The sequence below is a fragment of the Panicum virgatum genome, chromosome 9N (assembly GCF_016808335.1).
Source record: "Panicum virgatum strain AP13 chromosome 9N, P.virgatum_v5, whole genome shotgun sequence".
Lineage (NCBI taxonomy): Eukaryota > Viridiplantae > Streptophyta > Magnoliopsida > Poales > Poaceae > Panicum > Panicum virgatum.
Genome location: NC_053153.1, coordinates 39830362 through 39893564, shown reverse-complemented (window position 1 = coordinate 39893564; position 63203 = coordinate 39830362). Strand labels below are relative to the sequence as shown.

Sequence of the window (63203 nt, the reverse complement as noted above, 5' to 3'; positions counted from 1 at the left end):
CGCTGCGTGACATTTTCTCTCTTGTTCCCATTTGATCTCCAGGGATGGCGGGCAGATCCAATCCATACCCCATGGGTGTCTCGGATCCGCTCCCAGCTGGATACGTGATCTGGTTCGGGAGTCTTGAGTTCAGAGCAACCGGCAACGGTTACCTCATGCAGCTCCTCTCGCCCAGACGCAACCCCGTCACTTCGACTTCATTAGCCCAGCGCAACAGGCGCTTGGGCCACCATTCGCGACGAGCACGCGCGGAGCGGCGCCGTGCGGCACGCCACAGCTCCCCCACGTGGGTCGAGGCTAGCATGTCGCAACTCAGCATCGCGGCGGATGGGGCCATCGCCTCGTCATCATGTGCCCCGGCGTCATCGGCGCCGGCACCGTCATCTGCTGCAGCATCGGTGCTTCCCAGGGGAGGCTCGACCTCGCCGTCGCCCTTTCCCTTCAGGATGCACAACGCTGCGACCTATGCCTCTTCAATCAGCACTATCTTCACCGAGTATGAGGATCTGCCGGGTCATCATCTTCTGTCGATCCGCAGCCTCATCGCGTCATCTCCTGACGAATCCTACCCCGGAACGGCGAGCTCGATCGCCGACGACGTCAACTTCTTCATGAACAACTTCACGGCCGAGGACTACTCTGGGGTCTGCGACCCCAACACTTTCCGCTCGTTCCAGCTGGCGACGACTTACTGCCTCACTTGCTCCGAAGACTCCAGCGAGGCGGATTATGATCCCGCCCGGGAGTGCTTCATGGTCTAGCTGGCGGACGGGCAAGACGACAACGCACCGGGTGATGACGGGAACGGCGGGGCGGACGCGCAGGCGAACCAGCCGGCGGAGCTGCCTCCAGCCCCTTCTTCTTCGTCAAGCTCGGCTGCGCGGCAAGCTCAGCTGGCGCAGCTCAAGGAGCTTCAAGCCCAGCTCGACGAGCAGCGTCGGCAGACCCAAGATCTGCGCACCGCACTCGAGCAGCAGCGCACCGCGCGTGGTGCACGTGCCCAGGCGGCGGCGCGCGTCGCCAGGGAGCGCATCCTAGCCGACGACGACGTCGACAAACCTCCGGAACTAAAGACGACCGGCGAAAAACTCGTCGCTGCGGCCTACTTACTCCAAGCCATGCCTGAGCCATCGACGCCTTCGGGCCGCAACTTACGCCGCGAGGCACAGGTGCTCATCGAGCAAGCTGCCGTGCAGCAGGCCGAGAGCTCTGCGTCTCATATGCGCACGAAGGCCCCGGAGCAGCATGGTGGGACTGCATGCCAGGACCACGAGGTTTTAGTGCACACTCTACCAGCAGGAAAGGGCAAGGCAGCCGTAGCGCCTGGTGCGAAGGCACCCTCGGTGCACGACCGCATCGGAAGGCCTCCCGCGAGCGAGCGAATCCATGACACGCGCGGGCACGCCGGCGACGGCGACACTCGCTATATCATCGATGGCAGGAAGTACACCCCTCGACGCGGTGGACGCTTCGATCCCGAGCACGACAGGGGTGAGTCGCCGGAGCCTCCGGGCACCCGGGTGTTTAGCCGGGAGATTCGAACTGCTTCTTTTCCCCCTTGTTTTCGACAACCCACCACCCTCGTCAAATACTCGGGCGAGATAGATCCTGCAGTCTGGCTCAATGACTACCGCCTAGCGTGCCAGCTAGGCGGTGCGACAGAAGACGCGGTCATCATCCGCAACCTTCCTCTTCACCTTGCTGATGCCACACGAACGTGGCTCGAGCACTTGCCCGCGGACCAGATCCACAACTAGGCTGACTTAGTCAAGATCTTTGTGGGCAACTTCCAGGGCACATACGTGCGCCCTGGGAACTCCAGGGACCTCAAAGGGTGTCGCCAGAAGCCCAACGAGTCCCTGCACGACTACGTGCGTTGCTTCTCCAAGCAATGTACCGAGCTCCCTAGCGTCACCCACGTCGAGGTCATCAACGCCTTCCTCGAGGGTACAACGTGCAGGAACTTGGTGCACGAGCTTGCGAGAAGCCGACCCGCCAACACCAACGAGTTGTTCGACGCCGCCACCAACTATGCCGCCGGCGAGGAGGCTGTTGGTGTCATCTTCGACGACAAGCCGAGCAAGCGCAAGGAGGGTACGCCCGCGGAGGGCAGCAACCCCAAGTTCAACACCCCCGCCAAGAAACAAAAGCGGGGAAGGAAAGGCAAGAAGCAGGTCCCACTGAACCAGTGCGGATCGAGGCAGGCGGAGGACTCCGAGGAGGCCTTCGCTGCCGCCCCGGACCGCAAAGGACCTCGAGCGGTGGCGGCCCATTCGACGACATGCTGAAGAAACTGTACCCTTACCACATGGGCTCGGTCAACCACACCCTCGAGCAGTGCGAGATGCTCAAGAAATACTACAACTGTGTTGCACACCGCGATGAAGACAAGAAGAAGGATGCTGGCGACAAAGGTGGAGATGAAGAGTTCCCCCCGATGGAGAACGCCTTCTTCATCTTTGGAGGCCCAACGATGAATATGACCTCTCGGCAGCGCAAGCGTGAGCGCCGGGAAGTCTTCTCCGTCACCAGGGCCACGCCATCCTACCTCGACTGGTCGAAGGACACCATTTCCTTTGGCTGAGAGGACCACCCCGACTATGTCCCGCACCCGGGACGCTATCCGCTTGTTGTCGACCCCATCATCGGCAACACCCGCTTCTCCAAAGTACTCATGGATGGAGGCAGCAGCCTCAACATCATGTACACCCACACCTTGGAGCTCATGGGGATTGGACTGAATAAGCTTTGTCCCAGCAAGTCTCCATTTCATGGCGTTGCGTCGAGAAAGCGCGTCCAACCCCTCGGCCAGATCGACCTGCCTGTCTGCCTCGGCACGGCAGCCAACTTCCGCAAGGATGTACTCACCTTTGAGGTGGTAGGGTTTCGAGGATCTTATCACTCCATTCTTGGTCGTCCCTGCTACGCCAAGTTCATGGCCGTCCCCAACTATACCTACCTCAAGCTGAAGATGCCGGGTCCGAAGGGCGTTATCACCATCGGCTCTACGTTCGAGCACGCCTACGAGTGCGACGTCGAGTGCGTTGAGCACGCGGAGGCTCAGGCGGAGGACGAGGCCCTCATAGCCACCCTCGATAAAATGGCAAGCGAGGCCTTGGACTCCACGCATCGACACGCCGGGAGTTTTGAACCTGCTGAGGGTATCAAGAAAGTGCCCCTTGACCCGAGCCACCCCGACGACAAGGCGTTGCAGATTAGCGCCACCCTCGACAGCAAATAGGAAGTGGTGCTTGTCGACTTTCTCCGCGCCAATGCAGACATCTTTGCGTGGAGCCCCTCGGATATGCCTGCCATACCAAGGGAGGTTGCCGAGCACTCCCTTGATGTCCGACCCAACTCCAAGCCGGTGAAGCAATGCCTACGACGCTTCGACGAGCTCAAGCGCCGGGCGATCGGCGAGGAGTTGCAGAAGCTTCTGGCGGCCGGATTCATCAAAGAGGTATTCCATCCTGAGTGGCTAGCTAATCCTGTATTAGTGAAGAAAAAGAATGGAAACTAGAGGATGTGTGTAGATTACACTAGTTTAAATAAGACATGTCCGAAGGTTCCCTTTCCTTTGCCACGAATTGATCAGATTGTAGATTCTACTGCGGGGTGTGAACTTTTGTCCTTCCTTGATGCTTACTCCGGTTACCACCAAATCAAGATGAAAGAGTCCTGACCAGCTCGCGACTTCTTTTATCACGCCTTTCGGCATGTACTGCTACGTTACGATGCCCTTCGGCCTCAGAAACGCCGGAGCTACATATCAGTGGTGTATGCTCCACGTTTTCGGGGACAATCTTGGGTGGAACGTAGATGCATATGTCGACGATATCGTTGTAAAATCCAGGAAGGCGGATGACCTGGTTGCCGATCTCAGGATCGCATTCGATTGCCTACAGGCCAAAGGGGTAAAACTCAACCCCGAGAAGTGCGTGTTCGGGGTGCCTCGAGGAATGCTCTTGGGTTTCATTGTCTCCCAGCGAGGCATCGAACCCAACCCTGACAAAGTCTCGGCCATCTCTCAGATGGGACCGATCTGAGACCTAAAGGGGGTACAGAGGGTCATGGGATGCCTAGCGTCCCTCAGCCGTTTCATCTCGCGTCTCGGCGAGAAAGGCTTGCCCCTGTATCGACTTCTGAGGAAAACCGAGCGCTTCACGTGGACCCCCGAAGCTCAAGAAGCCCTCGAAAGGCTGAAGGCCTCGCTCACTCATGCCCCCATTCTCACACCACCCACGGACGGCGAGCCCCTCTATCTGTACGTAGCCCCAAGTGGTCAGCGTGGTGGTCGTTATCGAAAGACAAGAGGAGGGCCATGCTCTGCCCGTCCAACGGCCGGTGTACTACATCAGCGAGGTGTTGTCTAAAACTAAGACACGCTACCCGCAGATTCAGAAGCTGCTCTATGCAGTGGTTTTGGCTCGGTGCAAGCTGCGCCACTACTTCGAGGCCCATCCCGTTATCGTGGTCTCATCTTTCCCTTTGGGAGAGATAATCTGCAACCGGGAAGCCGATGGTAGAATTTCCAAATGGTCTGTGGAGCTGATGGGAGAAACTCTCACCTACGCCCCCCGCAAAGCGATCAAGTCCCAAATCTTAGCTGACTTCGTGGCTGAGTGGACGGACACTTAGCTACCCCCATCACAAATCCAGGCCGAATGCTGGACAATGTTCTTCGACGGATCGGTGATGAAAACCGGCGCTGGTGCCGGCCTCCTCTTCATCTCACCCCTTGGAGAACACATGCGGTACGTAATACGCTTGCATTTCCCTGCGTCTAACATATGGCGAAGTACGAGGCCCTCCTCAGTGGCCTCCGCATCGCCATCGAGCTTGGTGTCAAACGCCTCGACATGCGTGGTGACTCTCAACTCGTCGTCGATCAAGTGATGAAGGAGTCTAGCTGCCATGACCCGAAGATGGAGGCATACTGCCAATCAGTGCGCCGCCTCGAGGACAAATTCGACGGCCTAGAACTCAACCATGTCCCGCGTAAGTACAACGAGGACGCCGATGAGCTAGCCAAGATCGGGTCGGGGCGGACCACCATTCCCCCGAACATCTTCGCTCGCGACATCACCAAGCCCTCCGTTGCATTCAAGGATCCAACAGAGCCGGGGCCCTCGACCGCCGGGCCCTCCGACTGGAACCCGCCGGCGGACGAGGCCGAGCCCATGGACATTGACTTCGGGACTACCTCCGCGGACGAGGCCGAAGCAATGGAAGTCGACGAGGCCCCCACTTCGCAAGATTGGCGCGTCCAGTACCTTGACTGGATGATTCGAGGGGTCCTACCCTCGAACCGCGCTCAGGCGCGGCGCCTGGCCAGGCGGGCCAAGTCCTTCGTTCTAATCGACAGAGAGCTATACAAACGCAGTCCCTCGAGAGTCTTGCAGCGATGCATCCCCATCCCCGAGGGCAAGTACTGATCCGCGACATTCACGCTGGCGTCTGCGGCCATCATGCCGCGCCGCGAACCCTCGTGGGTAATGCGTTTCGTCAAGGCTTCTACTGGCCCACCGCGGTCGCCGACGCCACCGACGTCATGAGGACCTGCGAGGGCTGCCAGTTCTACGCTCGAAAAACTCATCTCCTGGCCCATGCTCTGCAGACCATCCCCATCACGTGGCCGTTTGCCATATGGGGACTGGACCTCGTCGGTCCGCTGCAGAAGGCGCCCGGGGGCTTCACCCACTTGCTGGTGGCGGTCGACAAATTCTCCAAGTGGGTCGAGGCTCGACCCATCGGCAAGATCAAATCCGAGCAAGCGGTTTTATTCTTCACCGACATCGTCTTCATGTTCGGGGTCCCGAATTCGATCATCACCGACAACGGCACCCAGTTCACGGGCAAGAAGTTCTTGGCGTTCTGCGACAATTTCCACATATGTGTGGACTGGTCGGCTGTGGTGCACCCACAGATGAACGGGCAAGTGGAACATGCCAATGGCATGATCCTCCAAGGACTGAAGCCGAGAATCTTCAACAAGTTGAACAAGTTCGGCCGGAGGTGGCTCACGGAGCTACCCTTGGTTATCTGGAGCCTGAGGACGACCCCAAGTAGAGCCACAGGCTTTACCCCGTTCTTCCTCGTCTGTGGCATCGAGGCCATACTCCCCACGGACTTGGAATACGAGTTGCCAAGGCTCAAGGCATACCAAGAGCAGTAGAACCAGCGAGCCTGCGAGGGCTCGCTGGACCAAGTGGACGAGGCTCGAGATGTGGCACTCCTACATTCTGCGCGCTACCAGCAGTCTTTATGAAGATATCAAGCGCAGAGGGTCCGGCGCCGAGACCTCAACAAAGGGGACTTGGTGCTGAGGCTTCGACAAGACAGCAGGGGCCGCCACAAGCTCTCACCACCATGGGAGGGCCCGTACATCATCGCCGAGGTGCTCAAACCCGGCACGTACAAGTTGGCGAACGACAAAGGCGAAGTCTTCACCAACGGTTGGAACATACAACAGCTACGTCGTTTCTATCCCTAGAACTCTAAGCTATTTGTACATCGTTTGTACTCGCATCTTAGATTTCCCGAAATAATAAAGAAGTACGCTTTACTTGTTTATTTTTGGGAACCTTCTGGACCCTCGAAGGCTCGGATGCGCATGAACACTGAGGTACGCCTGGCTTTAACCTCGGTAAAGCCAAGCCTCCCTCGGGGGCTACTACGGGGGGAACCCCCGAACGTCCCCAAAAAATTGCCAATGTTTTTCTGAAATATTTCCGTCTCGCCCCTAAGCTTCTCGTATCCTTGGAAAAAACGGTCGCGAGGTATAAGCAACTACGGTACGGGGCCGGCCGAGTCGTGGGGCCGCCTACGCCTCCGAGATACGGCACCCCGCTCACCACCCCACGCCTACGTTGCTTATGGACGCGAATTTCCTCGCAGAAGTTTATCTAAGTCGCATACGAGAACACGGAAATAAAGTAAAGAAAATGAAGGCTCGATCACACAAGGCCTCGATGGGCCACACAGTCGATTTAACAAAAACGAATTTCTTAAATTCATAAGCACGATTGCCAAGTGCGATTACAACGAACGCTAATCTATTACATGGGCTTCGAGGCCCAGATTTCCTACAGGCTTCCATCCCCCCTTGCAGGTCTTCAGTGGCGTCGAATTCGGCGATGGGAGGGATGTCTGCTTCAAGCTTCTCGGCGAGGATTGTGGCGAACTCCTCCGCAGCTGCGTCAGCATCGTCCATGATGGCCGACGCGGCATCCGCATCAGCATCATCAGGAATGATGTACCCCGACGACACCCTCTGGAGATCCATGAGGTAGTGTGTCGAGGCCACGGCGAGGGCCCGCAGGACACCGAGGCGGAAGGTGCTCTTGGCGTGTTCGGCAATCCGACCGCCTAGCGCTCGTAGGCGGCTGATCACCGAACTGCCCGAGACGGCACCCTTCCCCTCGAGCTCTTGGCACACGCTCATGGCGGTTTGCTCCAGCTCGGTGAACTCCGCCTGCGCCGCCGTGAGTGTTGTGTGGACCGCTTCCTTCGCCGCGGACTCGTCCGCCACCTTCTGCCTCAGCTCTGAGCAAATGAGATCAATGTAAGCTACGAAAAGAAACAAACCAACAAAAATTCGAAGGTACTTACCCATGATACTCTTCTGTGCCTCTTCCCTCTGTACCCGGGCGGCCTCTTCGAGCAAGGACAAGGAGTCTTCCTTCCCCTTGAGGGCGGCCCCCACGTTTTGGAGGGCCACCTCCTTCTCCTCGAGGGCCTCGCCCTTTTCCCGGAGGGTCCCGGTGAGCGCGACCATGGTCACTTCTTTGTGGAGGAGCTCGGTCTCCTGCTGCTCAAGCGATGTCCGGAGGCGCCGTAGCTTGGCGCTCTGCGCCTCAGCTTCCCGAGCCTTCTCCTCGAGCGCTGTCCGGAGGCGTTGCCACTCGGCAGCCTGCGCTTCGGCCTCCCGAGCCTTCTGCTCCGCCGCGGCCCTCTGGACATCCCGCTCACCGGCGACCCGCGCGAGATCCTCCTCCAGCGCCTGCTGACGGGCTCCCAGATCCGCCATTTTGGTGTTAGCTTCGATATTCTTGAGCACTAGCTCGGCGTTGTGCTGCCCAAGCTGGCTTATCTGGGAGTACATCCGGGTCATCTCGGCGCTCTTCTCGCGCGAGATTTCTCTCGGCCGCTGCAAGAGGAAAGGCATGGATAAAGACACCTTAAAGTCAAACCGAATCCGAGTAATTTTCAAGGGGAAGTATTTACCTGGCTGACCTGGTAATCCGTATTCTGATGGAGCTGGAAGGCGCGGTCGAGGGCTTGCAAGATCTCGCGACCGACGTTGAGCTGCGCATTCCAGGCCTCCTCCTCCTCTTGCACCTTGCGGAGAAACTCCGAGGGGAGCCCAAACGGGACGATCGCCCCGTGATGGGGCCCCTCGGACGTCCCCGCCTCGAGCACATCCGCGCCGGCCGACGCGAACTCGGCGATGTGCGTGGCGGTGCTTGCCGCAGCAGCGGGGTCGATGTCCATCGAATCCCCGTATTCTTCGTTACTGTCCGGCAGCTCCACCACCGCCGCCATGCTCCCCTGCGCCGTCTGCACCGGTGCAACTGCGACGACACCCTCGTCCTGGGCCTCGGTGGGCTCCGAGACGGGGGCTGCTTCCACCCCTGGCGCCCCTAGCGCCGTCTCTTCCTCTGCAACGCCCTCGACCTCAGCCCTCGGGGGCTCGAGGGCGGGGGCCTCTGCCTCCACTTGGCTGGCGGGGGCGCTCCTGCGCCGCCCCTCCAGTTTCCTCTCCTGCAACCGGCCGGGCGGCGCTAGCAGCGTCGCCCTGACCGGCCTCGACTTTGATGTCTGGCCGGGCGGCGCCATTCGCACCGCCCCGGCCGGTCTCCTCAGCATCGTCAGCCTGAGCGGTTGCTCCAGCACCGCCTCGGCTGACGTTGCCCTCCTCCTCCTACGCTCGAGCTTGCTGGGCCGCCTGGGCCCCTCGAGCCATTGCCTCCCACAGTTTCGCGGCCTCCGCCACGAGGTCCACGGTAAGCAGGGGCTACGGCGCCGTGTGCGGCGTGCTGCGTGCCCCGGTCTTGAGGGCCTTAGTTGGGGCGAGCTGGACCGTATCCTTGGCAACAGCCCCAGGCCTGGAAATTGGGGAACAAAGGTTGAGGACAGCAGGATCGAGAAATCGATCGAATAGACGACAGAAATAAAGTAAAAGTCCACTTACCCGGATCGAGCACTCATGCTCCGCTTTCTCATACCGCTTCTTCGGGCCTGCGGCACGGCGCCGCCCCTCAAAGACTGTCCCGAGGGTACCGCCCTCGGGTCGGCCTGGTGTGAATCCGAGGCTGTCAGCACGGGTGTCTCCGCGCCAGCCGCAGACTCGTCGCCACGAATCCGCACTTGGGGCGCGGGCGTCTCCTCACCCACCGCCGGAGGGGACGACTCCCGCTCCGCCCCCTCGAGGGACGGATCCGCCGGCGCCTCCACCGCAGTCCTTGTTCCTTCCGGCGCTGCCGACGCCCCCTCGTCAACATCCCACTGATAGATCGGTGGGGAACTCGCACCCGCCGCTGCCCCGTGGTCCCCCAGAAGGTGGCCCTTGGCATCTGAGGCCTCCTCCTCGTCCTCGTCTGTGGACTCGGGCGTGGCAGGCCGCGGCTTCCCCTCCGAGCATGCAATCTTGCACGCCTTGTCGTGTTTCGCCTTCCTCTTCCTCTTCCTCTCAGCCTTCGCCTCCACTGCGTCCTTCCGCCTCTTCAACTTCTCTGCGTGTAGGCGGTTGAGTGGCACTTCAACCCCTGCAAAATACAACCGAGTCAGAGTCAGGGGCGAGGAAAGAGGCTGCACAAGGCACGACGAATTCGGAATCAAAACTCACTAGAGAAATGTACCCCGCCTCGGGGCGCATCTTGATCCTCCAAAGATCCTCGGGGTCGTGGGGGAAATCCGCCACCGCGTACTTCGCCCTTCGGGCGGCGGTGGTGCGGGAAAGCAGCTCGAATGCCGTCCTTGAGCCCTCAGCCTGGCTCCCGTGGGTGAGCTTGTAGATCGGCAGGGCCCTCTCCACGAGAGGGATCACCCTTTGCCGGTGGAAGTTCGCGATGATGGCCGCCGCCGTCAATCCCTTCTTCGCCAGATGCGCTAGCGCGTCGGTGACGACTCCGAGTTTGGCTTGTTGTGCTGGGGGCGACACCCCCAGTCCCACTTTGGTGGTCGCTCCCGGAGTACCCTGTTGGTGAACGCCGGGAGCATGCCGCTGAAGTTCCGAAGGTAGAACCACCCTCGACCCCACCCGGCGTTGTTCGTCGTCATCTTGCTTGGGATGTATAAGTTCTTCCGGTATGGGCGGACGTGGAGCAACAGGCCGCCGGCGCGCGCAAACCACTTCGGTTGGCCCCGCGCGTTCTCGACGAAGAGTTCGCCGTGGAACAGATGGATCCATAGATCCCAATGGGCCTTGATGCCGAGGTACCCCTCGCAGATGGCGACGAAGACCGCCGCTTGTGAGATGGAGTTGGGGCAGAAGTTATGTAGCTCCGCTCTATAGTAGTCGCATAGCGCCCGGATGAACCTGCAGATGGGGACGCCGAATCCTCGCTCATGAAGACGCACAAAGCTCACAACGTAGCCCTGGGGAGGCTTCGGCTCGGCCTCCTCTGGCAGCGGGGAGATCCACGCCGGCGCCCCGGAGTCGGGGTTCCGCGGCAACAGCCGGTCGGCGACCAACTGCTCCAGAACCGCCATGGTGGCGGAGGCTTTCCCCCACAGCAAGGGCTCCTGGAGATCCGACATCTCTTTGCGTCGAGGGGGGATGTGGGAATGAAGGCTCCGGGATGGCTAAGGTGCGCTCTCACTCTCTTTCCTCTTCCTCCTTTCGCTCTTGGCTGCGGGCTCAGGATGCAGGGGGGCGGAGAAGGCAAAGTGAGACGAAGGCAAATAGCCAGGTGAGCCCAAACAACCCTTTCCTTTTCTTTTTTATTCGCCGCGACGGGCGGGGCCGCAGCCACAGCCCGCATCTACCGCATTGAGTGCGGTAGATTTTGCTGTCGCTGATGGCTGGGGCCCCACGACTGCAGAGTCTCCCACGCGCGCACGCAGCAATAATCGCGGCACGGTAACCAGCGGGCGCGGCGCAACTGTTGCACTATCCCATCCGTCAGCCGCCGCCCACGCCGCTTCGTCTGCCTGAGGCTGCCGCCTGAAAAGGCGCGCCCCCACCGCACCGCATGAATCGGGCCACGTCGCCCACAACCAGCGGAAGACCCGCGTGCGTGACCGGCGACTCTGCACCGATCTTGAATCATGACGGAATATTCCTTCTGGGGTCTCTTCACCCTCGAAGGAATCGCATTCCGAGGCCTACTGATCAGGGGTTCGAAGCCTGGCCCGTTGGGGTTCGACAGGCGCCCCAGATCGCCAGAGTCAGGAACTGATTGGATGTGCCATACAAGCTACCCTCGAACACGGAGTTCGAGACATCCTACGCAGTGTTCAAGGCCAGTCGAGGGTGCCTAGAAGGGGGATCCCATCGAGGGAGAGCATCGAGCCCTCGGACCCTATCAAATGGGTCCGAGCCCCGCCTAGCGAACCCTTGCGAGTGCTTTATATGATGTGTCCATGGACCACGAGCCGACCCTTATCGAATGGGGCACGGACGTCCGCTTGAACTACCCGCTAACAGCTCACTGAAGCAGCCATTGCTCGCGGCCCGGGCATGGGTAGCATGGTGCGCTTCACCCCTCCTCCCTGCGAAAGAGCGACGAGGGTCGTAATCCAAGTCGAGGGTAACTCTGAACGCCTTCACATGGGCCTAGGCTCGGGGGCTCCTCGCACACCGAGGCTCAGTCCGCACCCTCGAATAAGTCGACAATCGTCGATTGTGAAGTTCCGCGTGTCTAACCAAATCCCCTACTGTTAACGCGCGCCCGCCTGATGGTTAAGCTGAATGCCGGGTCGCTGTACCAGCACTGAGAATGCCGAGGGCGGCTGAAAGAGTACCGTTGCCGGCTGAAAAAGACGCTGGACGGCCATCCCAGTGAGGCAACCCAGCGGGGCGACATTTATAGCCCTTGCATGAGTACAAACACTCCTCCAAGGCCTCGGGGGCTACACCCGCGGGTGCACTGATGCGCCCCCACGGAGGAAACTTCACACACATTCGAGGGCTGTGACCCTCTGTACATCCCTATACCCTCGGTCATCCTCCCCGTAAAGGAGAAAGGGACTTTATTGCTCGATGCAAATAAAGATTACAAAGGGTTACCGGCGCAAAGCCGTCGAAAGATACAAACACATTGCCACCTGTGTGGCAATTTTCCCTATCTTGGGGAGGAGCGAGCGATGAAGAAAGGCACCGAACCCCTGGCTGGCGCAACGGCCAGGCTGCTAGGGATGTGAGGAACAGCCCCCAGACCTCACGGGTCCAGCGGGATGCTCTCCTCGCAAGCTTTCTTCTAGCATCTCCTCCACCAAAGACTCTGCGGGGGGTCGAGCTGGCGGACAGCACCCTCCGCACCGTCTCCCCGAGAGCAACCTTGTTGCCGGGGGGGCGATGCGAAGAACAGCCACCAGACCTGGCACTAACGCAATGGTCAAGCAACTCCATCCCCCTTCAGGCTAGGGGACATCGCAGGAGCAGGACCCCATGGGCCCAATGATCTCCTGTTGATCCCACTGAAGCTGAGGGATGGTGCGCACGCCCTCTCCGTTCTTCCCCCGCCGCTCGCAAGCATTCTTCTAGCACCAACGCCAAAAAAAGCCAGGCCACCCCATCTGGGGGCCGGCCACGAAAGGCAAAAGAGAACATTACAAGACTTAGGCAATGCTGGAAGCAAAAGCAGGGAAGTTGGAGAAGAAAGGGAACCCCACGACCCCTATTTATAGCTGCGTCTGGCGCCAAGCTTCAAGCCTGTCAAAGGGCGAAGGCTTGGGCCGCCCGTGATGACGTGGCACTCCATGAGCAAAGGACGCCCTCGGTTACCGCGCCGAGACGCGACCGAACGAAATAAAGCGAAACTGAGCCCCCGGACTCTGAGCGGCGCAGCATCGGCTCAGGCCGACCGCCCTCGAACGGCGTGCCGCAAGGCATCCAGGGAAAGCGGATCCAAGGCCCTGAGCGCGGGACAGCGCGACAAAAGCGCCAGCTGCTGAGCAGCAAGCACCGTCGTCGCCCCGGCCCCCTCAGCGCGCGGACACGTCTTATTCCCGGAACAAACAAACAAAAAGGTGCGCGCCTCGAAGCTCTCCCCCCATGGGTACACTACCCCGACCGACGAGTTGTCACATCCGCCGGGCTGGCGCTCAGGCGTGCCTGGTGGGTGCACGGCATTGACCGATCACGTCAAGGGGGAAATCGCCGAATCACCCTTTGGCCAAATCCCTTGACTCGACCAAAGCTTCGGGGGCTACTGTCGGATACCACGATTAGGGACACCCTAATCGGGGTGCTAAGATCACTCTAGAAAATGCAAACACGTGTCAAGGCGACTAGGCCCACGAAGGCCCATGGCCTCCTTCCAATCTGGAAGAAAGGAAAGGACTCAAAGAAGCCCAGCGTACGGCCCATTTGCACCCCTCTCGGGCCCGCGGGATGATCTCCGCCTCGCTCGAGGGCTCCCATCGGGATCCTCGACTGCGCCCCGTATCTCCGCCTCGCTCGAGGGTAGCGAATCTACCCTCGAGCGGGCAGATCATCTCCGCCTCGCTTGAGGCCACCCGTCGGCACAAGGGACAAATGGCCCCGCTGCCCACCCGCCCGTCGTATGGAGGCATTAAAAGGCCGACCACTCCTCCACAGTGTACCGGATGGATGGCGTCAGGCCGCCATTCCTCATAATGGCTGTGATCGGGGTCCCAACCGCCAACTCCGGTCACTGCTCCGCCATCCCGTACACTGCGGCAGCACTATGGAACCTGCGACGCGGGAAGTAGCACGCCCGGCACTGCTCCCGTACTATTCTGCCAACTCCGGCCGTCCGGACTCCACCTCATCATACGTATGGCCCCGGACCCACCTCCTACTTGGGAAGGGGTCCGGCGACGCCACGTGCCCCTCCAAGAGGGACGCACAGCCCATGCAGCCGGAGTCTCGGACCTGCCCCCTCGAGGGGTCTGGGACCTCCACGTGTCTCCCGGACCTCCTAGAGCGCACACCAGCACTCCGTCCAGAGGGTCCGGGACCGCCGCGTGCCCCGCCACCGCTGGTGCATGCGAGATCCTGACCTGCAGGGCCCACGGAACCCCACCATGTCACATCCGCAGCACTGTACACCCTACAACAACGACTACTCCGCCTGCTGGGGCTAGTAGGACATCGGCGCAATCCCCGCAAGACCAAGGACGACTGCCACGCCCGACGCCTTGCCCCACAGTGTACTTTCTACAGTGTTCGACCACTGCACCCCCGCGATTTGGGGGAAGATGACAACTTCCACGCTCCCCTACTCATGTACTCCGCCCCTCCTTGCGACTATAAAAGGAGGAGGCGGGCTTCCTTTAAGGGGGGCTGGACGTTCTGGATGTTCTGAACGTTAGCTATCATCACCTACACTCGCATTCGCCGCTACACTCCCTGTACCACTAAGCACACACCTCAACCGACTCTTCCTCTAGCAAGGACTTGGGAGCTTCCCTCCCTCTCTCGCCTTGCTTGTATCCCCTACTACAAGCACTCCGGGTGCAGGATAATACAGTGCCCTCGCACACTCTCTTGCTGGACGTACGGCCCCGCGGCCGGAACCAGGATAAATCCGTGCGTTACTGTGTTGCCTCTTGCATCAACATCTGGGACGACGAAACACGCATCATTTACTAGTTGGGATCCGGACCCCCGGGTCAGGACACCGACAACTTACTTAGGAGCCATCAAACGCTGCACCGTAATAGGGTAGTTATAAAGGTGGCTTTCGGGTCTGTCAAGAAGCATGCTGTGAGACATAGTCGGTCAAGATGGGATTTGCCCCTCTCTACAAGAGAGATATCTCTGGGCCCCTCGAGTGATTCGGATCAGGAAATGCATGGCCATGCTAGGGTTAAGAGTTAACCAAGGATTCTGAATCACAGGATCGAGAAAGAGTTGTCAGCTTCAAGCTAGACCAAATATCGTGAGGCAAAGGGAACAACATGTATAAGATTGTGACGGCTCGACAGATATGAATTGCGCGTGCTTAGGAGTTGACACGTCTTGCTAGAGACCGCTATCAACTATTGGCCAGTAGGAGTACTAGGCCATGTCTACTCATGCGTGAGCCCATAGGGTCACACACTTAAGGGCCAGAAGCCTAATGAGGATGAGATCCAAATTAGACTGGGCTTTGATGCACTAATGGGTCTAGAGAGGCCCATTTGTTGGTGCCCTCCTCCCTCTCTCTGTTGCTCCTCCTCCCGCGCATCAAGCCCTAGTTCGTTCTTGCGGATCTAGCAATCCGGAGAGAGAAGCTTCTTTCCGTACATGTGGACTTCGTGGAGGTGCTACGCTTGCTGCACAAGGACGAGCCATTCGTGAGGAGGTTCACGCAACTGCACTGCCGGCTTCCATCTGCACTACACCGACGCGCTATAGAAGTTCCGCAACCACGCGTCTAGTGGTAATTCCGTGATCTATAACTGCAGTAATCCTGGTTTATGCGGTAGAAAATTTTTGTTTTTGCTACCCCATATTCCTACAGGTATTACCATTTGGGGCCTACATGATATCTGCGATATGGTGCAGTATAAGGACATCGTCGATTAGCTCACCACAAAGCCAGCACTTGCGGTTGATCGGACGCAACACTTGATGCAGGCATTATGGCCGCTGTTGCCCTGAAGGCATATCAACAGCAACGCTGCATGCGTCCGCATCAACCGCATGTGCTGGTGCTGCGCCGACCCAATCGGTGATGTCCTTGTACCACACCATGTCGCAGATATTATGTAGTCTCAAAATGGCAGTGTCAGCAGCATAGGGTCGAGGTTAATAACATATACATTTTCCAAAATAAAGATTTTTTTCTTCTAGATTGTTTTGGATATTGAGCCTGAAACAAAGTGTGTGAACAATGATTGCATCCCATGGCACCGGCCTTGGACGAAGAGTGTTCGCCTCAAACTGAAGAGTGTCAAAATAATTAGAAATTAGATATAGTGATTATCAATTGTCAACTTCAATGTGAGTATGAGTATATTTTGCATTGTGGCTCTATAAATTTATTTCATTTTTCTAAGAACATTGAGTGTGACTTTGCAACATGGTGCATTGGGGCATCGTGCATCCACTCGGGCGTCGATACACAGTAATCTAAAGCGCACTGAACATTCCCTTGAGTTCCACCCTAAGGAGCATCTTTGACTTTTAGTAGTCATATTCATCATTGGATTAAGAAAGTATTTCACATCTCCGCACTTTCAAAAGTAGAATGGATAAATTTGGAAGAAGTATACCAACTATACCATCAGGATGCCCTCGACATCTCCAGGGCTGGCTTGTGGGTTCTGTAAGTGTTCTTTAAATTTTAGTTGTTAATATATATAAGTAATATATTTTATTGCGTGACCTCAATCTATTGATCCCTTGTTTTATTTGTATCATGTAGAATGGAGATTCAAACTTGTAGAAATAAAGAGTACTACCACACTCGCTTCATCAACCCAATGACTATGAATTGCAAGAATCTACGTGATAAGCCTGATGACAAATTTGATAGCTTATACAAGTGCTTGTCCGTTCAGCACAACAAGCATACCATACTGTTTCCTTACAACTTTGCGTGAATATTTTCTACCGTGTAACTCTTTCTAATTTGGTATAATTGAATTGTTTAAACCCTACGAAGAACTGACTCCGTATAATCTTGCAGTGATCACTGGGTACTGGTTGTCATAATTTATGAGAAGAGCTTAGTGATAGTTATGGACTCATTGAGGAGAGATCCAGAATAATACAAAGACATGACAAACTTGTTGAAAAGGTAATTCTAGTACTACTCCCTCAATCACCATTACTTTGAAATTATTCATTACTTCAATTTAATTGTTCTCAATCATGCGCACGATTTGGGAAAAATTGGGAAAAAATCGTTAAAAAACGTAAAGGTAATTTCAGCAATGAATTAAAATTCAATATAGATTTTTCGGTACACACTAGATGCTGTTTTGCGCGTTTTATTAATTTTATTATATATTCATATGGCTATGTGATGACTTCTTTTCTCTTAAATTGTCGGAGGCAGGCACAAGGCAATAAGTTATGCAGATACTATATTTGCGAGAACATCCATGATCTAATAGGTCCTCGGAAGGAGTATAGGAATTGAGAGAAGGAAGTAAGCAAAAAACATTATCAATGTTTGAACAAGTATTGTAAATAGTTGTAATTAATATTTACACTTTTCTCTAGGTCGAGGCGATGCACGACACACTTATATCAGAGAAAAGGATTCTAGCAATTCAAGAAACCCTGTGCAGATTTATTGTTGAACAAGTCCTCAACAAAAATGGCGAATTCTACAATGATGGAGTGTCAAATATTGATAACAAGAGCAAATATGCTGATATTGTGTAAAACTTTTGAGGCACTTTGTATGTAACTAAGAATATGTGTATGTAAATATAGATGTGTATATATCTAAGCATATCTATGTATGTGTATGTAAATATAAATATAAATATAAATAAATATATATATGAACTCCAATAATATATATGTATATAGATATTTGTTTGTATAATATTTGTCCTGAATAATTGCAATATGTAAAGAAATTCATATATATTTGTATATATATGTGTATACACATCTATATGTATATGTGAATTCATTTATGTATGGAAATTATCTAGGACAAATTATATATATATATAGAAAACTTCTTTTCTACACTCGCTTGTACTCCCACGAGTATATCTCATTATGTATGATATATCTGACCCAACGAAGAGTATGTATGTGAAGTATGTGATCATACTAAACAATATATGATGGTATATACATTAGGTATGTGCCCATACATGAAGTATATGGACATACTTATTTTTAATATATAGTAGTAATGTATAATCATAATATATTTAAAAAATAGGGATGTTTTTGAAAATTTTCACATATATCTATTTGAAGTATCTTAGAATTAGTATATGAACAAACTCAAAGTGATAAATAAGTATGTGGACATACGCATGATGGCATATTGATGGTGAGAGTAGCTACACGCGAGTATAGGAAAAACTGATCCTATATATATACATATATATATAAATAATATTAGTGGAGTTTTTACTCGGATTGAATTCCAATACAAAAGTATAATTGAGATGAAAAATATAATTGAAATGAGAAAAGGATGAGAGGGGAAAACGGGCCTTTGGTCATGGTTGGTAACATACCAACCGGGACCACAGGTCATTATTTAGTTCCGGTTGTCAGATCCGGAACAAAAGAACCCTCCCTTTTGTACCGGTGTGGCGGTCCCGGTTGGAACCGAAACAATAAGGGTTTCCCAACCGGGACAACATGCGTGTTCTGTAGTAGTGGGAGTTGTCATCTGAGTCAACTACTCGACATTGTGCTAGTCTTGGCGACACCCTTCCTACAAATCTACCGCCTCAACGGTATCCTCGGTAGGTTTGACGGCTGAACCCGGACATGCATGACGAACATGCATGTCGTGGATAGCATCCCACAAGATCACAAGCTCAGCTGTATTTCATTATTTATTGTGTTCGTGCGCCATAGACCTCTTGTCCAGTCATGGTTTGTGAAATCCTGTCGCATGTTTTTTCTCCATGCCAAAACATATACACTTGTCACGACCACAGCGTGACAAAAAGGGATAAAAAAATAGAAATGCCGATAATACTTTGCGTCAAAGGACATAGTTCCTGTTGCTTACTCATCTGACTTATTCCATTGACAACAGCGAGCTTATACATGATTTGACACGCCATGTCAACCTTGGATTGGAGGCAGGTTTCTCTCCTCATGTCAATCTAGAAGCAATATCGCACATCTATCGGATCTGAACGGGGCAGCACAATCAACCTGTTTTTAGACCGTTGCATGTATATATTGCATGTTTTGTCTTACTATTAATTGCCCTTTTGGACTGTAAGTTGTGACATTGATTTTGCTTGCAAGGGCGGTACAAACTATTGGAGTATTTGTTCTCGTGGGCTCGTGGCGGCACACGTGGCTGTGTCGTCGCAGCTGTGCAAGTATGATATACTTGCAGAACTCTGCGATTACCTTGATGCGTGGCTATCTTTTGCCTCCTTGGGCAAGCATTGCTATAGGTGCAGGTTCTAGCATTCAGGCTTTAAGTATACGTGGTACGACATCCAATATATACATACTGGTGGAGAAAGGGCGATCGGTGCCTGTTGAAAAAGATCAAAAGTCTGTGGCTTCGTCACCGGGTCAATGACCCGGTGCCTAAGACCTCAAAGCATTTTTGTCAAAAAAAAGATTAAACACAGGGAGAGGCCCGCACAATACGCGACCTCTTGCCTTACATGTACACCCTTACCATCTCATCTACACAACACTTGTGATGGAAAAAGAGATATTTTTTTGAAGTAACCTATAGATAATCATTTAGTGGCGGATGATAACACCACACGGTACCAAAAGCTAGACATTGGTGTGTTATCCGATAATTGGTACCAATATGTAGACTTTGATACTAACACCACCCGGTACCACTGCTAGAAAAACCGTCATTATTACCGAGCGGGAACCCCCGGTTAGTACCGGGCGCCCTCCCGGTACCGCCTGGCCAGTACTAAGTGGGCCGCCACTTAGTACCGGTCAGGCCGCCCGGTACTAAAGGTGCACTTTAGTACCGGTCGGTGTTACTAAATGCCTTTTTTTCTTTTCTGCTTTTCCATTTTTTGGGTTTCAACTAATTCGTATTTGTATATGTTTGCGTATTCATATTTGTATACGTCTGCGTATTCACATTCTAGCACGTCTGCGTATTCGTATATATTCGTATCTAGCATACAATTGAATACCTTTATTATAATTACATAAACTTGAAATATTATATGTACTTCTAATATAAATATGTTAATAATAAACTCGGGATTCATAATATATTTACAAGTCGTCATGCGCATAAGTTTTGTCCGACAAATTTTTACAAGATACTAAGGGTCTTTAGGCACCTCATCATCGCTGATGTCCTTATTTGGATCCGCTCGACCCACACTTATCCTAGGATTCGCGTAAAATTCTCCAGTTGGATTTATGACCTCATCTAGGAGGAATCCACAGATTGATTCTTGAATTGCTTTGATTCTTTCCGGTTGGATGAGGGCATTCTCCATGTAAGAAATCTGTCAAGTGCAAACACCAATATTTTGAATTAGTACCTAGAAGGAACTAAATGTAAGTGATTGTTAGTAATGTTGTTCTACGTACATTGAACTCATGTTGTGATATCGAGCTGCGGCAGCAAAAATCCATCATGTAGTCACAAACGTAGTAGCCACATAGGTTGTTTCCTTCCGCCTATCTCAAAATCTATATATACATACATATATATATATATATATGTATATATATATGGGTTATGAAATATTGATGTTGATTAAAGAAACGACAGTAGATGTGCGATATGTATTCGTACCGGCCAGTTAGTTGTGAATTCTAGCGGGGCTGGAGGTGACGATATTCCTATATGTTTTTGGAGGAAGCGAGCCCATGCTTTTTGGATGATGTTTATGAGGTCTTGGTAATAATATGTTGGCTTCCTCAAGGAGTCGTACACCCAAACTCGGCATCTATCGATCTCGATAATAAGAAGGATCCAGTGAAACCTGTTTCATGCACATATATGTATAAGAAATGTTGGATATACATGCACATATATACAGTGAAGTCCAGAAAAAAGATAAAGAACTCACTCGAAGTTGTATGGAAGCAGAATGAATTGACAAGTATTCTGCTTATGCAAGGCCCTTAGTATGTTGTTCTCGGTCCGATTAGGCCATTTCCTGACACTCTCCTCATGTATATTACATAGGTCTATGAAGCCGACGTGATATATTCTTTTTCTCTGGCATTCTTGAACCTTCATCCTACACAATTAAAAATGAAGGAAGAGGATGAGAAAACACATAATTAGTAGAGCTATGGTACTATATACAAATGGTAGGACGAAGTACACTTACATACAAAATACACAGAGGAGAGACTTGTCTAGGGCGTCTTGATGGTACAGATCATAAAGATTTTCAAAATAAATCCATATGTCATCCAACCCCGATGGAAATGCCTATCTTGTATTCGGGCACGAAAACATACATCCTTCGATGCACTTACTTTCATGTACCATGCATGCAACTCACGCATCCTAGTTGGTAGCGTCGGAATCAACTCTTCCCACATAAGAGGTTCCCCCAACACGAAAGGTTTTTTATTTGCCCCTGGGTGAACCTCGATTGGAGCCTCTTCGAGCAGCTGAGCTTTTGTGAGGCCGCTTTACAGCACAAACTGAGCAGTAGCTGCATCCTGGTCGGAAAGGACTTTGAGCGGGGGTATCGATTGCTTGGACTATTGTCCGAGCTGGGGAACTTGGTTGCGCCGACGGTTACTTGGCTTCTCCCAGGACTTTGTGATCTGGCGGTCGTAGTCCGATAGGGGTGCCCTGTACTTCGGTTGGAGTAAAGATCGGAAGTATCTCTTATCTGCCTCTGACCATTGATGCACCGGTGGAGGCTTTTTTGGCACGAAATGAGCTCTGACTTGCTCGCGCACAGTTTCATCCAATTCCTCCTGAGTCTTATGGTATGCTAACTTCGGTGGTGGAGGCTTTTCTTTCTTCTTCTTTGGGGTGTTCCTCTTCTTAGGAGGCGGTGCGACCTTTGTGCTCTTCCTCGCCTTCAGAGGCGGTGGCAGTGGGACCGAAGGCTTCGCGCTCTCCTTCTTCACCTTCAGAGGCGGTGATGCTGGGACCCAAGGCCCTGAGCTGGCACTTGAGTCCCTTGCATCATCGGGAGCCGGACTGGGACTCCTTTGTGGTGCCGATGGTGATCTCGGAGCTGGACTGGGACACTTATGTGCTGCCGGTGGTGATCTCGGAGCTGGACTCTGACTGGGACCTCTTTGGGCTGCTGATGTATCGACAAATTGTATCCTAGAGGCCAATTGTATGTACCGCTTGTTCTAACAGATCCATGTGTGTATGGCGGTCCGAGTTCCTCTTCTCCGTCGCCTCCAGGGATCTCGAGGTCGAGGTCTTCCCATCATGGCTCGACTCGATCGACCATGACCCTAGCATATCCTTCCGGAATCATCCTGCCATGAATTGTCCCACCCTGGACAGGCACTTCAGCCATGCCGTGCGCGACCAGTTTGATCTTTTTCCTCTGCTGATACAGAAGCTCACAGGGTGTCCTCACGCTGATGTCATCCACCGGGTAATGTTCTAACTTCCGCAACCACTATGGGTTGACCTCCGGCTGGGTGCTCCGTGGAAGCGACGTTGCTACGGCGTTGCGAGCCGGGGCTGCTCTCCGAATTGGTGGCTGATCTGGCTTCTTGTTGGTGTGCCTGGCTGCTACCTGTCATTACCCCTTCAATCGAAGCTATCCTCTGTTCTAGGGCACGCATCTTATCTTCCTGTTCAGCCTTATTCCTAGATCGGCTTCGATAGGTCTCAATGTCAGCACTGAAGCCATGCTTCCATGGAACTACACCCATACCTCGCACACGTCCTGTGTGTTCCGGTGTCCCGAGAGCGTACGTCAGCTCATCTTTCTCTCTGTCCGGCTTGAAACTGCCTTCGGACACGGCCTTTAGTGCCTCATCCAACTTGTTGGCTGCCTTATGGCGTCGCTAGTAATAAGCGAGCCATCTTCCGGGTTTAGGGTGCCTCCATGAGCGTAGAAGAAATGCTTTGCTCGCTGTGGCCAGTCGAAAGTCGCTAGTACGATTCCCCTTGCAGTGAGGTCGTCTTCCATTTTCTGCCGTTTGGGGATCGCCGTCGAATAACCTCCTTGTCCAAGGTGATGAACGTGTTTCTTCTTGCTCGCGTTCTCTTTGGCTTGTGCTGTCCTTTTCTCGCTGGTCTCGGACAGTTTGTACTGCACAAATGCATCCCAAAAAGGACGTTGCTTCTTGAAGTGCTTCTCGAAGTCTAGCACGCGACCCTTCTTTATGTAGTCTTTGTTCAAGTTCTTCTTGAACGTCTGGAAAGAAATAGCCATCTTCTTCATGACCCAATCCTTAAAGATTTCTTCTTTGTCCTCTGGGAAACTGAAGTGTTGTTTGACATCTGCCCATAGCATTTGCTTCTCTATTTCAGGGACGATGTTAGCATCATTATCTGTGCTTTTGGTTTTCTTCCAGAGCTTAAAGCTAATGGGGATGTTCTCCCTGACATAACATCCGCACAGATTCACCACAGTCGTCTTAACCCCCTTGGGAGACTTGGGTTCCCCATCCGGGTGCAACGAGGTGATCGTGGTACGGCCCTCCATCTTTTTCTTCAAGCCTCGTTTACGTTTCGAGCTCTTCGATCCGGAAGCCTGAAATTATATATATGTATATATGTTACTACACGTTTGACATTCATAAGTCTCTCATATCCTGTGATCGACTTTCCGGTTACCTCGGGGATGTCATCTTCCACATGCATTTCTTCCATAGTGTCGGCATCGCCACCACCGGTATCATTGAGATACTGGCTGCCATCATCCTCGTTTTGATTCTCTTGAAAACACGCTGCGCCCTAGGTGCCTTCTTGGATCATTTCTTCGAGGGCGTACTCGTCTTCGAAATCACGTTGAAAGGGATCCATCTCGATCCCTATGCAAACATATAATAATACGCTGAGTTACATGTGATACGCGAAATTATATAAGATGCGGAGTTCTTGTATGGAATTACGTGTTGTGATAATATGAATACATCAAAAATACATCAGAAAGTACTTCATAAATACATATGGAATTACGTGTCGAGATAATATGAATACAGCAGATAATATGAAATTTTCACCAATATAAGAGAAATTTATAACATGAATACATCAGAAATACATCAGGTATACATCATATTGCAACAATATAAAAAATATTAAACTCATATATATAATAACAATTTCTTCAATAAATACATGATTATACAATTTTCCAACAATTTTCAAGAATAAGGAAATGATTCTACGATTCTCTAACAAGTTTCGACAATAACGAAATGATTCCAGGATTCTCCAACAATTTTCTACAATTCTCCATGATCCTCCAACAATTTCCTAAATTTTCTATGATTTTTCTACCTATTTCTATAGTTTCCTACCTATTTCTATAATTTCTTAACTATTTTCTATAGTTTCCTACCTATTTCTATAACTTCCTAACTATTTCTAAAATTTTCAACATAATTAAAGAAATTCCTAACTATTTTCTATATTTCCTAACAATTTTCTATATTTTCTAACTATTTTCTATAATTTTCTACAATTATTACAATTAACCACATAAATAAAAAAATACTGACGTCAGCACTAGGTAGTGCTGACGTCAGCACGGGCTTACGTCAGACCTGCGTCGAACCGGCCGGGGCGGCGGGGCGTGGGCGGCCGGGGGCGGCGTGGTGTGGGCGCGCGGCCAGCGGCGGTCCGGGACGGCGCGCCGGCGGTCGAGATCGCGGCGGGCGGCGCGCCGGCGGTAGAGGTCGCGACGGCGCTGCGGTGCTCGATGGCGGGGGCGGCGCGCGCGGGTCGACGGCGCGGTTGAGGTCGGGCCGGCACCGCACAACGCGGGTCGGCATCGAGGAGGGCGGCCAGCGCGGCGGTTCGGCGTCGAGGGCGCAGCGGCGGTCGAGGCAGGCGCGGCGGCGTCGAGGGGGCCGGCCAGCGAGTGGGGCGGCGGTCGGCGTACGTCCAAGGGGCGGGCGCGGTCGGCGTGGAGGTCCGGCAGCAGATCGAGGTCGGCGTGGAGGTCCGGCGTCGGAGGTCGGCGGGATGGCGGGGCGGCGGTCGTGGAGGGCGGCGGCGTCGCGGGACGGCGGTGACGGGCGGCCGGTGACGACGACGTGAGCGAGGGTGAGATCGAGAGGGGAAATCGAGAGGGGGAATGGAAATCGATCTAAGTCCTGGCTTATATAGGACGGCAGTTTAGTACCGGGCCGTGGCCGCGCCCGGTACTAAACTACCTTTTGGGGCATTTAGTACCGGGCGCAGCAACGGCCCGGTACTAAACTTCTCACATTAGTATTGGGCTAAGCCTGTGCCCGGTACTAAATAGCTACCACTGGCGGGAAATTTTGGTGGTGGCAGTTTAGTACCGGGCCAAACCTCTGCCCGTTACTAAATTGTTACAATTATTAATTTGTAGCTATTATTTTGTTTATGAATTATGCATTTGTATTGTGTAATAAATTGACAATGGCATTAAAAATAGAAGGATATAATATTTTGAGCATGCAAAAATTATTTAGGGCACTTTGCATAATTAATAATTATATAATATAGGTATATTCAAAAAATGTTTTATTTTCCTTAAAAATGTTGTTGGGTAACATATTTAAAAAAAATTATGGAAATGCTAATATATGTAATTTAGATCAAGAAAAATTGTAGAACGTCCCTTGGAAAATCAATGTGATGCCTAGTAATCCAGGCCTCAAGCTTCCCTGGAAAATTATTTATGATCACAAAATGAAAATATATATTACAAAAATCACTTCATGAAATAAATAATAAAGTAAAACATAATGGGTACACAATACTATGACTCAACAATATTTAATGGAATATTTACAATTTTCTTTTTGACGAACGTCCCTTGGTCGTGATCGCGGCGTAAATAAGGAGCGTCCTCTTTGGCTAACAAGATGCTTGGGTCAACATCAACAGAGAACAGAGGACGGTCATCAAACTGATCAAAGTCTTCTGACTTGTCCGAAATATCCTCAACGCCAATAATTATTTGTTTTCCTGGAAGAACTATGTGGCGTTTTGGCTCGTCGTCGGACTTGGCTGAATTTTTCCTAGACTAGCTTGACATGTCTTTCACGTAGAACACCTGTGCGACATCCTTGGCTAGGACGAATGGTTCATCTGTATATCCAATCTTTTTGAAGTCCACAATTGTCATCCTGTACCGTCTATCGTCTATCGTTATGCCGCCTCCAGCTCGGTTCACCCATTGGCACCGAAACAAAGGAATCATCCAAGGCCCATATTCTAGTTCCCATATCTCCTCTATGACTCCGAAGTAGCTATTGTTATTTTCATCATTCCCTATTGCATCTATACGCACACCACTATTTTGGTTGGTGCTCTTTTCGTCTTGAGCTCTCGTGTAAAATGTATACCCATTAATCTCGTACCCTTGGTACTGCATGATTGTCATTGATGGGCCCCTTGCTAGCCATTGAAGTTGCTAAACAGTAAAGTTATCAATGTGATGCCTAGTAATCCAGGCCTCAGGCTTCCCTGGGTTTTCAGACCTTATGATATTCATGTGCTCATCCATATATGGAGCCATGAGGGATGAATTTTGTAGAACTGTGAAGTTTGCTTTGTGGATTTCACTCTCTGGGATGTGCATATTAGATTTCTTCCCTAGTATGCCCTTTTCCTTCAATCTCCCCTTGTGGCGTGACATGGGGACCCCTATTGGATTAAGATCATCAATTAAGTCTACACAAAACTCAATGACCTCCTCTGTTCCATAGCCCTTGGCGATACATCCTTCTGGTCGAGAAGGATTGCGAACATACTTCTTAAGAACTGACATGTATCTCTCGAAAGGGAACATGTTGTGCAGGAATACAGGTCCCAAAATATTTATCTCTTTGACAATATGAACCAAGAGATGTGTCATAATATTAAAGAACGAAGGTGGAAACACCATCTCAAAGCTGACAAGGCATTGCACAATGTCATTCTGTAGTTGTATGACCTTCTCCGGATCGATTGCCTTCTGTGAAATTTCGTTGAGGAAAGCACATAACTTCATGATTGCCAATCTAATATTCTCCGGTAGAATACCCCTCAACACAACTGGAAGCAATTGTGTCACCAGGATGTGACAGACATGAGATTTTAAATTTGTGAACTTTTTTTCCTTCATGTTTAATCTTCCTTGTATATTTGACAAGTACCCAGACGGTACCTTTATATTGTTTAAGCAATCAAACATGCTTTGCTTCTCCTCTTTACTGAGAGTGTAGCTAGCAGGATGTAAGTAGTGTTGTCCCTTCTCTCGCTTCTCAGGTTGAAGATCTTCTCGTTGTTTCATTTCTTTCAGGTCGCGTCTTGCTTCGAGTGTATCTTTTCCCTGACCAAAAGTACCAAGAAAACCTAGTACATTCATGCAAAGATTCTTTGTCAGGTGCTTGACGTCAATTGCATTGTGGACCTCCAATGCTTCCCAATAAAGTAGCTCCCCACAATATAGACTTCTTCTTCCACATCAGTGCATGGTCGTTTTCATCATTCGGAACTAGTTGGCTGTCGCGACCCTTTCCGAACACTACATGAACATCCTTTATCATTGAGAAAACACGCTTTCCATCACGGAACATAGGCTTAGCACGAGTTTCCGATTCCTCTTTGAAATGTTTCCCTTTTCTTCTCAAGGGGTGTTTGAGGGGGCAAAAATCGACGATGGCCCATATAGATGACCTTCCGAGAATTTTTCAGGTAAAAGCTGTCGGTTTCATCTAAGCAATGGGTGCAGGCCTGATATCTCTTGTTCGACTTCCCGGACAGGTTGCTAAGTGCAGGCCAATCATTGATGGTTACGAAAAGCAAAGCTCGGAGGTCGAAATTCTCTTGTTTGTACTCGTCCCACACACGTACACCTTCTGCCTTCCACAACAATAAAAGCTCATCAACCAACGGTCTTAGGTACATATCAATATCATTGCCAGGTTGTTTAGGGCCTTGGATAAGCGCCGGCATCAATATATACTTTCTCTTCATGCATAGCCAAAAAGGAAGATTAAACATACAAAGGGCCACAGTCCATGTACTATGACTGCTCCCCCACTCACCGAATGGATTAATTCCATCTGTACTTAAACCAAACCTTATGTTCCTTGGGTCGCTGTCAAAATCTGGGAATTGTCTATCCACGTTTCTCCACTGAGACCCATCTGCAGGGTGTCTCATCAGCTGATCTTGCTTACGCTCTTCTTTGTGTTACCACATCAACTTAGCGTTTGTTTTGTTTCTGAACAAGCGCTTCTAGCGTGGTATTATCGGGAAATACCACATCACCTTAGCCGCTACTTTTTTCCTTGCGGGCTCACCTCGACATCACCAGGATCATTTTGCCTGATCATATACCACTTTGCGTCAAGATAGGACATGCATCCAGTTCCTCGTATTCACCGCGATAGAGGATACAATCGTTAGGACATGCGTGAATCTTCTGTATGTCCAACCCAAGAGGGCAAACAACCTTTTTGGCTTCGTAAGTTGTCGGGGGCATTTCTAGTGTGGTGCCCAATTTTTTTAACCCCTGCTTGCAATCTGGATACAACATTTTCCTGTAATTCTCCAACATCTTCTCAAACTTCTTTGACTCCTTCAAAGTTTCAGCGTCTCTGTATGCATTGACTAAAACCAGACCTAGTTCGTCAGGTGGTTGTTGTTCTTCTGCAGCTTTTGCTTCTGCCTCTGTTATCGCCATAAATTAACAAGGGTTAATTTATGGGCCGAAAGCAAGATGGGCTTAAAGCAGAAGATTGAGGAAGGCTTGTAAATCGGCTCCTGCGTGAGCATATGGGCCACATTGGCCGTGTATCCTTAGATTTAGTTCAAGATTAGAGATAGAGTCCAATCGGGACAAGATTAGTTTAGATTATTTCCCAAGTCTCCGGACTATAAATATGTATCCTTTGTTATTCGTAAGAGAGCGTCATCACGACTCGCAAACAACAACTCTCGGCGCATCGCCACCCCTAATCCTAGGGTTTCAACCAAGTAAGTGCCATGCTGCCCTGATCGCTTCTTGCGATCAGGGCAGTATTGTTCTTGCTTTTACCTTAGTATTACTCGTACTAAAGCGTTTTTGATGGCGAGTAGTACTAGTTATCGTGATGTTCGTAGCATGGCTTTTAGTAGATCTTTTGTGCTTTGTTGCTTATCATCTATGAATATCATGTTGTCTCTGTGCAGTCACGTTTCAATCTCTCGCTAGTTCTTATCGCATAGAACTAGTCGCACAGGGACAACACCCTGCTTCTTTTATGTTTAGTAGATCCGATCTGTTATGGTTTGCTCTTATCTTAAGAGTTGGCATAATATCTGCTGGGTTAGGCCTTGCAAACGGATTGGATGATCCGGTGGCGTAGTAGATGCTTTATCTTAGCCTTGATAGGGATTGTTCCGGGAATCGGCTCTTGCTAGTTCTTAGGCCTCTGTTTTAGGTTGTGGTTTAGTTGTCTGTTACGTTCGCTAGGCCTAGTCACGTGTAGGATGTTCCGATCTAGCAGTGAAGCTGTTACCATCGTGGTTTAAGATCAATTAGATTTGATTGAAGCAGTTTTATAGTGATTTGCTCTATTTATCATATCCGGATACAATCAGATCCCGTCTGACACCGGGACTCGATCGGCTCTTCAAAGCCGATGCAAGAGTCGTCCCGGGGAGCCGACCACGGCTCGGACTTATGTTTACACGTGTCTTTGTATGCAGGAAACTGTTCGGAGCACGTCTACACCCTCCTGATCGGGTATAGGTCAGGTGGCACGCCCGGCTTTCACACATTCTCCGGGCGCGTGACGGAAATTGCGGGCCGTCGACGAGGGAGCAGTGCTTGCCAGCGCACCAGCAACCTCCTGGCTCTTCGTGTTGCCCGTCGTTGCTCGCCGGTGGGTTTCGACCGACAACAGCCTCATGCATTGGTTCATCTTCAAAGGCATCCTTTTCATACAAGTGAGCCCAGTCTGGGATATTATCATCATCATTATCTTCTTTATTGTCTTCCATCGGAACTCCAGGTTCACCGTGCTTGGTCCAAAGAGTATAGTTATCCATGAAACCCTTTTCAAAAAGGTGGACATGTAGAGTATGTCTTTTTTAGAACTCCTTTTGATTTCTGCAAATGCGGCATGGACAGAACATGAAACCTTTCGATGACTTGTGGGCCTCAGCAGCATTGAGGAAAGTTTTAAGACCGTTAATCCACGTCATTGTGCAATGATGGCCGTACATCCATTATCGATCCATCTACAAATAATATATTCTTGTTGGATAAGCAATTTCATTCAGTGAAAAAAAAACTTCACAATTCTGTAATAACAAACATTTTTATTACATCCAACATAATTTATTCAACAACACATACATAGATTGCATTCAAAAACTAACACAAACATCCCAAAAACAAACATGAAACTTAAAAATTCGCACAAAAACACATAAGTTTTAAACCGTCCTTGCGTGGGAACGCAGAATGCTCTGACGGATTTCTAGCTGGCCCAGAAGAAGATGGCGGAGCTGGAATCTCCGGATTTTATGGTGAGGAACCGTAACGCCGCAACAAATCCTCAAGATCAAACGGAGGTTTCTCGTCCCTTGCCACACATTCTCTATATTCTTTTTCCAAATAACGGAGCGCTGCCCTATGAAAAGCGCTAGGTTTATTGCACCGACGACCTACTGGAGTTGTGCCCTTCTCTCCGGAAGAACAACGATCACTCCCACCAGCGCCACTCCCTCCAGCTGCTGAAGCCATATTTTACTGGAAAATACTATTATTTTTCACAACATTATAAATTCTTACAATTACAATAAATTTGAATAAATTAATTAAAATATATCACATTAATTTGCAAATTGATTGAAAAAACTCTTACAATTACAATGCACATATTAATTACTATTACAATTATAATGTCACACTTGTTGGTAAGTGTCTATAATCTCATAATTACAATACATCAATAAAATAATAATTACAATTACAATAAAACAATAATTTGCTCTCACAATTACAATTAAAGTGTACCCTTGTTACCACCAAGTCTGAAATCTAATCAAATTAGAGTTGTTATTGAGGCATTAGTCATCATTGTGTGCCATGCTATGTCACAGCTCTATCAAGCCCTTATTCTTCTTGGTCATGACCTCACCCCTATCTACATAACGAAGGGTCTAGAAAGAGCTGTGACAGAGCAGGCACAATGTGACTAATGCCCCAATAGCAACACTACTTCGTTTATATTTCACACTTGCTGGTAAGTGTCTGTGAACTACAATACAAAATCACATTAATTCTCAATAAAAAAACCTAAATAAATATCTAATTAATTGAAATAAATCTCTATATCTCCTAATTATTTTGACACCCTTCAATTTCAGTCGAACACTCTTTTCAGTATCCAGAAATCATCTAGTAGAAAAAAAACTTTATTTCGAAAAATATATATGTCGGTAACCTCGACCCTGCGGTGATGACAATGCCTTTCGGGGGGACACGGTGCGGTACAAGGATGTCACCAATCGGCCAGTCGCAGCACCAACATTTCTGGTTAATAGGAGCACAGCACTTAGCACAGGCAGCGTGCTCGTTGATATGCTCTCTGTGCAACAACGGCCACGCTGACTGCTTCAAATGCTGTCTTCGTATTAATCGGAAGTGCTGGTGATGCGACCAGCCAATTCGCGATGTCCATATTGCGCATCGTGTATCCCCGAAAGGTAGAGCCATCAATGTTCGATGGAGATTAACGACGTATACTTGTTTCGAAATAAAGATTTTTTTAGCTGCTAGATGGTTTCAATGTGAGCCTAAATAAATACATCACTAGAGTGTCAAAATAATCAATTCATAAAAAAATCTATTATAATTCTTTTATTAATTTATTATAAAAAATTAACTATCCACATTATGGTCATATCTACTACAATCACATGAATACAATCGCATGAAGTGTCTACACTCATTCTAAAAATTTCTACTATCCACATGCTCATCTGAATCTAAAAATAAAAAATATGCTACGGTCATTTCTAATATATAGAACATGATTGAAACATGTCTATAAATAATCCATATTCAACCTAGCCAATAAACCTACTCCCACATTCAAGTCATCTATTCTATATATCTCAAATCATTGCATAAATCAAAGAAATCATGCTCATCCTTACTATTTCCAAAAGTCACAAATTTCTCTAACTATGGAGCATAAAACGAAGAATAAAGACTATCAATGAAGAGAGGATGAAGTTGCAAACCTTTGATGCACTTGGATGACTAGAACACTCACTAAAACTAGAAAAAATGGCGGCAACTCTCTAAGGGGAAGAATAACCCCGAGCTCGAGCTTCTCTGGTGAAATGGCACTGGCTCGGGCTCGGGGAGGAAGAAGGCGCTAATTTATAATGGGCGCATTAGTACCGGCTGGTGGCTCCAGCTGGTACTAAATTGTCACTAGCCGTTGCAGGCGAAGGTCAGAGCCTGTCGGTGGCGCACTTTAGTGCCGGCTGGAGCCAACAGCCGGTACTAATAGGCTCTCATGGCCACTGTTCTTTTTGTCCGGTACTAAAATTACGCGTTAGTACCGGCCAAAGCCGTAACTGGTACTAACGGCCGCGGATGAATGTGCGTTTTTCCAGTAGTATACTAAAAGTCTCCTTAGGCTTCCATCCACTCCAAAAGTACCAGCATGAAAAAGACCTAGCACTAATGCTAGTACCAGATTTTTTTTCTTCATGCTAGTACTTTTAGAGCGGATCTTGACGTGTTTTCTAGTAGTGACACTACATTAAAATCATAGTTAGTACCTGTCAAGAAAAGGACGTTAGTCCTGATTTTCGAACCGGTAGGTACTATATAATCAAGACTAAAACTTTTAATCTTTAGTATCGGGTTACCCGTCCGCTACTAAAGTTCTATTTAAAGCGGATTATATTTTATTTAAAGCGGATGAGTTACCGATACTAAAGACTTACAAGTTGGGCCTGCACTATACAAGCGGGTTGGAGGGATATGCAAGCATCCAATCACCACTTATTATGCTATCCACAACTCACCTATCTTGCCACGCAGATAGATCAACTGTTACCATGTCTAACTACTAGTGAATGCTCATGAGCTCATGAACAATTGTTATAGCATTGGTGTTTCAAAAAAAAAAATTGTTATAGCATTGGCAAAATGTTCAAATTACTCTCTCCTCAAGTATGGCCAAATTCCAAATAACCCCCATAATTTGACCCCCTAAATTATACCATTTGGTCCAGTTTATCTCATAATACAATTTATCTTTTTTTTACCATATAAAAGTGGAATCTTATTTTAAGAGTTTGTAGGGTTGTAGTGAGCATCACAATATATGTCAAAAAATATATTATGATTTTTCATCATCATTTTCCATAATTTTGTATCATAACACTTAATTTATTATTAAATATCATACCTATCGAAATAATGATGAAAAATTATTGGTTTTGGTTTTACTGCCTCTGCTCCAATTTTTTAATCGTTTTGATTTTTTTAGATTCATGCCATGCCATGTGCTTTGTATCTTAATATTATATATATATATGCGTAGTAAAGTATATAAATTTAGAAAAGTTAAAAGGACGAAGGGAGTAGTTTTGGTTGCAACTTGCAAGAATGTCATAAAAGTCTTTTGTCGATGTCGAAACATGCAAGGCCCCACTCACAGTCTCTCGCTTCAGGAGGAGAGATAAACAGGCACGCTCTCAACTTATCAACAGTTTCACTTTCACAGTCGACACGATCACACGAAGCAAATGCTGCTTCAATTCCTCCCTGGTTGCTTGCTTGCATCGCCATTGCCGGCTTGCCTCCCATCTCCACACATCTAGCCAGCCACGAGGAGTCCTCCAGCTTCCTCATGCGTGCAAGCCATCACCGGCTCCCTCCGGGTTCCTTCCGTGGCGCACCTCCACATCCCCCCTTACAAACCCGCGTCTGCTTCCGCTCCAAGCACCGTGCTCCCACCTACTGTTCACACGTCCGGGTACAGTTCTTGATTTCTACAGAAGCTCTTGGTCCTGAATCTTGATTGCTCCCCGGATTCAGCGTTTGTCCCTGCTCCGTGGTTGATTCGGCGACAATGGGGAACTGTCACAGCGGAGGCATTGTAAAACCGCGGCGGCTGGGCAGCGCCAACGCGGCGGCGGCGGAGGTGGAGGGGGAGGAGGAAAAGGAGAAGGACGAGCCGGGGTCGTACGAGGCGGCGTGCTCAGCGGACACGGAGCTGCGGACCTTCGACGCGGCGCTCCGCCGGCGCGCGAGCCGCGCCATCTCGGCGGTGGCGTCCGGGGTGGAGGTGCGGTCGCTGTCTCTGGGATCCCTCCGCGAGGTCACCGGCTGCCTCCTCGACATGAACCAAGAGGTCGTCCGCGTCGTGCTCGCCAGCAAGCGCGACGTGTGGCGGAGCCCCGACCTGTTCGACCTCGTGGAGGGCTACTTCGACGGCAGCCTCCACACGCTCGACTTCCTCGCCGCGCTCGACGCCTCGCTCCGCCGCGCGCGGGACTCCCAGCTGCTCCTCCACCTCGCGCTCCAGCGCCTACGGGAAGGCGAGGGCAATGCCCAGGATCCCGGCGCCGCGCCTGCGACAGACCGGTACGCGCACGCGCTGGGCGAGCTGCGGCGGTTCAAGGCGGCCGGCGACCCGTTCACGCCCGAGTTTTTCGCCGCGTTCCAGGCCGTGTACCGGGAGCACCTGGCCATGCTGGGCAAGCTCCGGCAGCGGAAAAGCCGGCTGGACGGCCGGATCCGCTCGGTCCGCGCATGGCGCCGCGTGTCCGGCGTCGTGTTCGTGGCCACGTTCGCCGCGCTGCTCGTCTGCTCCGTGGTGGCCGCGGCCATCGCCGCGCCGCCCGTCGCGGCGGCGCTGGCCGCCGCGGCATCCCTGCCAGTGGGCTCCGTGGGGAAGTGGGTGGACTCGCTCCTGAAGCAGTACCAGGATGCGCTGCACGGGCACAAGGAGGTGGTGAGCGCAATGCAGGTCGGCACCTTCATTGCCATCGAGGATCTGGACGCCATCCGGGTGCTCGTCGATCGGCTGGAGGTTCAAGTCGCCTCCATGGTTGATTGCATTGAGCTGGCAGAACACGGCGAGGAGGCAGTGAGACTTGGCATTGAGGTCAAGAAGAAGCTGGAGGTGTTCATGAAGGGCGTGGATGACTTGGGGGATCAAGCTGACCGGTGTAGTCGAGACATCCGGCGTGCTAGGACTGTCGTGTTGCAGAGGATCATCAATCCTCCGAATTGACATCAAGGAACAAAAATGGTAGATTGAGAGGTATATCCATGTCAGAAGATGCACTTTCATTTGTGTTGTGAATTTTCTATGTGATGGACATATGAGATGATCTGAGTGGAAATTTTGGATCACATGAAACTGATATCAACTGACTGATATACTAATTCATGGTTGAAATTATGTTTATAGTTTTACCATGAAATTAGCTCCACAATCCATTGGCCATGCTAAGTTTTCAAATAGATGATTTGTGAAGTGGCAAGCACAATTCAAGATGCATCCTAACCTAGAAGGGAATCAGTTACCCTACTAGAACTTGATAGAACTTCCAAACTAATGGTGCATCAGCCACTTGAACCTGATGATTCTGCAATCCATCTCACCTTTGTTCTGGTCTTCGTGAAAGTTTTTTTCTTTTTTGAGGAAACATTCTTGCTGAAAGTTTGTCGATTTGCTACCAGCATTGAATGTTCTTTTATGTTTATGACATCATGCTCTGATATATTTTTTCTGGTCTTGCCAAATTCAGAACACTTACATGCTTTATTTTAGGCTTTACTTAAATAATCTGATGATTCAGTGTCCATCACCTTAAAACATAGAGAGGAAATGTTGAGATATGTTTTGTTAAAACACCAAGAATTGCACAATATCTTTATATCAGGAATCTGCTTAGCAGCGCAGTGTCCCGTGTGCTTGGCAACAACACAGGCTTACTTCCACAGAATCATTGATAGGAGATAGGACCGTGACCCCAAAACTTTTTTTTACACATGTTATTTTTTAGGTTTCTGAAATGGATATTGTGACAGATGTCAGAGGAAAGAACCATAACTCATGAGAATGTTCCAAAATGGTTGCCTTCTGTCAGACATTTCTTTTTAGTAAAGCACCAGTGCTGTTCAATCAGCTTAATCATTAAAATCGCCAAATATAGCTACTAAACAAACCCAATGTCTTTCATTGTGCAAGCATGGCCCCAGATGAATTGGTATACTCCATGAGAAAATATACAGTAGTAGGTAGTAAAAATTATGCATAATGAAAACTTAAGATGGCTTTACTTCCACATAATTTATTTCATGACAGGGTGCAAAATGATATGCAGTAATGCACTGGCGTTGCAATGTGCAGGTATCATAAGCTGTAGATTTAGCAGGTGCTTGCTGCCACAAGCCAATTTAGTTGTATATGGATTCATAGTCTGATTTCCACCACTCAGTTTGGGACATGCAATTCTTTTGGTCTCAAACGGGTTGCATTTTGAATCGAAACACAAATTACATTCCATAAATCAAATAAAGTAGTCTCCATTAGCAAAAGGTATAAGAAAACATTTGTTAATAAGTGTTATTCACCAAAAGGGGATGCTGCATCATACAAATTTAAGTAGAGATATTGGCAGAAGATTAGCCACTACCAATCTCCGTGGAAAGACAATAAGAATACACTACTAGTCTGCACACCTATTGATAAAAAATGATATTAGGTCACTTTTCTGAGCATAAAAGAATCATCAGCCCAAGGTATTCACCACATTATCAGTAAATGAACAAAAAGTGGAAAACTTTCCACAGCTCGTATTGTTTTGTTCCAGGTAGCTTCAAACTAGCTACCATCTAGTTTCAATTCCACAAGATATGGCAACTACTTGTTGCGTCAATCAGCCAATGTCACTATATCAATTTGTGCAGTATCATGTGCCTAATGATGAAGTGGAAAAACAGATCCTTCCCTATGTTCCATCCTGTACAAAAATAGAACAGAAGCTACGCATTGGACTAGAATGATCCGAAGCAGCAGTACTTTCCTATCTTTCCAAATTTACTGGTAGACTGCTCTTTATGAGACTTGATGCTGCTCTGCGAGCTATTAGAACTGTTGGAATGGCTTCCCTTCACGTGGCTGCTTGGGAAATAGGAAGACACAGAAAGACTATGCTGCTGAAACCCCTGGCTTGAATGTTCACCTCTATCACCTTCTGGCACTGGCTTCTGATGTGAAGTTACAGGCACCATGCCATTGTTATCATGGAAATGAACTACCCCTGCAAGAAAGAAGAGTGTACCACTTGTAAGAAAACTAATGAAATTGTTGCGAGGTTCTATATTCCTTTTGTTTCCAAACTCTTAATTAAAATCCAAGAAGGAAGTTTAGTGACCTCTTAAATTATAACATAACAGAAGGACCATGCTACCTTGTTCTGAAGGGCTGAGTACCACATTAGCTGATTTAGTAGGTGCAGCAATGCTAAACTTGTGGTCTTGATTTTGTCCATCAGTTGTGTTACTGCCTTTCAAGATTTCATGCAGGAATGCATCACTATCAAAATAATCCTCAGAAACCATAGATCGCTTGCTTGAGTTTTCTGAAGTTGATGCAGAGGCTTCTGAGGTTAGTAGGTCATTCAGCTCTATGTAGTCCCCAGTAGCAATAACATCAGTATCATCTAGAGCACTCTGATGTTTTTGTTCAAACTGTACTTTGCTAGAACAAACATCCTCCTCATTTGCATCTGCTGTCACCTGTACGTAGATTGTAGATTCATCAAGCTTATAAGTAGAAATCCCATATTATGACAATATTAATGTTTATAGTGCAAACTAAATATGTAAGCATTGAAAGAAAAACATATATAATATTTTTGAGGCCGCAAACAGATATAATAATGCACTTAGAAATTACATTCTTTTGTGTTCTTTTCAAAATTGCTCAAGCATCTCGAAAAATGAACAGTTCAAATAAAAGGTAAATGAATACACCAGCTAAGTAAGGAGCCAATGGGTTTATTCCTAATTGAAAATTGGAGACTAGATAAGTTCCAGTGTTTCACAATTAATAATAATAATAATAATATACACTAAAATGGGATCAAATGGATGAGCAGACCTTTGGCTCTTCTAGTTTGGCAAGATACTGAAGGTAAGTCTCCAAGTTATCATTATGAGCATCTACATTCATAGAATTTTGTTGACTTTTAGCATCTAGCTTTTTGTCACCCTGAAAGAATACTCTACACAAAGACTTGTAGTCCTGTCATACATGCAAAAGATATCATTATCAGCCGTCATCCCTGGAGAAAAGCTTACAAACCATGTGCAAAATGACTAGGAGAAACCACTAGATACCTGTGGTAGATTAGCTTCGTCATTATGTTCCACTTGATATTCATGCATCACCCACCCAGTTCTCTTGCCACATGGTGCTTGACCTTCATAAAACTCCAAAATAATTTTCACGCCCATGATACCTATACTTGTTGGTACTTTGCATGACTCCGCATGTTTCCAGTATCCATTTTTTGCCTTTCTGATACTGTTTTCAGCACTGTTATTAGGTTGTTGATCATCTGACCAGCTCAAGTACCATGTGTCTACTACAAGATGAGTAACCTCTGTCAGAAAAATTGCTGGATCATCGTGACTGTAGGGTAGTCACAGAAATGATGATGATCATAAGATATTATTTGTAGTCAAATGACAAATGGTGACAAATCATAAGGTCTTATTTGCAGTCAAATAGTGAAAATCACACTTCTAGCTACTCAGCTCCAAACAATTTGCAACAAAACCAATAAATTACATGCTACCAAGTCGGATCCCTGTACTAAATAGTAATACGAGAGAAAAGGATTCCAATTTCGAGTAAAGAAGACGTTATTTTACTATGCGCCAAATTCCAGTTAAACCACAGTTTTGGGGATTGAATTCAAGTGATGGCATAAAATGATTGGCCTATTATGATGACATAAACTTATCGGGTAAATAACAGACATGCGTAGTGGCAACACGCTGCAGAGTCTAGGATTTATACAAATTACTATATTTGGATTTGGATGACAAGACTTCAAAAATTCCAGCCAAGGAAGACAACAAAGCATTCAGTCAGCTGGTTAACCATGAAGATGTCAATTAAACTCTCTCAGTATAACAGGCAAACAGTTGATGTAACTTTCAAAGAAAGCTGCGATACTTCAATAAAATGCAAATGATTTCACATATCACTATAGTATATTGCAGCAGTTTCTGCAACAGCAGCTGTGCACAAGAACTATACACAGACCCTTTGTGCTTTCTTCAAAGGTCCAAAATCTTTTCAAACGGATTACCATACACAATTATCAATTCTATGTATTCAAAAAAAAATTACCAACCAGTGGTCAGTTCTGAATTAGAATTTGTGGACTGCAGATTTCTATGGTAGAGTTTTCACAATGTACATCATAAAACAGAAATGGGCAAATCTGAAAGATGGCTGTTACAATTCGCATTTCCCAGTGAAAGCAAGCAAGAAATCCCGATTAATGTGAAGGCATTCAATAAAATCATATGTTTACCCGAAACAAAGTTCTATGCAGCCATAATATCTTTCGTGGTTTGAACCACCAGTGATCAGCAATGAATGACTGATTATATCACCATTACATCATAGTATTTGTGTTTACAGCAAGACACCATGAATTTCTTATGGAAGATAGCACTGCAGAACAGAAGGCACAATGCGATTTGTATCTTTGGGCATAAGCTGGATTCTCACCAGTGAAGATCCGTGGATCAACGAGGGAGAAGTCCAGACCCACAAGCACGTCCTGCGGAAGGGGATCCTCGGCTTTCCTCTCTGCCAAGAATCTGACAAGTTCCTCCTCACTCCAGGAATCCCTGATACTGATGTTAAGTGCTGCCAGTTTCAGCTCAGGATTTGAGGGACACATGGTTGTCCTGGAACAAGAGACACATGACATTTTTGGTTAACATTCAGAAGTACATATATCCGTACCCTACTACCCTTCCCTATTGAGCGTTGTGCATGCTTCTAGTCCTAATTACTTACAAAGAGGTCACCACTATTATTAGCAAGGTTCCTGCCTCAGATATTCTTGTTTTGACAGAAAGGGAAAAAGGCTTTGCAGCCCAAGATACCGACGCACACGCACACGAGGCATCACCAAGAATGAAGATAGTGGCGATCACAGAACTGGAACACGAATTAAAGATGTTTGGAAAAGACAACAAACAGAGAGGATGACCAGTAATCACCCTCTGCTGAGATTTTAAAGCCGACAATCCAAAAAGGAATCCAAAATCTCCCGTGAAAGACACCCAGGAACCATCCCAAAAGCTTCTCTGAGAAATCAAAGCACAAATCGAAAGCCACCGAAGGAACAAGAACACATGCAGAAACCCAAAACCTCCGGTAAAAGTCAGTAGCGGGAGATAAACTCGGGAACAGAGGCGAATTTGGCCAGAACTCTGGAACCACCCAACCAATTTATCATCAAATAGCAGAGACTAACAGAACAACCTGTGAGTTCTTAAAGCAAGCGCCAGATAAACCCATGAAGACACAAGAAACATTAATGTGAGAAAATCCAAGGAATTCGCGAAGTTTACTGAAGCCAACCCAAATCCCGAAAGAATGCCAAGAAACCCAAAGGCTCCCGTGAGAAATCACAGCAAAAATCGGAAGCCGCCCAGTCCAAGAAGCAAGAGGACGAGCAAATCAAAGAAGAGGTGCCGCTCGAAATCGAATAGAAGCCACCAAACAAACTCCCAGGATCCCACCCCTACCGAATCGCATGCCATGGCATCATGTCCCCCACCACTCCCCCGTCATCCCGACTGGTGAGACCCAAATCCGATCGCCCCAACACCAACCAGAAGGAAGGATCGAAGGAGGGGAGGGGGTATGATTTGCGCACCACGGAGCCCCACGGGAGAGCGAAACCGCGGCTTGCTCGCTCGTCGCGGCGCTGGCTAAGCGAGGCTGCGCCGAGGCAGCACTCGGGCACGGGCAGGCGGCGTGGCCGGAGAAGGCGAGCGAGCGGGCGGCGCGTGCGTGCGCGGGCGAGAGGGAGGGGGCGCCGATTTATAAGCGCGCTGGTGCTAAGCAGGCAGCGTGCAGGCCGGGGCCGCTGCTCTCGCTGCCCAGTGGGGTCCGCTCAGTGGGACCAGCGCTTCGCGTCGCGGACGGAGTGGTGGATGGGCGGGCCTAGTTGGGCCCACCCGAAGTTCCAGAAAGGCAGCTGAACCATGCGGCTTGGCTCCGGGCAGTGACAGGTGGGGTAGAAAGGCTGGTGGGTCCCAGATGCCACGCAATGCAGGCGGGGCGGCGGGATGGGAGGAGACGACGACGTGGGCCGACCCGAACCCAACCGCGGTTAACGCGAGCCCCGCCCACAATTAGCGGCCTTACCGCGGTTGGACGTGTCCGCCCCTGCAGGCTGGCCGTTATTTGCAGCCGCCTGCCACTGCGCGCCCTTTTCCCGCCCCGCCCCGCCCCGCCGCTGGCAGCTGAGGTCAGCCACGCCACGCCGACGTCGGCTGCTCCAGGCGGATGGTTTCCATTCGGCACGCAGATGCCACTTGAGCAACGGAGTTCATACGACCTGTCCATCCAGCAGGCCGATCACTACTATTTTTGTCAATTTTCCTCTGAAGCTTCCTGATACTAAGTTGCAGAGCAGAGTCTCCAGCTTCACTTGACAGTCAACTCCGTGGCTTCTGTTCATACTGCACCAGTACAAAATTTTGAGGAAAAAACACCATATTACATTTGCGTTTTGAGTTTTCTTTTTTTTTGAAGACCATTTTGAGTTTTCCTCAATTATGCTGCAAAGGCTCAACCCTGGTGTGCACATGCTTAACTGACCCATTCCTTTTTTAGTTAATTTAGAGACATTAATTAAGTCTTTATCCAAGTTAGATGCTTCCAGGAGTGTACTTTGTTTTAGATTTCACCATACTCCATCCATTTTTATTTATATGTCATATTAGGTTTGTCTTAAGTCAAATTTATCTAATTTGATTAAATCTATAAAAAACTATGGCAACAAATATGCAATCCACTGTTGATGGTGGATTCAATGAAATAAATTTGATATTGTAAATATTATTATTATTTTCTATAAATTTGGTCAAAGTTTATCAAATTTGAATTAGCACAAACATAATATGATATATAAATAAAAATAGAGGGAATATAAGAATCGTCTATGAGAGATTAAAAGTTATTGCACCGAGTCTTGCTATTTGAAAAAAGAAACTTTCACGGCGACAAAGGTGAATAAGTCCAATACAAGCATTATTTGTGCCGTGTTTTGAATTGGCTAATGGCTTGGCATGTCATAGCTCTACACCGTTGAAATCGGTTGAATACATATGTGTAGAATGGAGTGGTTATTTATATATGTGTACTAATGGCAGGGCCGGATTTTCCTTATTTGAAAAAAAAATACATTGGTCTCCACTCACTAATAGACAGTCTCATGCATTGCCATGTCATCTTAAACGATGTAACAGACAATATATACAATATGTTGTTTTATAAGTTGTCTTATAGTAATACATTATTTCATAATTTGTGAAAGGAAATATTATGAGTTGCTTGGCAACAATAATTCGTACCATGGTGAAAGTGATCTTATAGTTTTACACCTTATATTTTTTTCTCCCTCTTTCTTTCTTTGCCACCTAATCAAAAGTTCTATGTGGATTTGTACGAGAAGACCACCAACCTGCAGCATTATAGTTGCTCTAATGTTATTGACTTGACCGCAAGGACCCAAGGGCGTCGAAGTTCTCCTCCTCCGCACGAGTGCGTACTCTGAGATACAGCTGGGGACAGGTGTTGCTCCTGCTCTTTGAATTGACTAGTCTACGGCCTGCAGTCACCGGCCTCGAATAAAGATACCATTACACTTTAGTTGTTAGTTATATATAAGGACAATCCCAATCCAAAACACCACTAGTAGTTTCTATACTTGCCATGTTATATAGATACTACTCATAAAAACTACATCCCCAATGAATAGTTTCTTCAAAATAAATTGCTATCCAATTATATTTCTTCTCTCTTTACTCCCTCCAATCACCTTTTCTTTTGTCTTGGTTTTCATGTAGATATAATTTCTTGCATGAGACCCGATTTCTTCATTTTTTTTTCTTTTCTCATTAACTCTCCTGCCAACTCAGCTTTTTGTTTATGTGGTACCATATTTAATGCTATGGAAACCAGCTGAGTTGAAGGGTTGGGACTGCCTAAAAAAAGAAGATGTCATGTCCTAAAGACCGGCCAATTCAAATGTAGCAGTAGAAGCTGACTCCTACATCCTTGAAATTTGGTGTATATCTATATGTATATTCAAGCACTCGCAAAATAGTTTTTTTTCGAAATACGTCGGTCCCTTGTTAGAAAATATTCCATCAAATTTGGACGGGGCGGACGGGAGCCGAACTGGCGATGAGCACGGAGCAACAAGAAAAAAAATACAAATTTATTCTGAAAAAAGTGGTTCATCTTCATGATAGAAAACTCTTAGCTTTCCTGCATTTCTTGATATATTTGGTAGAATCTTATGGGTCGTTTAGGAATAGATCGGGTGGGTAATAACTTGACCGAGGGGAATACCTTGCTAGTACCCGCAGCCACTTGCCATGACACTGTCATAGAGGTCGGCATACGGTAGGGAACATGTCGGCATACGGTAGGGAACATGTCGTAGAAGTGATCTCGTTTTTCTTACTTCTCATACTTACCATTTACTTCTTAATGAATTGATATTCAGAGCATGCTCTATCATGACACAACAAGTATACCTATCCATCTCAAAATAAACACTATACCTCTTTGTAATCTAGAAATCATAGGCTCTACGAGACCCATGTCGACTGTTGGGCAGTAAGACTTGGTAAGCGGATCCGCAAGCACTTACTTGGTCCTTATGCTTTCAATACTTTCAGTATGATACTGGATTTTCTCCTTAACAATGTATCTCTTTGTTGATGCAAAAATCTGCAAGACGGATCTCTGCGCTCCACATACGCTAGGGTCGGAGAGATCTGCTTCACACCGAAGTACTAAACCCAAGTAGGCGCGTGTGTGCCGTGCGCTGGCATGCTAGTCAATTTGACCTGCAATTGACAAGAGAGGTAAATGTTAAATTCCGAGGCTATCGGCTTGCCATCCGATATTGATGACGCCAGCAATTGGCTATCATTCAGCCGATCGGGTAGGAGCAAGCTACATTTAAAGCAATGTAACTTGCGAACAACACCTAGATCTAGATCCAACTAGCATACGTGATCAGATCACGGATGGGAGCCGATTAAAGTAGATCTAAGCTGGATAAATTATGGTAAAAACTTAAAACAAGCTGGAACAAACAGATTAACCTAGTAAGAACTAAGCAGATACCGATAACTTATGATAAAAGCAGCAACAAGCTAGACTAACTGATAAATTAATGTAACATGTTGATAACTTCTGTTGATAAATTGTGAATAAATTAGATCAAGGTAAAAGTGATGCGCCATGAACCTAAGAACTAACATATTCAATAACTTGAGTGCCTAACATTCGGAGAGGCGCCTAACATGAAAGCTGTAGATTGATGTTTCACCGGCAATTTCTCTTATGGGAGATTTTAGAGTTTATGAATAGAATTATGAAAAACAATTGGTTCAAATCAGCAAGATTGAGACAGCTTGACCGAAAACAACCTGAACCTAACGCATTCAGTTCAAGTTTTGATCAACTTAGAGGACAAATTTGAAAAGTTGCTCGAAACAAAAGTTTAGAGAATTTCCAAATCTACAACTTTGCTTTTTGGATATTTTGAATTTCAGTGGAGATTTTTGGAGAAAAATGCACTGCAAGTTTCAGGTTCAGAGAAGTTCAATCTGAAACCAACGTACACAGTCAGCTTTAGAGAAGTTTTTAGCTATGTTAGAGGCTGAATTTGAAGAAGTGCTTGAAACGAAAAATATAGAAAACTCTCAGATATTAATGTTTAGAAATAGAAGTTGGAGATATTTGGGCCTAAAGATGGAGGTTTGGGCTGAAGCACTAAATTCAGATGTAAATCCAACAATTTCAGCAATGTTTGGAGCTGTTTTTGAGCATGATCGAAGTTGAATCAAGTCAAGTGATTGTAAATAAAAATATAGAGGCTGGTCAAATCTATAAAATTTATTTTGGAAGATTTTGATGATCCTTAATGCTTTTTGGAGATCCAAGGGCCTGAAGTCGTGGGTTCAGAGAAGAGAGAAGAGAGAAACAAGACAGGGAGGAACGGTGCCGTTCTTATCTTCCCTGAGCACCACTATTTGAGTTCCGGCCAAATTCGAAGTATGGCACGTGTCTATTCGAGTTTGAGCCAGCACAAATGCACAGTCGATCTAGCATGAGGTGTACTCAAGGGATGGCAGTTTGATTCGAATAAATACCGCCCAAAGGTGGTCATCTTCAACCTTCTGCCTGTTCGTTCCTCTTTTTGCCCAAACTCCTTTTGCCACTGGGTTTCGTTGCTGTCAAACTGTCTCTCGTCAGTTCCTTGCACCAGTAGCCTCAGTACCGCCCCACACATTCATTTGAGGTCATTCCGAGCCGAGTTCATCAAGTCGCTGTCCGAGGATCCAGGAAGGAGAATGGAAGTTGATCATGATCAGTACGTACAGGAATTCGAAGTCAAAGCTTCACTTTTGAAAAGAAAGCAAGGCAAGGACCGGAGCATCTACGCCTACTAATTTCAATTTACTTATGTTATTATTTATGTACTGCATAGTCTAGGAGTTGTTTGAGTACCCATCTTATGCATGTTTAACTTTCTTGACCTAAGGACATCTATGCCACCTTTCAATTAGTTTAGACTGAACCAAGTTGTCTGAAAGTGTACTACTTTAAGGTTCACTCCATTCAATCAAAGGAAATACAAAACAAGTATGGTAGTCGTTGAGTGCATAATAGAAAAGGAGTTTTGATTCTGCCCTCACTTCCAAATAAATAAGGATCTATGGCATATTTAATCTTGATCAAGTATTCAACGTACTGATTTGCATGCCGGCTGAATGAGACCGGTAAGCCGATGTAACTTGGTTGGCCCAGATTCTTGAACCGAGTATTACCCCACTCGACGTGGACATAGGTGGTGGGGTCGTAGCCTGAAACCCGTGTTGAGATCAGGCCTGACGAGGGGTCCTTCATGGGGGCACGAACCTGGGTTTGGGTAAGCTTGGTTCAGGGTCTAGTTCTTAGTCGCCAAAGGTTGCCATGTACAATCCACCCCGGGAACACGTACATGACGTGTGATCAGGGATCCCCTGCAGGGTGTATAATCGATTCGAATTGCCGCACTTCTCGATTATGAATACCGCTTGATCTTGCATAAACATCAAAAAGTAAGTATGATGAAACCTTGATAAAGTTATGGTTTGCTGAACCTAGAAGTGTTTGAATGAATGTGATAACTAAAGTTTATCTTTCAGTTTAATTAGTAATTGGACCTGTTTGAATAAAAGTTAGTATCTAGTAAGTCTAAATGTTTCCACCAAACAAACCAGTCCACTCAACAAGCCTTGCATATCCTTGAAATCTATATATTTGTACTGGTTAGTTGGGTTAGTCTTGCTGAGTACCTTTTGTACTTAGTGTTTGTGCTTGTGTGTGTTCAGCTGCTACAGGAGGAGCTGGAATGTCAAGATTTCAAGACCTTAAGATCCGGAGTGTATGCTGAGTCCATACACCTCCGAATGTTTTTTTTATAAACTCCTGTGAAATATGGCCTGCATGTTAACCAACCCTATGACCATAGGATCTATGCGTTTGAAACTCTATAGTACTGGCATGCATTAAGGGTTGTGCTTGTTATGTAATAACTCTTATCTTGTTTTATGATATGTATGGAATGTCTGTGTGTAATATCTAATGCTCCAATGCAAAACGATCTTGTACGCACGGTCGATGATTCGGGTGAAACCGACGGACTACTGGATTTGTTCCTGTAGGGATATGGGGACGCAAAACAAAAATTTTACCCCATAACCAGAAACTACTGCTGTTATAGATCACGAGATTACCACTAGACGCACGGATGCGGAACTTCTGTCGCGCGTCGATGTAGTCGAACAGATGGAAGCCGGCAGTGCAGTTGCGAGAACCTCCTCACGTGCGACTTGTCCTTGTGCAGCAGATGCGGCACCTCCAAGGTATCCACACGTACGGGAAGAAGCGTCGCGATTCGGACTGCTAGATCCGCGAGGGCGACCTAGGGCTTGGCGCACAGGAGGGGCGGCTACTGTTCACGTGTGGTACTGCTCATGCACGGCTACTGTAGCGGCGTCTACTATTCATGCGAACAGTAAAAAATAGCTAGGGTTTTTAGACGCCCCCTCCTCTGTTTATATAGCCCCTTAGGTGGGCTGCCTTGGGCCCCACCTTGGGTGCCCCCTTTTGGGCCTAAATGGCCCATTAGTGCACCTAAGCCCAGTCTAATTCGGATCTCATCCTTATCAGGCTTTTTTCCCTTAAGTGTGTGACCCTATGAGCTCACATGCGAATAGACATGGCCCAAGTACTCTTACTCGGCTCAATAGTAGACAGCGGCCTCTAGCAAGACATGTCAACTCCTATACGCACGCAAAGATCATATCAGACGAGCCGTCACAATGTCATATACATGTTGTTCCTTTTGCCACACAATATTTGGTCTAGCTCCAAGCCAACCGCTCTTTCTCGATCCTGTGATTCGGAATCCTTGGTTAACTCTTAACCCCAGCATGGCCAAGCATTTCCTGATCCGAATCACTCGAGGGGCCCAGAAATATCTCTCTCTTGTAGAGAGGGGCAAATCCCATCTTGACCAACTATGTCTCACAGCATGCTTCTTGACAGACCTGAAAGCCACCTTTATGACTACCCTATTACGGTACAGCGTTTGATGGCTCCTAAGTAAGTCGGTTCATATCTTGAATACATACGACGATCTCAGATCTTAGGACACAGCGTACATATTGTGTAATGAGAAATCATCATCTCTCGTGTTGGGTCAGTTAAGACTCATGTCCCACATGAGCCCACATTATGAGTTTGACATCTACATGTCCATGACTTGTGAAACATAGTCACCAACTAATACATGTGCTAGTCTAATATCCATGTGTGTCCTCACATGAACTCCGACTAGGAACAACTTTAGAATAACCATACAAGTAAAGAGTCTCACAGACAATTCACATAATTGTCAATCAATACAAGTTGTCTTTCATGGATATTCAAGGAACACTTCATTAATCATGAATACAAGGAAATATGATCATCTCTATGATTGCCTCTAGGGCATATTTCCAACAGTCTCCCACTTGCACTAGAGTCAATCTAGAATGTATCTTATACCCATTGCTCTTGTGTGCGCCTCATGCTTGGACTGCGGGAGTGGCTTTGTCAACGGATCTGAGACATTCAAATATGTATATATTTTGCATATCTTAATTTCACCACGTTCGATGAACTCTCGAATGAGATGAAATCGCCGCATAACGTGTTTGCTCTTTTGGTGATTCCGAGGCTCCTTTGCTTGCACAATAGCCCCACTGTTGTCACAGTAAAGGTCCAGCAGACTGGACGCATTTGGAAACACACCAAGCTCAATAAGGAACTTCCTTATCCAAACACCTTCCTTCGCAGCTTCCGAAGCTGCGATGTACTTGGCTTCCGTTGTAGAATCGGCCACGGTCTCCTGCTTGGAACTCTTCCAGCTTACAGCACCACCATTCATTGTGAACACATAACCTGATTGGGACTTTGAATCATCTTTGTCGGTTTGGAAACTAGTATCGGTGTAACCCGTTACAACGAGCTCCTCCTCACCACCATAGACAAGAAGCACATCCTTAGTCCTTCTCAAGTACTTAAGAATGTTTTTCACAGCTGTCCAGTGACCTTCACCAGGATCAGACTGGTATCTGCTTGTAACACTTAGAGCATAAGAAACATCTGGGCGTGTACTTATCATTGCATACATAATAGATCCAATTGCTGAGGCATATGGAACTTTGCTCATGCGCTCACGCTCATTAGTCGTCGTAGGACACTGAGTCTTGCTAAGATGTGTGCCATGTGACATAGGCAAGAACCCTTTCTTTGCCTCTTCCATGTTGAACCGCTTCAACACTTTGTCAATGTAAGTATCTTGGCTTAATCCTATAAGCCTCTTTGATCTATCTCTATAGATCTTGATGCCCAGTATGTATGCTGCTTCTCCTAAATCCTTCATCGAAAAACTATTTTTCAGTGAAGTCTTTACGGACTCAAGCATAGGAATATTATTTCCAATCAGTAGTATGTCATCTATTTTTGCAATAGAGCTCCCACTTTCCTTCTTGTAAACACAAGCTTCTTCTTCGTTTTTAATGAAGCCAAACCCTTGGACTACTTCATCAAAACGAATATTCCAACTCCGAGATGCTTGCTTTAATCCATAAATGGATTTTTGAAGCTTGCATATCTTTCCAGCATTGGTCGGATCGACAAAACCCTCGGGCTGCATCATATACACGTCCTCGGTCAGATTTCCATTGAGGAAAGTTGTTTTGACATCCATCTGCCATATTTCATAATTGAAATATGCAGCAATAGCTAGAATAATCCGAACAGATTTAAGCATCACTACGGGCGAGAAAGTCTCGTCGTAGTCAACTTGTTGAACTTGTCGAAAACCTTTTGCGACAAGTCGAGCTTTATAGATGTGAATATTTTCATCCATATCTTTCTTCTTCTTATAGATCCATTTGCACTCTATGGTTCTCACACCATCAGGCGGGTCTATCAAGTTCCAAACTTGAATTTCCTTCATGGATTCTATTTCGGATTTCAAGGCATCTTGCCATCTCTTAGAGTCAGGGTCTGCCATCGCCTCTGCATATGTCGCAGGCTCATCATTGTCTAACAATAATAATTCTCGTACTGCGCGGAGCCTTGCTGACCTTCGTGGTTGCGGAGGTGCTTCTGTTTCCATAGGCATCTCAACTTGTTCAGCTACATTAGCGTCACTTGTAGAGTCTTGTCCTATTGGCTCATCTCGAACTTCTTCGAGTTGCACCATTCTTCCACTTTTCGCTCCTTTGAGAAACTCTTTCTCTAGGAAAACTCCATTCCGAGCGACAAACACTTTGCCCTCAGATTGATTGTAGAAGTAATACCCTAAGGTCTCCTTTGGGTATCCCACGAATATGCACTTATCCGGTTTGGGTGAAAGCTTGTTAGACTGGAGTCGTTTGACAAATGCTTCACAACCCCAAATTTTAGAAAAGACAAACTGGGAGACTTGCCCGTCCATATTTCATATGGTGTCTTGTCTACGGATTTTGACGGCACCCTGTTCAGTGTGAAAGCTGCTATTTCTAGAGCGTAACCCCAAAACAATAACGGTAGGTCCGACTGGCTCATCATTGATCGAACCATGTCCAACAGAGTTCGATTACGTCGCTTAGACACACCGTTTCTCTGTGGTGTTCCAGGCGGAGTAAGTTGTGGAACAATTCCGCAACTCTTTAGATGATTGCTAAACTCGTGGCTCAGATATTCGCCTCCACGATCAGATCGTAAAGCTTTAATTTTCTTGCCACACTGTTTTTCAACTTCACTCTGAAATTCTTTGAACTTTTCAAAAGTTTCAGACTTATGCTTCATCAAGTATACATAGCCATATCTACTCAAGTCATCAGTGAAAGTTATGAAGTATTGGAATCCACCTCTAGCAATCGAGCTCATTGGTCCACATACATCAGTATGTATGAGTTCCAGCAAGTCCGATGCTTTCTCTGAAAACCTGTGAATGGCGTCTTGGTCATCTTGCCCAGCAAACAAGCTTCGCATGTCTCGTATGATTCAAAATCAAACGAAGTTAGAAGTCCATCTGCATGGAGCTTCTTCATGCGTTTCTCGCTTATATGTCTGAGACGACAATGCCACATGTAGGTAGGATTCAAATCAGTAAACCGAGGCCTTTTAGCAATTATATTACAGACAGGTGAATCATCAAGATTTAGAATAAATAGCCCATTCTTAATGGATGCCAGAGCCACAAACATGTTATTCTTAGAGATCACACAACCATTATTTTCACTCGCAAAAGAATAACCATCCTTCATCAGACATGAAGGAGACACAATGTTTCGACTCAAATTAGGAACAAAATAACAATTACTAAGCTCCAAGACAAATCCTGATGGTAGGTGAAGTTGCATCGTCCCGACGGCCACAGCAGCAACTCTTGCATTATTGCCGACGCGGAAGTCAACTTCTCCTCTTTCAATGCTTCTACTCTTTGTCATTTCTTGCATTGAATTGCATATATGAGCAACCGATCCGGTATCAAATTCCCAGGAATTAACATAAGAGTCAGCGAGAAATATTTCTGTAATATGAACAATAAGCGTACCCGAGGTGGAAGAACGGTTCTTCAACGAGGTGAGGTACAACTTGCAATTCCTCTTCCAGTGTCCCTTCTCGTGACAATGAAAGCACTCATTATCTGCAGCTGGTCCAGGTTTAGCCCTGAGTGCAGGGTTTGGCTTAGGGTTCGCAACCTTAGCCTTGCCCTTCTTCTTCCAAGAAGAACCTTTCTTCTTGAAGGTAGGCTTATTCTGGACAGCCATCATCACATGGCCGCTATCTGTGCTCTTCTTTATGTCACACTATGTTGTCTTCAGCATGACACACAGTTCATTCAAGCCCTTTTCAGCCCCGTGCATATGGTAGTTTGAGATGAAGTTCCCATAGCTCGGCGGTAAAGAAGCGAGAATGAAATCAGTGGCCAACTCTTGGCCAAGTGGGAAGCCCAGCTTCTCCAACCTCTGTGTGTAACCAACCATCTTGATTACATGCGGACCCACTGCAGCGCCTTCTGCCAGCTTGCTCTCGACAAAGGCCTTGGACACATTGAACCTTTCAGTCCTGGCCTGAGTTTGAAACATGTCCTGAAGCGCCACGATCATATCGTGTGACTCATGGTTTGTCTCGAACTGCATCTGTATGTCAGGTTCCATGCAAGCGAGTATAAGGCAGCTTATTTCAAGGTTGTTATCACAAGCCTTTCTGTAAGCTATCTTTTCCTCAGCAGGTGCATCATCAGCAGGCTCTTCTAGTAATGGGGTATCTAGAACATCTTCCTTTTTCTCTGCCCTGAGAACAATTCTCAGGTTGCAGATACAATCCGCATAGTTAGTCCCATTCAGTTTGACCTTCTCAAGGACCGAACGCAATGAAAAGGATTGGGTGTTATTGCGGACCATGATCTACAACAAAATAATAATGCAAAATACTAAGACAAACGTATTCATGATGGAGTAAATCATATTAAACAATTTAACAGAATCTACTCCCACTAAAATCAATATCCCTCCATTGATTCTTAGTGATTCAAGACCCACAACTATCAAGTCGACTAGTGAGCTTTAGCATCACCACTAGAGGACAAGGTAGATCGGTAAGCAACTCTTTGCTAATCATATCTCATATGACTCTTTTTGTTGGGTGACATCTCATGTTTCGGCGCCCAACCTTTATGCCCCAAGGTCCTTAACCGTTAAGCTAACCTTGTCAAGCTAACCAACCCTTATGCGTGTAAGTATCTGATATGAACCTGTCTAGCCAAGGAAAACTGGTGGCACCCTAATTTCATAGACCCACCACCAATCGTACAAGGCATGTGACAGTGCAAGGTTTAGTTGGTAGGGCATGATAGCTCGAAATTTGTGAGGGATCGTTCTACTTCTACTCTGACGCACGTAGTAGTAAAACATCAAGAACGGCAAGCACATAATTGTGAATCAGTATGGCCCTTGTTCTTCTGGTGATCTCCATCTCCATGTACATGTGCACCATCCTTCATGTGATGAAAACTCCAAGAACTAGAACTTGCTATTACACCTAATAGCTAGTAAATAAAATTACATTCACGACTTGGATTATCACAGGTTGGCACGCAGGCCATTACATCAAATGCAACAATTCATATGGCTCTAGCCGAATTGTCATAATCACGACACGCAGGTCATGGAACAATTACACACATGCATCACATACACATAGGGGCCATACCGATCACAAAACCTGCAAAACAGAGTTATGCGATTCCGACGTCTGAACTTAAAACGCCGAAAACTCTATATTCTTTGCCGAATTTCGCAAATCTAAATTTCGCGAAAACAACATGTCTGTTCTGAACCAAGACTAACTTTTTCTGTAGATACAAATCGATATAAAATTCGCCTAAATCCGAGTTCGTATGCAAAAGTTATGACTGTTTTACTGTAAAACACGCTTTTGCAACAAAATAGAATTCACAGTAGATCCAATCTACTGCCCTATGCATCTCATGCATTTGGCTTATGCCCTAAGTTTCGATTCGACCAATCACATTGATCTCCAATCGCAGAGACTGGGTTTATGTGCATCACTTAACTCCGATGGCGGAAAACCGACCGGTAGGAGTATGTCGTTGCACAACCTTCGCAGCTAGTTTACGAAACTGGGTCATAGATCGATCTGAAACTAAGCATATCTCCATATGCACATATCCGAATCTATAACGAGACAGCACTGGCTCTTGATACCGCTGTAGGGATATGGGGACGCAAAACAAAAAATTTTACCCCATAACCAGAAACTACTGCTGTTATAGATCACGAGATTACCACTAGACGCGCGGATGCGGAACTTCTGTCGCGCGTCGATGTTGTCGAACAGATGGAAGACGGCAATGCAGTTGCGACAACCTCCTCACATGTGGCTCGTTCTTGTGCAGTAGATGCGGCACCTCCAAGGTATCCACACGTACGGGAAGAAGCGTCGTGATCCGGACTGCTAGATTCGCGAGGGCGACCTAGGGCTTGGCGCACAGGAAGGGCGGCTACTGTTCACACATGGTACTGTTCATGAACGGCTACTGTAGCCGTGTCTACTATTCATGCAAACAGTAAAACAGCTAGGGTTTTTAGGCACCCCCTCCTCTGTTTATATAGCCCCTTAGGTGGGCTGCCTAGGGCCCCACCTTGGGTGCCCCCCCCTTTTGGGCCTAAATGGCCTATTAGTGCACCTAAGCCCAGTCTAATTCGGATCTCATCCTTATCAGGCTTCTTTCCCTTAAGTGTCTGACCCTATGGGCTCACATGCGAATAGACATAGGCCGAGTACTCTTACTCAGCTCAATAGTAGACAGCGGCCTCTAGCAAGACATGTCAACTCCTATACGCACGCAAAGATCATATCAGACGAGCCGTCACAATGTCATATACATGTTGTTCCTTTTTGCCTCACAATATTTGGTCTAGCTCCAAGCCAACCGCTCTTTCTCGATCCTGTGATTCAGAATCCTTGGTTAACTCTTAATCCCAGCATGGCCAAGCATTTCCTAATCCGAATCACTTGAGGGGCCTAGAGATATCTCTCTCTTGTAGAGAGGGGCAAATCCCATCTTGACCGACTATGTCTCACAGCATACTTCTTGACAGACCCGAAAGCCACCTTTATGACTACCCTGTTACGGTGCAGCGTTTGATGGCTCCTAAGTAAGTCGGTTCACATCTTGAATACATACGACGATCTAAGGTCTTAGGACATAGCGTACATATTGTGTAATGAGAAATCATCATCTCTCGTGTTGGGTCAGTTCAGACTCATGGCCCACATGAGCCCACATTATTAGTTTGACATCTACATGTCCATGACTTGTGAAACATAGTCATCAACTAATACATGTGTTAGTCTAATATCCATGTGTGTCCTCACATGAACTCCGACTAGGAACAGCTTTAGAATAACCATACAAGTAAAGAGTCTCACAGACAATTCACATAATTGTCAATCAATACAAGTTGCCTTTCATGGATATTCAAGGAACACTTCATTAATCATGAATACAAGGAAATATGACCATCTCTATGATTGCCTCTAGGGCATATTTCCAACAGTTCCGTCTTAAGAGTGATAGCGAGATTATCTTTGTAAAAAGGTGATCTGGCACTCTTACGCCGGGATAAATTGGGCAGTTCCATCACATACGTGCCTTGGCGCACCCGTTTCTTCTTGTTTGTAGGCCCTTCTTTTAAGTGAGACGCAAGACAGGATCTTCTATTCATTTCTTCTGTGTTCACTCGTGTTTCCTTTGCATTTCACTTGCGAGTGCCTGCAAATCATAATTCACCAAAACATGTGGAATTTTATTAGCTGTAAGCCCTACAACTAAGTTTTGGTGACTATTTGTCATTAAAAGCTGCAGGAGCTGACGATTGATTTTAGGATTTAAGGACCGTCAACAGCCGCCGAGGCACAAACTCTTCATGTTCCAACCAGCCTTACTTGGGGCACATTTTTTCGTAACCACCGTGATTCACGGCGTTCGAGAGGGGATCAGTTGCAAAAAATGGTTTTGCACGGGTGTGTACGCCACTGGTAGCCCCCCGAGTGAGGCCTGACCCGCGGCGCGTCCGGGGTCGAGTGTCACTTTGAGACTTGCCGGCGGGGGGAAAATAATGGTTTGGATGGCAATTTTCTCAAACTTAATAGTGTGAGTGAGTACAATACCGCGATCAGTTTAACATGATAGGAAAGGGAAATGATAATGTAATTAAAGCTAGATAATTGAGTCAGGGCAAAGGTGCGATGGTGAGTCTCTTGTTGTCGGTGGCCAACCTTTATGCACTCCCTTGGGCCTTACCCCGACCTTCCACCAGCACCTTTTGTCGAGAGTGCTAGCTGGAGGGGTCCGACACATCCCTTCGGTGCTCAGATGCATCTTTTTCGCTAGAGGAAGTCGTCTTCCTTCACCCCAGCCTCCCCTGCGTCTGCTTCCGGCTCCTTATTTGTTCCCCAATGCTTCGGTCCATTCGACAGGAACCGCCTGATGAGGGGGCAGTCTTTATAGGCGTGCATGATGAGGTACGCGTGGTTCAGGCACGGGCCCTCAAGCTTCTTCTCGAAAAAGTCGGGGGGATCTAAGTCTGGAGCTCATCGGCCCTGGCGTTCGGCCGCAGCGACAACTTCGCCCCTGAGCCCCTTCTTTTTCTTCTTCCTATTGAAACGGTCAGATCCGCCCTCGCTGATGGGCTCCTCCCATTTGGCCTTACCCTTGTTGCGATCGAAGATTGCTCCGACCGATTCCTCGCCCAGGCGTAACTCCTAGTGATGTAAAGGAGCTCTTTGGTGGTCCTCGGGTTCTTGCGCCTGAGCTTGTGGACCAGGGACTCATATGTGGTCCCAAATAGGAACACCCCAATGATGTCAGCATTGGCGATGTCGGGCAGTGCATTGCGCTGCTTAGAAGCGTCGAATGTACTAACGAAGAAGCTCTCCTTGCTTTTGCTTGCAGCTCCTAAGGTCCCATGGGTTACCAGAATGCTTGTACGTGCCTTGGAAGTTCCCCACGAACACCTCCTTCAGGTTCAACCAGTTTGCATCTAGCCGGCAGGGAGGTGCTCGAGCCATGTTTGTGCCATGTCGGCCAGGAATAATTGCAGGTTGCGGATAATAAAGTAATCATTGTTCGTGCCCCGGATCGGTGGGTGTGCTGGTAATCATTGAGCTAGAGGCCAGGGTTTGTCTAATTGGCGTACCTCGTGATGTTCGTCGGTGGTTGGTTCCGCTGTGGGAATGGGGCATTGCGGATGCGCGAACTGAACACGGGTCCTGCTGCGTCAAGACTCGGGCTCCAGTCCTCCGTGCAGTTGGGCCGTCCGTCACATCTCGGATGTGGCACACGGCTTCCTTCGATCCCATCCCGCTTGGACTCAGGCCTGTGGGCGTCGATACAGTCCGCAAGACGTCTCTTGACCGACGCCTTCGAGGGCGCTGGAGTGTCGGACTGCGCCTGGTTGATAGTGACATTCCCTACTCCAGACCCAGGCCACGAGGGCTTGTTGCTGCATAGCGCGTTCTAGGCAAATGTGCAGCTTGTCGTGCTCGCGACGCTCCTCCAGCATTGTGGGCTCAGGCAGCGCAGCGAGCACCGCCACAGCTACGGTGATGTTCTGGCTCGCCTGAGTGAAGTTTGGGGGATCCGTGTGGTCATCCGCGATCTGCAAGTTCACCTCACGAGCGCGATCATGCACGCGGCCGCCTCCCCCTCGGTGTGCCAACTGTCGCCTGACTTTAGCGCGCTCATTTTCCAGCTGGTGCATGGCTTCGTCAAGCTCCTCCTAGTGGTCCCACAGCTGATCGGGCCATGGTGTCGGGGAGCGTCGGAGCCTCCTTCCACTCTGTCGCCGAGGATGTCTGGAGGAGTGAACTCTCGGTTATTGTTCTCCAAGTGTCCATCGGCGAGCCTGCCATGAAGTACTCGCACGATGCGTTGTGATTCACCTCGTTGGAGCTGGAGTCCGAGAGACCCTCCGATGTCTCAGCGAGGAGGTCATGTATGGATTCGTACACGTAGTCCACCATGCCTATGAACTCGGTGTCCTTTTGCTTGGCACTGGAGTCTGAGAGACCCTCCGATGTCTCAGTGAGAAGGTCATGAATGGATTCGTACATGTAGTCTGCCATGCCTACGAACTCGATGTTCGTCAGCTTGGCGGTCGTGCGCGGTGTGCTGAGACATTGTGCGTCCTGCGCAGCGTTGCGCAGGCCGAAGGGGAACGCCGCAGGGGCAAGCCCGGTGAGGATCTCCTGGGAGATTGGTTGGCGAAGGAAAAGAGCACACGACGCAGGTTGTCCTGGGTCGGTCGGTCGGCTAGGAATGCGCCGGGCTGCTACTGCTGTGCTCTCCCACCGTGGGTAGTGGGGTGTCGGACGCACGTGGGAGCATCAGCTCTTGGTGCGCCCATCCGTAGTCCCTGCAGGAAGTCAACGATGGGGTTGGAGCAGACGGTGTTGCTAGAGTAGTCGGGAGAGCAGATGCGCTCCAGACCGCTATGCTCATTGACGATGAAGAGCAGGTCACTGAAATGCATGAGTGTGCCCGGGACCCAACCCCCGGTGTTGATGGCCATCTGCCACCTAAAGCAAAAATGAATGAAACACGCAAAGTCCCCTACCTGGCGTGTCAACTGTCGTTGTTTTTTTACCACCGGCTAGTGATTCTCATGGATGCGCGTTTAGGGGCGGATGGTATTGCAGGAACACACAAGAATTTATATTGATTCGGGCTGCTCGGGAGCATAATACCCTACGTCATTTCGTGCCGCTCATGTATCTTGCACTTGTTTGCAGTAGGGGTTGCAAACGGGCGACAGAGGGACGAGCGTCCCAAGTCTCTGGTGGGAGTGTGCGTGTGTGGAGTGTTTGTTTGCCAGTGCTCGAGAAGGGCCTAGACGATCGCTGGAGTGTGATTAGTTTGGTCCCTTGTGTAGGGGCCCGTTCTCTCCCCTTTATGCGATGGAGGAGAGAATGGTGTGCAACAGAGAGAGAGAGATAGAGAGAGAGAGAATGAGTCCCCGCGCCCTCTGCCGCTTCAGTCGCGGGCCCAACTGCACCTGTCGTCACTGCCCTCCTCCTCTGCTGCCGGGTCTATCCTACCGCATGGTCTGCGGAGCGGAGGATGTAGTGACGCCTCCGTTAAGGAGCAGTACACCCCTACCCTATGGCCTATATTTCCATAGGCCACGACAGGAAGGGGCATTCCACTGTACGTTGTGTCAACGCACGTCTGGTCGCCTATCCGCCCACGCTGATGGCAGTCCCGCATAGCGTGGGTTGTGGTGGGCCCTTCCTCAGGTCGAGCGCGTCCTCCTCGCCTGGCCGGTAGCCAAGCGAGGTGGGTCCCCTTCCCGTTGGTCGGGAAAGACGGAGCCTCCTCCCCTAAGTCGGGCGAGGCGGAGTCTCCTACAGTCGGTCAGGCGAGGCAGAGTCTTTCCACGTAGGTTGGACCGATCGATTTTGCCACGACTGTCGCTCGGCCTAACTGAGTGCTTTATCTATTTATCCCTTGTCTTTGGGCATCTGTAATATTTATACCTGACACTTATTATTTATGCTAGAGGCGATATGCAGTATCAGCTATGATTCGTCCTTCAGAATGTTCAGGACGATTCTTCCGGCCCGATCCCTTGAACTAGTTCCAGTTTGAAATCGGCCATCTTTAAGATGTCACCTTCCCAGGCTTCACTAGATATGAACCTCATGCCAATGCCACGCTAGACTTCAGGATCGGCTATTACAATGTTAAAGGATGGGTCCGCATGAACGACTTCCACAGAATCTCTGATCCACTAGACAAGGCACTGATGCATGGTAGATGGTATGCAACAGTTGGCATGAATCCAATCCATGCCGAGAAGTGTAGCATACGAGCCTTTTGCTGTTGATGACAAAAATATGTAGTAGGCAATGTCTTGCTTCCAATCGTCAAGTCAGCACAAATTGCCCCCCGAGCTGGTGACACGTCACCTTCAAAATCTTTTAGCATAATATCAGTCTAGACCAGATCACCCTCTCCTAGCCCAAGCTTCCTGTAAGTTGCATAGGGCATGATGTTGATCGCAGCACCTCCATCAACCAGCATCTTGGTCATTGGCTTGCAGTTGATGTATCCCTTGAGAAGCAAGGCTTCTTGCGTTCCTTGTCCTATGACTTGTCATATATTGCTGGCATTGGATCCAAGGACAACTGTACCATGGCAAGCTCCGCGTCATCATCAGATATGGCTTTGAATTCCATAGGCAAGATGAACATGTTAACCGATGTAACCTCAACTTCATCGGCTTTCTCCTTAGTGCGCCACACATGTGACTCGGGGCGCCTAACTTGACAAGCATATTCTTACTGTAGTTGCTCCCGATGATGTAACCTCTACAGTCTCCTCTTCTAAGACTGGTTGGCTTAAACCACCAGGACTCAATTGGTTAGGATTGGTCTCTTTGACATAATAATGATCCTCCTGAACTTCAAGATTCCGTGCAAATGGCTCATCAGAGACACGAGCATCGACTTCTTCCTCTAACTGCTCTTGACGAGAAACTCTTTTTTCCAACAGATCTTGGGTAGGAGTGCGCCTTCTCTGCAGCTCGTCCCTAAGAATCGGTTGTTCACCTGAACCATCGTAGCACTGCCTTTTGTATGGAGACCGAGCTTCGTGTGAAGCATTACATTTTGGACAGTCATCGAACTAGTACCATACTGAATAGCACAAGCTCTCAGCATATCCTCCAACATTTGGTTGGTTCTCTCTGTCTTCCCATCTGTCTGAGGATGATAGGCGGTACTGAAGCGCAGCTTCGTATCCAACGAATCATGGAGGTGCTCCCAGAACCGTGAAGTGAACTGAGATCCTCTGTCGGATATGATCTTCTTGGGCACACCAGGCAAGCAGACAATCCGAGAGATGTACAACTCTGCAAGTCTAGCACCGGAGTAAGTAGTGTTCGCTGGAATGAAGTGAGCAACCTTCGTCAGACGATCCACTACTAACCATATGGAGTTGTACCCTTTCTGAGTACGAGGCAATCCAACAATGAAGTCCATAGTGATTTCCTCCCATTTCCACTCTGGAATCTTCGAAGGCTGTAACAGACCTGCTGGCCTCTGATGCTCAGCCTTGACACGCTGACAGGTGTCACAAATAGCCACGTACTCTGCCACTAAACGCTTCATCCCATGCCACCAGAAACGTTCCTTGAGATCATAATACATCTTCGTGCTGCCCGGATGAATAGAATAAGCTGTATCATGAGCCTCACTCAGAATCAACTTCCGGAGATCCTTCACATCTGGCACACAGATCCGGTTCTTGTACCACAAGGTACCCTGATCATCTTCTCTGAAATGAGGAGCCTTGCCCTTCTTGAGCAACTCACGGATCTCCTGCAGCTTCTCATCTTCTTTCTGATGTTGCTTGATCTCTGCCTTTAGCGTGGGCACGGCCTCGAATGCCGCACTCGAAGTATGATGCAAGAAACCCAGACTCAACTGCTCAAACTCCTCGCATAACTCTGGAGGCATCTGGAAAGCCACGGCCATGTTGACATAGCTTCTTCTGCTCAGAGCATCTGCCACAACATTAGCCTTACCCGGATGATAGTGAATCTCCAGGTCATAATCCTTGACTAGCTCTAACCATCTCCTCTGCCGCATGTTCAGCTCATTCTGCGTGAAAATATACTTGAGGCTCTTGTGATCAGTGTAGATATCACACTGCTGCCCATACAAGTAATGCCTCCAAATCTTCAGAGCATGCACAACTGCGGCTAATTCAAGATCATGAGTGGGATAGTTCAGCTCATGCCGACGTAACTGCCGTGAAGCATAAGCAATCACTCTGCCCTCCTGCATCAGAACACAACCAAGACCATCCTTCGAAGCATCACAATACACCGTGAACCTCTTGCTCTGGTCTGGCAGAGTAAGGACTGGCGCCGTAGTCAACCTCTTCTTCAGCTCATCAAAGGCCATCTGACGCTCATCAGTCCATATGAATGCCGCATTCTTCTCTAGCAAAGAAGTCAAAGGCTTCGCGATCTTGGAGAAATTCTCAATGAACCTCCGATAATATCCTGCTAAGCCCAAGAATGACCGGACTTCCTTCACCGTCTGCGGTGTCTCCCACTCGAGCACATCCTTCACCCTGCTCGGATCAACTGCAATACCTCCCTTGGAGATGATATGACCGAGGAATGGAACCTCGTCAATCCAGAACTCGCACTTGCTGAACTTAGCATACAGCTGATGCTCTCTCAATCTCTGCAACACGAGACTCAGATGCTCTTCATGCTCTTCCTGTCTTGGAGAAGATCATAATATCATCAATGAAGATCACCACGAAGACATCCAGATAATCCATGAAAACCATGTTCATCAAGTGCATGAAGAAAGCCGGGGTATTAGTCAAGCCGAAAGACATGACCGTGTACTCATATAGCCCGTACTTGCAGGTGAAGGCCGTCTTCGGAATATCCCCAGGACGGATCCTCAGCTGAAAATAACCCGAACGCAGATCAATCTTCGAGAATATACGAGCACCTCGAAGCAGATCGAAGAGATCCTCAATACGGGGCAGTGGATGCTTGTTCTTGATGGTAACTGCATTCAGCTTCCGATAATCGACACACATTCTCTTCGAGCCATCCTTCTTATCTACTAGCAACAATGGAAAAGCCCAAGGAGAGAAGCTGCGACGGATATAGCCCTTGGCTAGCAACTCATCAATAGTCTTTTTGACTTCCTCATGCTCTATAGGTGCCATGCCGTAGGGCCGCTTTGCAATAGGAGCAGTGCCAGGCAAGAGATCAATAGAAAACTCGATGTCGCGTTCAGGCGGCATACCTGGCAAATCATCCGGAAAGACATCTGGGAATTCAGACACCACGCGAATACCATCCGTGGGTCTAGCCTCCATCTGATGAAGAAATCCCGGGGGCTCTGAAGCACTGACTGTCACCTCTTGGCCATCAGATGCTGTCAAGTGAACTGCCCGATGAGCACAATCAATTCTGACTCCCCACTTGGCAAGAGTATCCATTCCCAGAATCACATCGATACCCTTGGTGTCTAGCACCCTCAGATCAGCACTGAACGTTGCCACCCTTATGGCTATACTGACTCGGGGGCAAACAATATGGGATCTCAACTCCCCTCCCGGTGAAGAGACTAGCAGACACTTCCTTAATGCAGTGGTAAAGAAACTATGCTCCTCAACATATGACTTGGTGATGAATGAATGAGTAGCACCAGTATCGAAAAGCACTGTAGCTGGATGGGAGTTGACCATGAACGTACCAATAACCACGTTAGGAGCCTCGGCCGCTGACTCGGCCGTCACGTGGTTCACTCTGCCCTGTGCTGGCATCCTGGGCTGGGCTGGGCGCCCCTGCTGTCCTGCCTGCGCCTTCCGGGGGCAAGAGTTGGCGTAGTGCCCTGGCTGACCGCAGTGAAAGCACGTGCGAGGAGGTGCCTGTTGTCCGGCAGGAGGAGCTGCCTGCCGTGGAGCCTGAGGTGATGGCGGAGCTGGTGGAGCAGCACGAGCCGGAGGTGCCGGTAATCTCCGGCCCTGACCTGCCTGCTGCTGTTGTCGAGGCGGGTACTGCTGCGGCCTCTGCCGGTACTGCTGGGGAGGCCGGTACTGCTGCTGCTGGTACTGCTGGGGCGGGTGGAGGCGAGGACGAGTGCTGCTGCCGGAAGCAACGGGGACAATCTTCCTCTTCTTGTCCTCCATCTCCAGGTACTTGTGCTCCGTGTTGAGCGCGCTGTCAACCAGATGGTTGAAGTCGTCGAAGCGGAGGTTGAGCAGCGCATACTGGAGGTAGTCCTCAAGACCCTCCATGAAGTGCTCCTGCTTTTTGCG

At 48.2% G+C, this 63203-nt stretch overlaps 2 protein-coding genes across 6 annotated transcripts; one reads left to right on the top strand and one right to left on the bottom strand.

Annotated features, from left to right (window-relative positions):
• The first annotated feature begins 33652 nt into the window (after positions 1–33652).
• On the top strand, positions 33653–35363 carry LOC120693286 (putative UPF0496 protein 5). Of its 2 annotated transcripts, XM_039976706.1 has the most exons (3): positions 33653–33838; positions 33885–33904; positions 34018–35363. In XM_039976706.1, exons 1-3 carry the CDS (start codon positions 33779–33781, stop codon positions 35165–35167), a joined length of 1230 nt encoding a protein of 409 aa, XP_039832640.1. In that variant the 5' UTR covers positions 33653–33778; the 3' UTR covers positions 35168–35363. The 2 variants fall into 2 exon arrangements, with proteins under 2 accessions (XP_039832640.1, XP_039832641.1); XM_039976707.1 differs by having other exon boundaries at positions 33694–33838; positions 33885–35363.
• Positions 35364–36663: 1300 nt separating this feature from the next.
• LOC120691226 (NAC domain-containing protein 102-like) lies at positions 36664–40840 on the bottom strand. 4 transcript variants are annotated; one of them, XM_039974247.1, is made up of 6 exons: positions 40726–40840; positions 39695–39876; positions 38287–38534; positions 38048–38191; positions 37356–37683; positions 36664–37205 (listed from the first exon to the last, which is right to left on the bottom strand). In XM_039974247.1, exons 1-6 carry the CDS (start codon positions 40746–40748, stop codon positions 36940–36942), a joined length of 1191 nt encoding a protein of 396 aa, XP_039830181.1. In that variant the 5' UTR covers positions 40749–40840; the 3' UTR covers positions 36664–36939. The 4 variants fall into 4 exon arrangements, with proteins under 4 accessions (XP_039830181.1, XP_039830183.1, XP_039830184.1 ...); XM_039974249.1 differs by lacking the exon at positions 40726–40840 and adding an exon at positions 39989–40719; XM_039974250.1 differs by lacking the exon at positions 40726–40840 and adding an exon at positions 39989–40719 and having other exon boundaries at positions 38287–38531.
• Positions 40841–63203: the final 22363 nt, after the last annotated feature.

Excerpts from the sequence above, each read along its gene's own strand:
- LOC120691226 (XM_039974247.1), bottom strand. The coding sequence starts at position 40,748 with ATGATGCCATGGCATGCGATTCG. Across the intron at positions 38,192-38,286 it reads ACGAAGCTAATCTACCACAG|GACTACAAGTCTTTGTGTAG; the intron begins GTATCTAGTGGT and ends CATGTATGACAG. Across the intron at positions 37,684-38,047 it reads CCAAACTAGAAGAGCCAAAG|GTGACAGCAGATGCAAATGA; the intron begins GTCTGCTCATCC and ends ATCTACGTACAG.
- LOC120693286 (XM_039976706.1), top strand. The coding sequence starts at position 33,779 with ATGCGTGCAAGCCATCACCGGCTCCCTCCGGGTTCCTTCCGTGGCGCA. Across the intron at positions 33,839-33,884 it reads GTGGCGCACCTCCACATCCC|CCTACTGTTCACACGTCCGG; the intron begins CCCTTACAAACC and ends ACCGTGCTCCCA. Across the intron at positions 33,905-34,017 it reads CCTACTGTTCACACGTCCGG|CGGAGGCATTGTAAAACCGC; the intron begins GTACAGTTCTTG and ends GAACTGTCACAG.